The sequence below is a fragment of the Silurus meridionalis genome, chromosome 11 (genome assembly GCF_014805685.1).
Source record: "Silurus meridionalis isolate SWU-2019-XX chromosome 11, ASM1480568v1, whole genome shotgun sequence".
In the NCBI taxonomy this organism is placed as follows: domain Eukaryota; kingdom Metazoa; phylum Chordata; class Actinopteri; order Siluriformes; family Siluridae; genus Silurus; species Silurus meridionalis.
The window spans coordinates 11,611,039-11,683,127 of NC_060894.1; the positions used below are offsets into that span (position 1 = coordinate 11,611,039).

General features: G+C 37.4%; 5 protein-coding genes and 1 non-coding gene across 13 annotated transcripts in view; 2 read left to right on the forward strand and 4 right to left on the reverse strand.

The window, feature by feature from the left end:
- The window catches only part of rasgrf2a (Ras protein-specific guanine nucleotide-releasing factor 2a), a 41,166-nt gene extending 35,528 nt beyond the window's left edge, over window positions 1-5,638 (reverse strand). For all 4 annotated transcript variants that reach the window (XM_046861064.1, XM_046861061.1, XM_046861062.1 and 1 more), the window contains exons 1-2: window positions 5,047-5,638; window positions 1-32 (exon numbers count right to left, since the gene is read on the reverse strand). The exon at window positions 1-32 is cut by the window's left edge and continues 75 nt beyond it. In XM_046861064.1, the coding sequence (XP_046717020.1) occupies window positions 1-32; window positions 5,047-5,325 (311 nt within the window). In that variant the 5' untranslated portion in view covers window positions 5,326-5,638. The remainder of the gene's footprint in view (window positions 33-5,046) is intronic.
- A 4,876-nt stretch (window positions 5,639-10,514) lies between these two features.
- Window positions 10,515-23,192, forward strand: ankrd34ba (ankyrin repeat domain 34Ba). Of its 3 annotated transcripts, none has more exons than XM_046860551.1 (2): window positions 10,515-10,559; window positions 18,556-23,192. In XM_046860551.1, exon 2 carries the CDS (start codon window positions 18,596-18,598, stop codon window positions 20,225-20,227), a length of 1,632 nt encoding a protein of 543 aa, XP_046716507.1. In that variant the 5' UTR covers window positions 10,515-10,559; window positions 18,556-18,595; the 3' UTR covers window positions 20,228-23,192. The 3 variants fall into 3 exon arrangements, with proteins under 3 accessions (XP_046716507.1, XP_046716508.1, XP_046716506.1); XM_046860552.1 differs by lacking the exon at window positions 10,515-10,559 and adding an exon at window positions 10,689-10,795; XM_046860550.1 differs by lacking the exon at window positions 10,515-10,559 and adding an exon at window positions 15,895-16,005.
- Window positions 12,793-12,864, reverse strand: trnae-cuc. The gene has a single exon. It is a non-coding gene; the product is annotated as a tRNA-Glu (tRNA).
- A 1,646-nt stretch (window positions 23,193-24,838) lies between the features above and the next one.
- On the reverse strand, window positions 24,839-44,070 carry zfyve16 (zinc finger, FYVE domain containing 16). 2 transcript variants are annotated; one of them, XM_046861372.1, is made up of 18 exons: window positions 43,915-44,070; window positions 43,261-43,359; window positions 40,594-42,626; window positions 39,281-39,377; window positions 35,219-35,386; window positions 34,872-35,017; window positions 34,384-34,594; window positions 31,867-31,989; window positions 31,600-31,755; window positions 31,268-31,492; window positions 30,648-30,730; window positions 27,308-27,412; window positions 27,077-27,227; window positions 26,911-26,991; window positions 26,532-26,697; window positions 25,670-25,775; window positions 25,393-25,569; window positions 24,839-25,269 (listed from the first exon to the last, which is right to left on the reverse strand). In XM_046861372.1, exons 2-18 carry the CDS (start codon window positions 43,328-43,330, stop codon window positions 25,111-25,113), a joined length of 4,257 nt encoding a protein of 1,418 aa, XP_046717328.1. In that variant the 5' UTR covers window positions 43,331-43,359; window positions 43,915-44,070; the 3' UTR covers window positions 24,839-25,110. The 2 variants fall into 2 exon arrangements, with proteins under 2 accessions (XP_046717328.1, XP_046717327.1); XM_046861371.1 differs by having other exon boundaries at window positions 35,210-35,386.
- Window positions 44,071-46,591: 2,521 nt separating this feature from the next.
- On the forward strand, window positions 46,592-68,711 carry LOC124393540 (MARVEL domain-containing protein 2-like). Its single transcript, XM_046861441.1, has 17 exons — window positions 46,592-46,863; window positions 47,213-47,236; window positions 48,223-49,376; window positions 50,168-50,200; window positions 50,293-50,438; window positions 50,904-51,075; window positions 51,511-51,561; window positions 52,110-52,224; window positions 58,937-58,997; window positions 59,099-59,152; window positions 59,342-59,996; window positions 60,141-60,305; window positions 61,064-61,185; window positions 64,991-65,173; window positions 66,789-66,960; window positions 67,123-67,164; window positions 68,139-68,711. The coding sequence occupies exons 3-17, from the start codon at window positions 48,240-48,242 to the stop codon at window positions 68,235-68,237; spliced, it is 3,207 nt and encodes a 1,068-aa protein (XP_046717397.1). The 5' UTR covers window positions 46,592-46,863; window positions 47,213-47,236; window positions 48,223-48,239; the 3' UTR covers window positions 68,238-68,711.
- erap1a (endoplasmic reticulum aminopeptidase 1a) overlaps window positions 68,311-72,089 on the reverse strand; it is a 7,995-nt gene continuing 4,216 nt past the window's right edge. For both annotated transcript variants that reach the window (XM_046860780.1, XM_046860779.1), the window contains 7 exons: window positions 71,858-72,041; window positions 71,600-71,756; window positions 70,596-70,780; window positions 70,334-70,495; window positions 70,085-70,225; window positions 69,323-69,404; window positions 68,311-69,166 (listed from right to left, as the gene is read on the reverse strand). In XM_046860780.1, coding sequence (XP_046716736.1) covers window positions 69,017-69,166; window positions 69,323-69,404; window positions 70,085-70,225; window positions 70,334-70,495; window positions 70,596-70,780; window positions 71,600-71,756; window positions 71,858-72,041 — 1,061 coding nt within the window. In that variant the 3' untranslated portion in view covers window positions 68,311-69,016. The remainder of the gene's footprint in view (window positions 69,167-69,322; window positions 69,405-70,084; window positions 70,226-70,333; window positions 70,496-70,595; window positions 70,781-71,599; window positions 71,757-71,857; window positions 72,042-72,089) is intronic.

The window sequence follows — 72,089 nt, forward strand, 5'->3', positions numbered from 1 at the left end:
CCATCATGGCCAAAGATGACCAGGAAATAGTGCTTAATATAGGACAGGTAATGAAATCGTCAGTAAATGCATAAGACACCTTGATAATGCAATGAAGATTGTGCAGATGGTATTAACTATAATTGCAAAAAAAAAAAATTATTATTTAATATTTTCTATTGAGCAAAATGATTATAGTGTGATTCGGCATCCAAAAGACCACAAAGGTGTTAATACAATAGGTCAAGAGTAAATATGTGAATGTGTATATACACACGTATGTTGTAGGACTTAAGCTTTAAGGCTTTTGTCTTTTCTAACTGCATTGCAGGTCATCTGGTGAGAGTGTGTGTTGATGTGTGTGAGTGTGTTGATGTGTGTGTGTGTGTGTGTGTGTGTGTGCGTGCGTGCGTGCGTGCGTGCGTGCGTGCGTGCGTGCGTGCGACATCTCTGCACTTATGTAACAGCCTTTGCTTCTCATCTCTGCTTTTAATGCACTCTCCTCAGCTCCAGGCTTTGTTTAAGCTGGAAGATAACAATCGAATCACTGTTTCCTTACACACTTCTCAATCTGCCTCACATCAGCCACTCCAACTCATCCTCACAATCATGTCTCATGATTATATCTAATTTAAATGATAACTAAATTATATCTAATTATTATCCTTTATACATTATCACTGTATACTCACAAAAAGGTGGAAATAATGTTTGTACACAAATGCACTGGTTTCTTAGAGCATTGTAAGATTGTGTAAATGTGCCTAATTTCCAGAAAACTGTGTTCTTAGAATCAGCAATCTGATACAGAATAATCAAATGCAAACTATGCAATTTATCATCTAAGGTCAGAGTTCGCTAGCAGGATGGAGGACTGGGTTGGGGGGGTGTAGGATATCTTGTGTAACATTTTGTAATGAGTGCTTCTGGAATAATAATACAGTACCACTTCAGCCTAACACGAAACCCGATTTCCATGGAAACCCGAGACATTTAACTTGTTTGCCAATCTGTCAAGCATGTTTTATTTGAAAATCTAAATCTTTGGCAGGTACAATCAAATAAATTGATTGTTTAAATAAATAACAGCCACAGATGTGATTTGGTCAAATTTGACAACCCTAAAAGCTTAACAGGGTTTAAAGCTCTATTCAGTTCAACCCAGTAATTGAAAATGTGTCAGCTATGCTTCCAAAATACATAGACCCAATTCTTATTTGCCAGATGAATGATGGTAGCTCGATGGACTTCATAATGAATCTTATAATGACTCCACAAACAACTGTTCTATGAATATGCAGAGCGGTTGGCACATATCAAAGGCCGCCTCAGTCCAGCTGGCCAACAAAACAAATTACAATGAGCCGTTTCTTTTTAGAAAGCCTCATAGTACTTTGAAGCTCTTTTCTTTTGTAGTAGTTTGAAACTTCACTGAAAACAAGTTGCTAAGAACAATTTGAACGATGTTGGCCAAATAAAAAAAAAATGGCCTTTATAATTCTCCTTAAAGATGGTGTGTCACATGTTTACTACTGTCATATCCCAACTTATCAATATTCTCGCTGATTTTTGTACAAATATATAACGAGACATGTTGTGTTCATCTGTGCTTGCATTTACCCTTATTTTAAGAGTTGGACCATATAATTTTGTTATTTTTCAGAAAGACTGTACATGAAATATCTATGATAGCATTCCTCATTGTGAATGTTTTTATTTACCCAGGATGGCAATTTCCCACCCTAGCTTTGTCAAAACATATTCTATTGTTATGTCCTTTATTTATACTGATAATTATGACAAACAATCAAATGATAGTATTTCTCACATCTTGAGCAATGAGGTTTTCAACATTGGTCATCATACATTGGAAGGGCATGAGAGTTGAGTACTGCTACAATCAACAGCCTTAAAAAGAACTTCTGTTTGATCATATTCCAGATATCAAGAAAAGTAAAAGGTTATTGTGCCTGTCTGTTCTGGTGCTTGAAGCTAAACATTGCATGCTTCGATATGAAAAGTACAAGCATGCAAAAATGTACCTCTTTTGCAAGATTGACTCCTACCGATGTTTCAGCATTTAGAAATCGTCAATAGGTATTCCATCAAGCCCATGACAAATGTAATTTTTCATTACCTGATGTTTATTCCATTAAGGCCCACTATCCATTCCATAGAACTGTCTTCTACTGAATCATTTTCTGTATTTGATGTCATAAAACAATTCCAAGTAGCAGTAATGGTTCACTGCCATTGATATTTCCATGGCCAACCCGTCTCAAGACCAGCACTCATTATCCAGACAGTTGCAGCTCCATTGTCTGCATGTCATTACTTCTCTTTATAGTCATAATTTTACCTGCTCTGTCTAGTCTCTATTACTGTAAAACAGAGCCGCTTTAATAAGAACATGTGAAGCTTTGGTCATTATCCAATCAACCAATCATGCAGCAATATAATTCAATATTTGAATCAACACATACACACTTCAGACTGTTTTGAAAATTGCAGAAACAAAATACTGCTGATCTCAGATTCAATCTTGAGGTAAACAACAAAAGATGGCACTGGTTAAACTTTGCCTGGTCTAAAACTCGAACCAAAATTTAGCCTACTAATAAAGCTAAAGGAAATATAGCTAACTAATAAAACTTACTTTTAAAATGATCTGAAATATATATGTATAATTTTTAAGTAGATTTGGTTACGGTTATTAAACCGTGCCTAAGCTACGCAAAAACACGTTCCTCTGTGACTCGAACACTGAGTGGCTCCTCCTTTACCAATGTCTTTTTTTTTTATTTATTACAAAAAGGGTATTTTAAGAGTTTTCGAAATTTTTTGGATTTTACTTTTTTTTATTTTTATAGAATGTGTGCCAAGGCTAGCTCAGCATCACACACACATGCACTCACACTGCACTACCAGTCGGCGGGTTTTGGGGACATCCTGATTTTGCGCCAGCTCCAGTTGTGTCCCACATCATGAAGGTTATGGACATTGAAAGTGTAGATCCAGACCCCGCAATCATCCAGAATCATTTAAAGATCTACTATACCAGCACCCTTTGGATCCCACTTCATGTAAAGTTTTGACATTGGACTTCTTTGAACATTTCAGGGCTCTGGCATGGAGGAATAGGTGTTGGATCTATGATGGTCTCAGATGTTGAGCTTTTTTATGAGTTGCTCAGTAGCTCCTGGTTTCACAATGTCAACTGACTGTATAAGACTGCAGAAAGGACATTACTCATAATCACATACCCCAGTGCTCATGGTAGTTCTTTCATGTAGAGTTTTGTATTGTTTTTAAGATTTATAACCACAACCTTAATATCACCCAAAATTAGGATGGGTACCCCTTTTGAGTCTGGTTCCTCTCAAAGTTTCTTCCTTATACCATCTATGGGATTTTTTCCTTGCCACATTTGCCCCAGGTTCGCTCATCAGGGATTACATTTTTAGTTAATGTAGCCTACTTTACTGTGTAAACTTTTGTGCAGGAAATTCTATGAGATAAGCAATTTCTGAAAATAAAACCAGCCCATATGGCAACAAGAACCATGCCATGGTCAGAGTCACTCAAATCACATTTTGTCTCTATGTTTATTGTGATATTTAAAGTGAATATTACTAAAGCTCTGTACCTGTATCTGCTTGATTTTAAAAGCAAAATTATTTAACTAATATTTTAATCATAATTAATAATATGTGATTTATGTGTTTTAATTATCATTACATGACTAAGCAGGTGTAAATGCCGAGTGTATTTAAAATTTGCATAATCTAGGAAATAGAAGAAGTATATAATACCTAGTCTACCTAGATACATGAGAAAAAGCTAAACATGTTTTGTAGACTGGCCACAATGTAATAAGATAATCAAATAAAGCTTCTGTATAATATGCCAACCAGACTTTTATTACACTAGTATAGAAAAGTTTAGATAACCATGGTCTTATGATGCTTTGTTGGCATTTGACATAATAAAACATCTTCCTCACTCTCTCTCTCTCTCTCTCTCTCTCTGTCAAACTACAAATGCTACTTCTAAGATTTCAGTGATCCTGACTCCACCTGTTCTCCATAATTTCCTTGTGTGGGTTTTTTGTCACCTGAAAATTACTCATAGATGCTGAGGATGACACTACAAGAACAGCCTAAAGATGAAGGTGAAGGTACTACATAGAAGCGATATATATGGCAGAAAGATTTCTTTCTTGGATAGCCTTTTTACTGCAGTTGCTACAAAGAATTGGCACTCAAGTCTGCCAATCATTATTCAAAATCATTACTGAACAGTTATTAACTTCAGTTGTATATAGTATGCTTTATCATAAAAAACGTATGATGAAAAGTATGATGCTTATATTCAAAAGTTGTCCATAAATGTCTAAGTTCCTTTTAACAAACTGTGCACAGTTTATACCACGTAATTTTAATTATGTGTAAAATATTTTAAAATTACATTAGCAGTCACACAGATGAGGATGGGTTTCCCTTTTAAATCTGGTTCCTTGTAAGATTTCTTCCTCATTGAATTTTTTTTTCCTCACCACTGTCAGGTACAAGTTTATACATTTGAAATGTAAATCCAGATTTTATATAGTTATGAGTTATATAGTTTATAAAGTATATAAATTATTTAAAGCAGCTTTACAGAAATATATCTGTAAAGTTAAAAGAACTTTTATACAAATCCAAATTGAATTAAAACACTTCTGAACACCTCAAAACACAGACAGAAACATTTGGGATATTTTTGTTCTTTTCCTCACCCTTTCCATCCAGTATTTTACATGTATTTCTAATGTATGTATCCATTATCCATAATCCCATTAGTCTTCCTATTAGTTTATGATTGTTGTACAGACCTCATTTCGACCAACTGACACACACACACACACACACACACACACACACACACAAATCACAAACACACAAATACACAAAACTAATTCATACACACAAAACATGAACACACTTACACACAAACATTAAATAAACCTCACCATCACTACTACTCTATAATAATAATAATAATAATAATAATAATAATAATAATAACCTGTTGTTTATCTGGATTGTCTCGGCTGATTGAAGATACTTTGGGAGCAGAGACGCGCTCGCAGGTGCTTCCTTCCAGTAAGTAAATCCCCGTAGGCCTGGTGCTCTGCTCATTCTCAAAGTAAAACAAGATGTTTTGGTGCAAAGCAAAGTATTTCTCGTTCCAGCGACTGTTCTCAGTCGTTTTCTTGTTTAAGTAGCCTCTTTTAATTCCCTCTTTCCTGGCGATCACAGAGAGATAAAGTGCGTGCCCCTCATTGTAGCGCACACTTTTCTGCATTTTCCACCTGGACGTCTCACACCACTTTGCATGAGCGCTTGATCATCAGAGACACACCAAATGCAAAAAAAAGTGAGACAAGCAGAAACCTAAAGAAAAGGATAAAAATCCAGAAATGTTCAATCCGTGAGAAACGCAAACACAAGCAGAAGAGTAAATCTCCTGTGCCGTTTAGGGAAAACGCTTGGTGGTCTTGTATGCACAATGAGAAAGTAAATAAAGAAAGGAAGAGAAAACACGATTGAGTGAACAGACGCCAAAAAACAGAAGCGACCCTAATCGGCTTTAATATCAATTTAAAGAGACACAGCCCTGTTTCCTCTACAGTGTGCTGATGGTGCGCTACTGGATCCTCTAGAGACACTGAGGTGCTTTATTGTGGAACGCCAAAGGCTCAAAAACCCCCCTAATCCCTCACATCTACTATTATCATTAAAAACGACGCGTAATCTAAAGAAATCAATTCCTGAATTTTGAATTTACTGACTCATATTTAGTGAAACACATTCTTTTATTAATGATGGGAAGCAGCACACAGGAGAATATTCTCTATTTTTGTATTTGTGTTTAGCCGATTTGCCTAATAATAATATAATAATAGTAACTTAATAACTAAAAAGTTTCCAATTTTGCACCTTAAGAAGTTTATATATTAAAAATTATTATAATTGTTATAATAATAATATAATAATAATAATAATAATAATAATAATAATAATAATGATTATTATTATTATTATTATTTTAATGATGATGATGATGATGATGATGATAATAAAAATAATTATAATAATAATAATAATTATTATTATTATTATTGGTAGTAGTAGTAGTAGTAGTACTGTAGTAGTAGTAGTAGTAGTAGTAGTAGTAGTAGTAGTGGTAAAAGAAGAGTTCCCTCTAGTGGTCATTTCAATTATTTTGTTCCTAAGATTTAAGTTTATCCACTATAACCACTCTAACCAGCTTAGTAAACAAAGAAATAATAGTTATAAATATGTCACCGGGATGATGTCAATCAACAATTGAAATTTCAGGTGGATTACATTTTTTGTGATTATTTTATACTGGTCAGATTCACGGTATATCCTGCAAACAGGGAATTTAAGCCTTGGCCAGACCAACATTTATTTGCGCCTACCTGGAAAGTGGGATGAAAAACTAGAGATCCCAGAAGAAATCCACATAAACATGGAGAAGTATGTGAAACTCAATACAGACGGTAAACCTAGTTCAGGATCTACACTATGAATATTATATTGTATTATCCCCTAAATAAGGATAAAATATTGCAGGGTGGTTTACATAATAGAAAAATATATTTTAGATTTGGAACTGCATTTCTTACTAATGCAAAATGACGGGATTATGTAATAATAATAAATTCATTTCTAATCCTGTCCAAACTCGTCACTCCCAACGAAAACCTCAACATCTTCAGCTCTGCTACCTGCAGCTCCACCTCCTGTCTTTTACTCAATGCCATTGTTACCAAACCATAAAACATCGCAGGTCTCACCACAGTCCTATAAACTTTCCCTTTTACTCTTGCAGACACTCTTCTATCAAAAATCTCTCCTGCCACTCTTCTCCACCCACTCCACCCTGCCTGCACTCTTTTTTCTTTACTTCTCTAACACACTCTCCATTACTTTGCACTGTTGACCCCAGGTACCTGAACTCCTCCACCTTCTCCACCTCTTTTCCCTGCAACCGCACCACTCCACTGCCCTCCCTCTCATTCACACACATGTACTCTGTCTTACTCCTACTGACTTTCATTACCCTTCTCTCCAGCGTGTACCTCCACCTCTCCAGGCTCTTCTCAACCTGCTCCCTCCTCTCACCACAAATAACAATATTATCCGCAAACATCATAGTCCATGGAGACTCCTGTCTGACCTCGTCCGTCAACCTGTTCATCACCACTGCAAACAGGAAAGGGCTCGGAGCCGATCCTTGATGCAGTCCAACCTCCAACTTGAACCAGTCGTTCCTACTGCACAGTTTACTGCTGTTACACTGCCCTCCTAAATGTCCTGGACCACCCTCACATACTTCTCTGACACACCTGACTTTCTCATACAGTACCACAATTCCTCTATCAGCACCCTGTCATACGCTTTCCCACAAACACACAATGCAACTCCTTTTGACCTTCTCTATACTTCTCCATCAACATTCTCAAAGCAAATAATGCGTCTGTGGTGCTCTTCTGTTGCTCCCAGATGGTCACCTCTAGTTCCCTTGTAGTTACTGCAGGTCTGCACATCTCCCTTGTTTTTAAAGATCAGTACCAGCACACTCCTTCTCCATTCCTCAGGCATCCTCTCACCTTCCAAAATCCTGTTAAACAATCTTGTTAAAAACTCCACTGCCATCTCACCTCACTGTCCACTCTCCTCACTAGTCAACACATTTCCATCTCCATCCTTTATTGCTCTAACTTGTAGCACATTCTTCCCTGCTCTGTCTCTCTGCCTGGCCAATCAGTACAAATCTTTTTCTCCCTCCTTAGTGTCTAACTTCTCATACAGTGCCTCATATGCCTTTTCCTTGGCTTTCGCCACATCTCTCTTTACCTGCTGCCGCATCTCCTTATACTCCTGCCTTCTTTTCACATCACTCTATCGATCCCAATTCTGTTTTGCCAACCTCTTTCTCCTTATGCTCTCCTGCACTTCCTCATTCCACCACCATATCTCTTTGTCCTCCTTTCTATTTCCAGATGTCACACCAAATAACTTTCTAGCTGTCTCCCTTATCACTCCTGCAGTAGTTGCCTAATCATCCAGCACCTCTTCACAACCACCGAGCCCCTGTCTGACCTCTTCCCTGAACCTCACACTACAGTCTTCCTCCTTCAGTTTCCACTATCTTATTCTTCTTTCAGTCTTCACTCTCCTCCTCTTCTTCTTCACCTCCAAAACCATCCTACAGACCACCATCCGATGCTGTCTAGCTACACTGTCCCCTGCCAACACCTTGCAGTCTCCAATCTCCTTCAGGTTGCATCTCCTGCATAGAACATAGTCCACCTGTGTGCACCTTCATAAACTCTTATATGTCAGTCTATGCTCCTCCTTTTTTTTTAAATAAGTATTTACCACTGCCATTTACATCCTTTTAGCAAAATCTACCAACATCTGCCCTTCCACATTCCTCTCTTTAAGACCATACCTACCCATCACCTCCTCATCACCTCTGTTTCCTTCACCTTCATGCCAATTAAAGTCTGCCCCAATCACCAATCGTTCTTTCCTAGGTACACCTTCTACCACTTCATCTAACTCACTACAGAATTTTTTCTTCTCCTCCATCTCACAACCCACTTGTGTAGCATAGGCAATGATGACATTTATCATCACCCCTTCAACTTCCAGCTTCACATTCACATTCATCACCCTATTAGAAACTCTCTTCACCTCCACTACACTCTTACTGTACTCTTCCTTCAGAATCACCCCTACACCATTTCTCTTTCCATCCACAACATGATAGAACAGTTTAAAGCCACCTCCAATGTTCCTGACCTTACTTCCTTTCCACTTGGTCTTCTGAACACACATGTCTACCAACCCTAACCTCCACTCTCCTCCACTTCTCCTTTCCCTCCTTTCCTTCTCCTCCTTTGGCCAACAGTAGCGCAATTTCCACCAGTACTCTGTTGGCTAACAATACCTGTGGTGGTCGTTGGTAACCCAGGCCTCGACCGATCCAGTATGAAATTCTGATTTGTGATCCCCATGTTTGATTTGGCACGTTTTACGCTGGATGCCCTTTCTAACGCAACCCACCCCATTTATTCGGGCTTGGGCCCGGCACCAAGAGTGCACTGGCTTTTGCAACCAAGTTTATACTTTATGAAATGCTTACGATTTAAGGTATTTTTATAGGGTCTCATATGTGTGTGTAGATTAGAAGATCAGGGAGTGAGCACAGGGCAACCATGTTTGTCAACCTCTGTATTTGTTGGGAATTAGAATGTGTTGTTTTGTGTGAACTGACAGGGGGCAATTACAGCTGTGGCCAAAAGTTTTGAGAGTGATAAAGTCTGCTGTTTTTTTTTTTTTTTTTTTATCTTTTTGGCAAATGTTACTATGGTATACTGACGTATAATTAGTAATTATAAGTCAGTATACCATAGGAACATTAGACAAAAAATAATTATTATGATAAAAATATAATTATTAATTACAAGTATTTGTAATTACATTAAGTTTATGCTATATCCTTAAAGGATATAGCATAAACTTGTTTTGATGTGGCAGCCCACCACATCAAAACAATGAAACAACAACACAATGAACCAACAAGAACAAACGCGAAAAGGTAACTTAAATACAAACAACAAACGAGGAGCAGGTGGAACACATTAAACAGGCTTAGGGGATAGGGAGTAGGGAATAGGAAATACATACGAGAGGATCAGTAGCGGCATCTGGTGGCCAAAACACAAACAGTCCCAGAATGTCCAGATCCTGACAGTCTTCGTGCTTGCTGGACTTTTTAAGCAAGATTTTAAGCAAGATTAAGTTAATTTTCAAGCCAAAGAGGAAATTTGCAATTAATTGCAATTCATCTGATCACCTTTCATTACATTCTGGAGTATATGCAAATTAAAATCATAAAAACTGAGGCAGCAGACTTTGTGAAAATTTTTATTTGTGTCATTCTCAAAACATTTGGCCACAGCTGTGTAGAATGTTTTAGAACTCACATGAATGTTAAGTTGTTTAAAATATTTGGAATAGAGTTCACAGTTAAAGTTGCTAATAGATCACTGCTCAGCAGATTATCACTTCACTTGATGCCCCAGTGTTACTACATAAAGAACTCTTTACAAGTGAAAATAATAAATACAAAGTTTACATTCAGTACATTCAGCATGCCAAAATCTAATTTTAATTTGTAAGTGGAATAAACAGGGAAATAGTAACAATAGCATTTAATTTAATTAAAAATATATATAGTAAAGCCTTTTTTTTTTTCTTTTTTCTAAAGAGCATCAAATTCCTTGGCGTTCATCAATGAGAAAGCTAACAGCGTCTCTACTTCCTGAGTAGGCTAAGGAAAGCCTATCTCCCTCCCCCATCCTGACCATGTTCTGAGCAGCTGAATCACCTGGTTTGGTGAATTCAGGTGTTTATTATGAATACAAGTGTTTCTGAAACTGTTTGTGGGAAGTCCAAGTCTGTGGAAAATCCATGCAATTTTATCTATATTTACAAGAAGTGAGTCACAACTGCAGATTGAACAAAGGAACAGTAAAGCATTGGGATCAGTTAGGCAGTTAGTGTTAATAGACAATTAGAGTAACATTTTGCAGTATTTTGAAAATGCACTAATATGCATAATCCTAGTCCTGTGTCCGTTGTTGGTGACCCCCAGAAAAATCTTTCTGAAAGACTACATACCATTAAGATATTTGTGCTTTAGCTCTATCTTGAATCTACTCTCTTCTGGTAAGGTAGGATTCTAACTTTGTATATCTATTTAACTCTAGATTGTAGATTCTAGAGTGTTGGTCTGTGCTTATTAGTTTGGTCCGGTGATTAATCAAGGGTAGTTTCAGTCTCACTTGAGGTGTGAATTGTGGGCAGGGCTTGCTCACTTATATTGAAGGTGCTCTGCTACAGTCTGTAGCGGTTGTAGTTAGCCCCACAAGTATGTAGCCCCCCTAAAGCCATTAACACTTAGTGTTTATTTAGAATTTCTTATTGTACCTTTTCTCTTTTAAAAAACACATTGATCTAAAATTGGGAGATCAGTCATGTTCCTCAAACCCATCTCTGTAGTCATCTCATACAGACACAAATGTTTCCATCCACAAAACAGATGTCACATTGCCAGTAACCTCATCTACCCTCTCCTGTTGTCTCAATCTCAAACAGTGGTGGTAGGTGGGCTCCTAAATTGCCAGTCTGCTGACTTTATCACAGGCTTGGCTTCCCACTACACCTTCGACTTTCTGGCACTTACTAAGACCTGGATATCCCCACAGAACACTGCTACACCAGCTGCTCTGTCTTCTGCCTATGCTTTCTCTCACTCACCAAGAGAAACCGGTAGAGGTGGTGGTACAGGTTCTTCTTCTTTTAAATTCCATGCAGTTTCAGTTACCTCTCCAATCAATATTTTCATCATTGTCATCTACCGCCCTTCTGGTCCCCTTGGAGACTTCTAGAAGAGATGGACACACTCCTCAGTACTTTCCCCTCGGACAGCACCCCTCTGACATTTCTTGGTGACTTCAACCTCCCATCTGACAAACTTTAGTCATCCTGCCTCTTGCCTTCTCTGAATACCTTCTCCTTGGCATTTAACAGCTGCCCTCCAACACACAAGGGAGGAAATGTCCTGGACCTGGTTTTCACCCGCCCTACTCCAGCTACAGACATGCCTGCCACTCCACTTTCAATCTCTAATCATCACCTGGTTTCCTTTTCAATCACTCTTTCTATTCAACCTAAAAATAATTTACATGCCTCTCTTATCCGTCCTAACCTTCACTCCATATCTCTTCTGTAGTTTCCTGTACTCTTTCATCTCTTCCTGACCCTGACTCCTTTTCCTCTCTACACTTGGACGTTGCTACTGACCACTTCCTTTCATCTCTTTCCTTAACCATGGACCTCCTTTGCCCCTTGACTACAAAACCCAAGAAGACTTCTTGTCCAACACCGTGACTGAGATGTCTGAGATCCTCCAGCACTGCTCGACTGGTACCACCTTCTCTCAGAATGAGAGGTAAGTACACTTCAAGGCTCTTCTCTGTTCTGGCACCAAGGTGGTGGAATGAACTTCCCCTAGATGTCCGTACAGCGGAGTCCCTGATTATCTTCAAGCGACGACTAAAGACCTACCTCTTCCTGAAACACTTGAATTAGCACTTTCCAAGTTTGTAGAATTCTAGGGTTATATTTATATTAAGTTTGTAATCTGGCGTACCAGTGTAGATTTATTCATTACTAGAGATTTAAAGCACTTTTGTACACTTTTTTTGCACAAATGTAAATGTAAATATTTTCCAAAATAATTTGAGCGTTTTGTCAATTGTTTTTATAAAGGTTTTACCAAATGACTACTGAATCTGAATTTCTAACCATCATATAATATTTGCTTTAAAATTTTCTCTCAGTGAACTAATATTTTACAAAAATGTATCTCAGGAAACAGTTTTGTATGATTTTTCTTAATTCCATTTTAAATGAATTTGAAAATCATATTTGATCAGAAAGCTATTCATACAGTGCCATCTTCTGTCAGCTCATGCAAATATTGAAGCGATCAGTGAATTAAATTCTTTCTTTCGACTTCTCCTATTAGGGGTTTGCCACAGCTGACCATCCGCATGTTAGATTTGGCACGTTTTTACGCTGGATGCCCTTCCTAACACAACCCTCCCCATTTATCCGGGCTTGGGACTGGCACTAAGGCTTGTGCAACCCTAATGGCTGGTGTTGGTTCCCTGACCGGGGATCGAACCCAGGCCACAGCGGTGAGAGCGCGGCATCCTAACCACTAGACCACCAGGGAACCTTCAGTGAATAAAATTAAATTTCTGAAATTGTTCCTTGTAATTTAACAATCCTGTCGGTTAATAAACAACTAGGACAGTGATACTCCCAGACAGCATAAAATCAGCAAAATTACATTATACACTGATTTACTATAACCCAAAACTACTAGCTTGTGAAGTGGATAACACTAAAGTAACATTTGTCAATGGGTGAAATATATGAGGCAGTAAGTGAGCAGTCAGTTGTCCAAGTTGATTTGTTGAAAGTGGGAAATATGGCATAAGAACACAAGTTTAAGGTGTAGATTTGGCTTCCAAGTATCCATATCTCAATCTGATTGAGCATATGAGCATGTGTTGAAAAACAAGGTCGCTCTTTGGAGGCCCTGCCTCTCAGTTTACAAGACTTAAAGGTTATGCTGCTAATATATGGATACCTGATACCACAGTACACCTTCTAAAATTTTGTGGAGTCTTGCCTCAATGGGTCAGAACTGTTTTTGGAGGAACTTAACTGCTGACTGTGTAAAGTTTGTTTATATTACTCCTTGTTCTAGGTGGGTTTTAATTAAGGTTTTCTGGTTGCTCCTACCTGTAGGATGTTGAGTGGATATAACAAAGTGACCTGAATTATGGTGTGAATATATAGGTAAATGGTGCCCTGTGATGTACTGGCATCCCGTTCAGGTCACCATTCAGGTGACAAATTGTATACCGTCAAATGATATATTTCCAAAGGAATTACTGTGATATGATCTGCATTTGAGGATGCTTGCTGCTGTGACTAAGCTTGTCACTTGCTATGCTTGCCATTTGCTATAAGCAGCATTCTGCTATCAGTATTCAGTATTCACTATTCATCACTGACTTGCTATGCTGGTTCTCTGATGTATCCTTCTCTAAAGGGCTGACAGAGACCATGCAGTCAGTGTGATAATGAAAAAGGATTACAATGTTTGAACATTGTGTCTTTTATTTTTTCTGCTCTAAGACATTTTTATTCTGCTTGAGTCCATAATAGTTCTTCATGACAACATTATATGTAACATCCTCATTACTGGTCAAATAAAATGTTGTGATTGATTAGTGTTTTTTATTGGACAGAACTATAAACTTCTTTGAAACCATTGAGAGAAGCATTAATATACCTCAGCAGCAAACATCAATCTGAGCACTGGTCAACTCAATGCTGCTACCTAATCTATGTACCCTGCCCAGATTGAATCAAGCATAATCACTATTACTGTGCATGTACCCTTTTTACATTGTGCTTTATGGTGCTTGTTAATCTACCCTGTATCTACCTCTATTTTGTTCAGCAAAAAGAGAGGAAATCTGTCATTGCTAAATTGAGCAATTTTACATTGTGCAGCAATGATGCCACCCACTCTATACTATGCAGGTGTCAGTGCCACTTTATACAGTAAGCAAGTTAATACATTTGAAAAAAGTATATTGATATAGTATATTTTATATCCAATATAAAATATACTATATTTATAAATACACAAACAACAAACCTAATTTTAAAGTTTTTGTGAAAGAAATGGACATTTGTACATTGATTTAACCACCCACTAACAAAAAGCCTTAAAATTAAGAAGTCTGCTCAGGGTTTTCTGTTGAAACTGTTAGTGACAGCTGTGAATCTGTAAATCTGTATGTTTTCCTTAATATATTTATTAAGAATATATTAAGAATATATTAACCAACAAAACCCCTTCAAAAATATTGCAACAACAAGGCCAATTCTACAGTTTCTGCTATACACTAAAGCGATCCAGCTTGAGCTCAAAATATACATATAATATAATACACATATAAGAATTCCAGATTTTTTACATTTTTACATTTAGTAAAAAAAAATTACATTTAGTTGTTTTTAACATCAGCATGTGTTACATGGTACACTTTTTTTAACCCACCCATTTTTTGAGCAATCAGAAATACAGTCACTGACAGGTCTTTCTAGTTGCACAGCTGTGTCCTTTTAGATTGAATGTTTAATATGGCTGGAGCATAATAAACTTATGTTATCAATATTGTTTAAATGTTATTCATTGGAATGAATGCATTTTAGCTTATTATAACACAATGTTTCCATGTTATAATGTTTGTGTCAGTGGAGTTGCTTAAATTAAAAGTATTCTTAAAATCAAACATTGCTAGAATGCAGCGAACTGTGTCTTGAATAATCCATTGGTTCTTTGTGCACAACCTACAATAAAAAACAGAATTGATATGGGTGGTTGTCATAGTGATGGCATTGCAAAGTTCATCAATGCTACAGCTTACCTTACCATCAGGCTGAAGAAATGTTAAGCATTCCTTCATTTTTGGCAGTTAATAAGAGCAAATACATTTTAAAGAGATGAACAAATAAATAGAGAACAAAGTTGTGTGTTGTTATTTAATGCATGCACAAGCATACACTTGATTCTATTATCATCACTATCATCTGTTTGACTGAACATTTAAATATTTAAAAGGATCTCTAATTTGACAGATGGTTAAATGTACAAAACTACTGTATTCAGCTAAGGGGTTAAGTGTCTTGTTGAAGGACTTGGCAGGGGCTTTTCTTCTCTCTGGTACTCCTGGGATTTGATCTCGCAGCAATTCAGTCACTAGAACTCACAGCAATTCAGTCACTAATACACAATCGTAACAACTGAGCTACCATTGAATCTTTAGACCCAGAAAATGATTCAGAACACACATTTATGACCACTACTCTTTTAGTCTCATTACTCATTTTTAGTCTAATCCAGTCTAATCATCTAATCTCGCATTACATTACAGATCAGTATTTTCCTTTTTTTTGCTAATAAATATATTATTTTAACAAAAGTATCTAAAGATAAAACATAATATTTCACAATTATCCTTTGAAAGAAAGATATATTAATGGTCCGTTGAAACCAGAACATTGTGCATCGTTGTCATTTCTCTGTTCCTTTTCATCTCTCCCTCCCAAGCAGCTCTCTTGTGAGTGTGAGTAATCTCCACATTGTCACTCAGTTCTGACCAACGTCACACATGTGATCTACGCACCCACTCTTGCATTAACTCGACAGTCAGACAACTAGCCTGGCCAACTGGCATTAACACAGCTAATAGAGCATCAACACTGTGACATTTCTTCACAAGATTTTAGGGTGAGTGCTGCTGTAACTGCATGGATTTTTTAATTTGGCTAAAATTTTCTATCAGAATATATTTCTCACACTTTCCTTTATTAGAATATTATAAACAGTATTCAAAAGCTGTGTTATTCGTCCGATAACCCTTTCTGTTAGCTGAGCATGTTGAGAGAGAGGGCGAGACTAAGGCAGAGACAGAGAGAGCATTTTGAAAAGCTGTACCTTGATCAGAATAGAAACACTCCGACGACCTCTTTAGAACATCAAGTGCAAAATGAATATGCCTTTTAATACATTACGCATACCAAATACAGTCTTGCTTGTGGAGTGCTGCTGCCAAGACCCTGTGTATGTGTATGTTCTCAGTATGCTCTACCATGAAAATTTGTTTCTATTAGGGAGGGTTGCACAAGGCCACTTGAGTCTTTTATTATGAGACAGTTGCTTATGTGATTCTCAGACTTCTCACAAAAATGAAGCCAGCAAACAAAGCCTTCCCCCTTGGAGCACAGCAGAACATTGCTGACAGAGGCACAATTTGTAGCCACACTCATGCAATGCACATGTGCTCCATGGTAACTGTAAGCTCACTCCTAACAGCAACACTTTTCTATAGCTGTCATGCTGCCTCCTTTCCCACTGCATTTCACCAATAAGCTAGTGTGATGCTATCAGTGGCTATACACTTCCCACATCTCATATACTGATTGTTTTATCTAACAAACATAAAAAAAATAAAAAATAAAAATAAAAATGTATTTTAGAATTTATTTTTTAATTGCACCAGTATTGCCATGCATACACTTTTGTTTGTCCGTGAACATGGCTCTCATTTTTATATGTTGACCTAGGGAAATAATACATAAACAAAAAAGATTCAGTGACAAGGTATATGATATTATTCTAGATCTGCATGTATCTCAGGTGAGTGAATTGTTAAAAAAAATTAATATAATAATTATTATATATTACAAATGAAAGGGCCTTATTATATTAATTTTTAACCTGAAGCCAGGCGGAGATCATTAAAAGTAAATTGTAATGAAATTATTTAAAATATTAATAAATAAAGCATAGAAAATAGTAAAGCCAGGCTAGCTTTATAAAAAAAAATATTATAATGATTTAATTCCAATATCAACTTAGAAAGAATTAATTTGAAGTACAATATTCTACATTTTAGTCATTGTATTGAAATACACCAAAATAGACCAGTGAACCAAGTTGCACAAGTATACAAATGAAAAGCCTTTCATACATTTGCAAATCATGCTCGTTATATTCTTCTCCTCTATTTGCATGTATTCAAATTCCTAATTGTGTAATAATGCCTAAACACATTTTCTGAAAAAGCCTATTTTGTAGAACACTCACTGAATTTTACTAAATTATTAATTCTGCAACATAGCTATAGTTTAGACTTGACAAAGTTGATCAAAGGTTTCTTTATGACAAGTGTTTAGACACGTTTTACAAAATAATGTTCTGATCTTAGACATGATGTTATGCAAGCATTGTACTCAGTACTGAGAAAGTATTTGGCCAGCAAGCACAATAGGCTTTCAAATGAATAGATGCATTCTGGCCTCAAGGTTTCTGCCTAAGCCTATTGAATTAACAGACTGCTGGGGGATAACTGACTGCAGAAAAACATTGATGAGTGAATCTAGGTTTGCAATGTTTCTGTTTAATAACACTGACCTAAAAAATCATTAGAATTTAGTGCATTTTCATACTATTTCCTCAAACACAGAATAAAATTTATGTATATTAGGTTCAGTCAGAAACTACATTTGCTCAGGTCATTTTTTTATTTCTATAATTAATATGAAAAACAACTACAATATAGGGTATATTATATTGTAAAATATATTTTGACTAATAATTTCCATTTGTGCTAACCTCCACTCTTCTGCAAAGGCTTTCCACCAGATTTTGGAATTTGTGAGTCAGATGTATAGACTTTAATTCAAAAGTCCAGGTTTTCCAATAGTTTTTCAATGAGGTTGTGGTCAGGGCTTTAAGTAAGACACTCAAATTCTCAATTTTGCTTTGTGAGATTTGTGAGATTGTCATGCTGGGACATGTTATAGACAATTAGTTCCTGTAAAGTAAATTTTGTTTTTATGCCACAAAATACAAAGACATTGTGGAAGGCCCATGTATCAGTGGATGGTCAAGTGTTCACTTATCTTTGACCATGTAGTGTACTTAATCTCCTTCTTAAATCACAAAGAAAATAGACAAACTTGTAGCCTATGTAGTGTGGTAAACTGGACAATGTCATGTCAAAAGACAAATATTTCTCTTTCCATACATATCCCATTCTATACAAACAACAAGCTCAGGTGGTGTAAATGAGTGGAGCAAATATATCCAGTATATTAGTGAACATGTAATATTAAATTCATTCATCTTACGTAGCTGCTGTATTATGGTCAGGGTAACCTGAATCTGAGAATGCCCTGACCCTGTGGCCTGGACACCAGGCCACTGGACTCTTTTCAGTTTGATTTGTTAAAAACAATTATATTTATTTTGTAAAAACTGTCTATCTTTTAACAGGTTTTGCTAACAGGTGTGAAATACAATAAAAGAAGCAAGGATGAATGGGATGCAGAGTGTTCACACAGACAGCAACTCTCTGCTTAAAGCAGTCTATCTGGGCCGTCTCCGCCTAACACGCCTCCTCCTAGAGGGTGGGGCTTACATCAATGAGAGCAATGAGCAGGGGGAGACACCGCTCATGATTGCATGTAAAAGCAGATACTCTGACGCCCAGGGGGTTCCAAAGGCAAAGATGGTGGGATATCTATTGGAGAGTGGTGCTGATCCAAATATACAGGACAAAAGTGGTAAGACTGCTTTAATACATGCCTGTCTAGAGCGAGCAGGACCTGAAGTGGTGTCCATACTCCTTGCTAATGGAGCTGACCCTTGCCTGGAGGAACATATAGGCTCCTCTGCTCTGATACATGCCATAAATTTAGGTGATGAAGAAACATTGAAGCTGCTAATAGAGGCTTTCAAGGCCAAAGGTAAAGAGGTCATCATCATCACCACAGATAGACTAGTATGTGGAAGGCAGATAGTCAAACAGTGTCTTAAAGTCCCTTCATTGTCAGAATTAGACCAGTGGGCTAAGCTGCCTTCCTCCTTAACACCTTGTGCGTCTCCTTCTGAAATTCACCTCAGCACATCGCCTCAGGAGACACTTTCCACCAGCCTCTCAGAGCAAATGTTCTCTTTCCAGGATCTGGAAACCATGACCAACTCTCAGACAACCCTACCCTCTCAACAGAAACCTTTGGTAAACAGAAGACTAAACAAGGTCCACCATCTGCAGAGACTTCACTCAGAACCATGGTTGACGATTCCCCAATCCTTTTTATTAAAACAAGAAGGCAAAGGTAACTTTCAAGTGGAAGAACTGCCTGACATAACAACTGAGGAAGAGCTTGCTTTAAGACGACTGGCTTTTGACCCTCAGGTCAGCATTGATCAAAAAGAAGCAACTAACTTGAGCCAGACTCAGTGTCAAGAAAACAACACAAGCGATTGTGGAAACTTAAGACCAGCGGGAGCATTGTCTCACAACATGTTGTTTAATGGTTTATCTTCACAGTACTCTCTCTCCCACCCAGATCTTCATTCCAAAAGCAGTGAATTGTTAACATCAGAGAATGACTCAGAAAGGTTTCTCCCTACTCTGGCAGTGTCCAGTCTCATCAACATTATCCAGCGGCGAAAGCTTGGAATTGATCATTACAGCTCTGATTCACAACTTTCTGTGTCAGACAAATCCCCAGCAGAAAGTAAAAAACAGTTTGGTGAAAGGCGGCTACTGACTTCACGGTCATCCACTTTGATTAGCTCACAAGAACCCACAGAGAACACTTTACTAGGAAATATACACAAGAGGCACCCAACCAACCTTGCAAGGAGAGGATCAGGGGCTCTTCTCACAGATTTACCATTTAACCCTCGACCAGGTTTTCTACCACCACTAAATCATCAAGCCTCAATTCCCCATATTACTTGCGAAAGCCAATCTAGTCCAATCTGCTCCAGCAAGAAGCAAACATGTGGTGTAGTGACAGGGATAAAGCAGTATCTTCCCTCAGCTCCTGCTGGCTTTCCAAAGGATCTCAAGACCAGAAGAATGCTGATGAGGAGGCACTCCATGCAGCCTGAACAAATCAAACAGTTAGGTGACTTTAAGGGGATGTGTAGTTAATTGTTGAAAATGCATTGTGTTGGGGGAATAGACTACATTTATGAAAACACCCTAAAGTTAAACAAGGGTTAAGTAAGGGTAAATAAGAGAGGGTAATTTTCTGAAGGTTCGAATCCACCACACATTTAATATACTGTAATATAAGTAAGATATGGCATTTAATGTTTTTCGTTTTGAAAATTCATGAACATCCTCGTCTATATACTTTTAACTGTCAAATGTATGTAATAAATACATTTCTTAAAAATTGCCTAATAAAGTAATGTTTATCTGTATTGATCAGTTAAGTAAGAAGGAAAGTACTGATCAATATACCACTACCAAATTCAAGTATACACCCAGGATATAGCTTTGTATAACAAAATAAACAAAATTGCTCCAACAAATTCTACAAGCAAACGATGATTACACAATTATGCACAAATCTTTTGTGTATGTAAATAATCTTGCTGAAGTGTTGTTACTCAAAGGCTTATAATAGTAGTTATTCAATCCTACATGGAGCACAAGGGGTGCAAATTTTTATCTGTAATATTTAGCAAAATTAGACAGTAAGCCAGACATGGGAAGTGGGGTATGTCAACTTTTAGGATGCTTTAAAGTGCAGCTTCATCTGCTAAAATCATAATTGTAATCATAATCATAATGCTATTGATTAAGCAAAAAAATAAAAAAAATAAACAGTGAAGTATTTGTAGCAGTTTATGTGTGCGCATGTGTTTGCTACTGTCAAGTAGCAAATACAAAAATAAAAATAATTTTGAAAATAATTTTGCATTCAAATTCTGCCATCCTCAGATATGTTCTTGTTTGTATAGGCTGCTTATGTCTCTGCAGATAGGACTTTTTTATAGCTCTAATGTTGAGTTATTCTGCATGTTTCACATAGTTTTTATTTGTAGTTCATAACATTGTTATATGCATTATCATTGTATTTAACATATATTCTTCAGTTCAAATAAAAATTATTTAACTGTCATTTGGTTGACATAATAGAATGTCACATTATGCTCATTAAAAATCCAACCTTGCCGCCAAAACCCTTCTGCATACCGCAAAGAAAATAAGCCAAAGTGATTTCAACGTTGTTGCATGCATTTAATAGAAGAACGTGCTCCTTGCTCATGCAATCACTTCCTTTTTTTCAATGGCCCGTATGTCAATAGATAACAAAATATCCATATACGGTTTACTAAGCCCCAAACAACTGTTTAGTCACCTGGAAGCTGTCATAAAACAGATTTTGTGTCAGAATACAAATGTGCAGGCCTTTTTTGCCCCAAACACCTCCACCACAAACCCATACCACTGCTATACAGTGTCCAACATGGGACCTGAAACCACAAACCAGTGTTTAAGAATCTCATGACCTAGATTCAAGCGCACAGGCTGGCTTGGGCAAGTGCAAGAGTAGATAACTTAACGGGTCATTTCATTTGCTATCTTGCCAAATGTTTTGGCAAAAATGAACACATGTCCCCAAAGCAAATACTGCTTGTTGTTTGACAAAGATAAATTGCTTAGCATGTCCTGATCTCCATGTAGAACCATCATTTACCATTTGGACCCCCTGGAAACGTTCTGACCAGTTTTATGCATTTCCAATGGCCATCTGTCCACAAGAAAATGTTGCCAGGTGCATCTTAAAGTAGACCAAGAAAAAGACAATTTTAGCCACTCTACCATCTGCTGCAAAAAAATAGTGAGCAAGATATAGTTATTACTACCATTAAAAACAGACAGAATCATAGTCTGTTCTGCCAGTGTTCAACTCCATAGTCTGTCATTGTGATACATTGCAATTCACAGTAGAAACAGCAACAGAAATAGTTCAATCTAAGTTTTAGCTGGAGTTTCCCAGTATGTTGCCATTTACCAAAGTGGCAAAAGTGGATATAATTTAACCAATACCAAAAGGTAATTCTATTCATGTTTGACAATATAATAAAATGTGAAAAGGATGAGCCTTCATGAAATTTCAAGATTAAAAGTATTTTTTTTTACATTAAAGCCCAGAAATGACCTCTATATTGAGGTTAGTACTCTTGTTCTATTATTAGCTACCAAATTTAATGTAGTTTAATGCACAAAATAAGATCTGCTGCAATTTGGACAAAGCCCTGTATCTAAATGCTAAACAGTCCTAAACAATTCAGCTATTGAGCATAGAAACCAGAACAGAAAACAGCTTGCATCCCTGCCCGAATGTTCAACACTGTTCTCAAATCTGGGGGGAAAAAAAAAACAGCTTTAGGCCAATATCCCTCCTCCAGCAAGTCATACTTTTTAGTAGGTAACATTCTTGTAGAATCACAATACCCAGATTCATCCATCAGACTGCCAGATAGTACGAGTTTAAATGATTTGTGCCTGAGGCTCAATAGACCTTTTATTTGTCCTGGGCAGGTGTAACAGTGCAAAAATATCAAAAACTGGACAAATGGCATCCCATATAGGTGTCATATTAAAAGTCACAGAGCATTCAGTCCAAACCATTCTCTCTAGGGTATTCGTCCCTGGACTTTGCATGGCTACTGTGGATTTGTTTGATTTTATAAACCTATTAGCAATGGGTGTGTCTGAAACACCTGCACTTAGTAATTAGGACATATTACAATATTGTGTATCCAGTACATAATATACAATATGTAAATACATGTACATGTAATAAATCACTAAACAGATAAACTTACAGCATTTTAAATGTCCAATCCAATTTCTAAAATATAAATCTCTTTATTTCTGATTTATCAATTCAACAAACATGATATAGGGTGAGAAAATAATTTAAACCACCCCAGACTTAACCTCTGAAAATTAATTGAGCAGAACTTTATATAAGATGCTTTGCATTTCATCTTGATCTGTATTTACACATAAACAGTATTTTTCTTGCATGTATATTGTGTGCTGGATGCTGACAAACCCATATCATGAAGAGAGAAAAAACTAGACCTTTCCCAATGAATCGACCAAAAATCAAAACACAAATATATATATATATATATATATATATATATATATATATATATATATATATATATATATATATAAATAAAATGCACACACAATTGAATTCATTGATTTGGCAGGCTTTTTATATGGTTTCATGAATGAACAAGACAGCTGCTAAAAATAATTATGTAGAATTTATACACCATCTAATCACAATCATCTTCAGGCAAAAACAAAAGCAAACAAACACAAAAGAAACCACAAACTGAAATTGTAGTATACACATTACATGGAATCTAATAAGAACATTCAATCACTTCTTGGTTATGAAATTAATATGCTCTTTAATGCTATGAAAGTGCATATTCTGTATTTTGGAACCTGCTGATGGCTAGCATTACATTTTTTATGCTGGTTTTTAAGAACATGTTTCTTTACTTAATAATTTGCCTGATGCATTCTTTAAAAGCAAATTATCCTCTTTTCACTGTAAGCCACCACAGAAATTGGCAGAAAATAAAAAACACATTGGCACTTGTCACTAGTGTGAATTTCTTTTAAGGTGTAAAATATTGGTTTGTTTATAAATATACTATAGTGTTTTGTTCTCCTTTTATACTTATCTGTGAAGGTCAGCTTGTCAGCAGAATGATTAGCTTTTTCCCAGCCTGCTTGCTGCTGTTTGCTCACACAAACAAAATCAATCTGCAGTGTCCAGCATTATTTCACTTCATGTCAGAGTTTGTCTCCTGTGCAACCAGGACGTTTTGCTTATAGAATAAAATTTTCATATAAATGTTCATACGAGCCAACTTCAAGTTGCTTCATCTACTGGCAAGAAGGTGTAACAAGAAAAATCTTTTTGCTTAAGGAATTATTTACAGTGGAATATATACTGTAATACTGTGACACTAGGACGAAAAAAAATAAAAATAAAATAAATGTGTCAAAGTCAGCAAGGCCTTAAAAGATCAGACCAGAGGATCTGTAAGGGCTACATAAATTTTGTCACTTGAATTAATATGACTCAAGTCGAATACATATTCACTAAAAAAAACAATTGGTAGTAAAACAACCTTTTTGAAAAATAATAGCACATTTAATTTAAAACATTGATTAGTAGTGTTAAGGTACATATATGGAGTTGATGCTGAAAACATTTTAATCAGAATTTCTAATAAGCAAATTATGCAATTTTTACATTTCAGCATTTCATTATTATTTTTATTATTATTGATAATGCTTTAATTCAACAAAGTGTAATAGATGATTATGACAAAGTAATAGTCTTTGTAGGACTTAAGTCCAAAATCTGCTCTTTTTGCAATGGGACTGCAAAACTAACATAATGACCTATCAAAAATATAGTCTTTATTTTACATGTTTAACTATTGCAAAAATAGTCTTTAAGCTTAATAAACGTTTAACAGAAATGAGAGACGAATCCATGTACAAATTCTGGAAAAAAATGTAAGAGCTCAATAACCCCTGTGTAATATGAGAAAGGACTACATGTTGTACTGAAAGAAATTATGAAGGTTTTTCATAACAAAACAGTAGATGAAATGAAACTTCTTTTAAGAGTAACACCAAGAATGTATCAAATAAAAAGAAAATCATACTGCTACGGTCTCAAAAATCCTTCTGATTAAAGAATGCAGTGCCTCTCATTTTCTTTAATCTCATAGAAAATACTATTTATGCACCCAGAAAACAAGATACATCCCGTATAGACAAATTTCAATGTCATTCTTAAGAACTTTTAGGAGCCAGGATATCAATTACAGCCAGTTCACAGAAGTTTCACTCATTCCCATACCTCATTAGGGTTAAAAGTCTGCTCAGTTATTTGTCCGCGTTTGTCCAGCTTCGTGATTAATTTAAAGAAAGGACAATATTCCTGTCAGTAGAGGGTGCTGCTCTTAAACTCAAAGGGTCTGCGTAATGTAAAAAAACAACTCCATGTCCATGGCTTGATGAGGGACGCAGGAGCTTCCACCATGAATAACAGGTATCAGAGCCCCATCCAACTCATTCATATATTTCTGCGGCAGGAGGCTTCCACCTGAACCGGCTTGGTATTCAACCTAGAAGAAAAAAATCGAAAATAGGCAGTGCAATGACAGAGCAAGCCACACTACTACAATAGTACAAATTTCTTGCTTTGGGTTATGAATCATATTTTTACAGTCTATTAACTGAACAGTTACCATGTCAGTGTCAGTAGAGACTCGAAGTGCAAGATGGTTAATTCCATTTGCAATAAGGACAGAAAGATGAGGACACAGTGCTGCACAGCTGGCAGTGGAAATCTCCCTTTGGAACTGAGAGCAGGAAGAAAGAATGGCAGAGTAGGAGCAGTCTGGGGTCTTCAGGAGGTAAAAAACCTGAAGTGGAGAAGTGGAGAAAAAGACCAATTAAAAGAATCTGCAGAGCACATTGGGCTTTTTTCCCCCTCATTAGGAATCAAATTTAATGGGGACACACCTCAGTACACTTGATAGCCCGCCCATCCATTTCAAACCCGGAGTCCTGCTGGACATGGATACTAGTCACACCCTCTAGAGACTTCCTGTCTATGGGACTGATGAGGCTGAAAATATAACACACATGCAGTTGACAAAGACAAGGGAAACCCAGTGGCATCTTGAGAGGATGGTGTTTTTTTTCTTTTCTAGAATATTTTGGGTTCACTTGTCCTGCATAAATAAACTAGACTGTGATTTCTATACAAGTTGGAAGAATTCAGGAGTCACCGAAGGGTTTGATAAGCATAAAAGTTGTGTAACTCCTGTGCTAATGCCTTTTTAGTTTGCAACATAATGAATGCCATGTGGCAAACAGCTTTGTTAAATAAGACCAAAAAGCACGCTAGACAAAGTTTATCTGTAAAGAATATCTGCAGGAAAAGTTCTTTAGACGCTGTAGTAGTGTTTCAGAGGTTTCTCTAAATCTACACCAAAGAGAAATAAAGCTGTTTTGGTAATTCTTGGCAGGTCAAAGCTTTTCTTTTAAGTTGCCACCTGTATTTTAAGAGTGGCATTCATTCTGGAGCAAAGAGTACATACTCTTTGCTCCAGAATGAATGCCACTCTTAAAAAAAAGCTGGGTTATAAATGTTTTGGTTAATTAAGCTCAAAATTAAAACTTCAAAAGTCTTAACTTGAATTAAGTCTACTAAACTTTTAAATAATTGTATACCCTGTGTACATCGTTTAAATGCACTCAGCATTCATGAAAGTCATCTTAGTAGAACTGGACAAACTATTAAATCAGACAAGCAGTGGATTTACCACAAGCTCTCAATTAGTATTGATCTGCTTCAAATTTAGCAGAACATTTGCTTTACCCTGTATTGCTGGGAGCCATCCAGTCCACCCAGCGTATGTTGACGTTTTCTCTGTCCTCTGGCGCTGTTTCAGTTTTCCCACAGGTTATCTGAAAGTCTGTCTGATCCCGTAGGGCCTGGCGCAAAGCCTCCATTGTCTCTGGGGGGATTTGCACCATTAACCCATCTAAAGGATTCCCAGATAGAGAAACAGTTATTCAATAAATATTGATAGCTAGAGACATTTATATAAATTCCAAAAGCAACAGGGCTGTCTAATGTCACACAACACAAATCGTGCCATAACTATACTTAATTTAGATTTATTTACCTAATTCTTGGCCATGTGTTATTTAAAGCTTGTGAAACTTAGCTTCTTAAGCAGTCATTGACACAGTACCTTCAACAATACTAGATTTGGCAATATATCCTGAAGAGGCCTTCAGAGCACCATTAAAAACAACAAAGCTTGCGCCAGTCACTAAAAAATATAAAAGAATTAAAAAGTTAAGTAGAGAATGGTACTTTAGAAAAGGATAAGCCTACATATAGGAAAACCATCTAACCTCTTCTGGTCTTTCCCTGAATGCTATTGGCTTGTGTTTGGTAGCTTCCATCCTCATTCTGGACACAGATTAAGTGCGAGTCTGCATCAATACTGAAGCACGCCCCAACACTTATTACATGCTCATTGGAAGAATTCACCACTTTCAGCATCTGCAAGTGACAAACTTGTTTAGCTAAACAATCAACAACCAAGGAATGGTGTGAAAGCATAAACACATTTAGGGTAATACCTCATTAAACTTGGACTTGGGTATGTCAATATAGATGTTCCCCACTTCCATGTGGATCCTCAGGCTGTTGATTACAGGCACACTGTACTGGTAGTTCCTCAGGTCCTGTGGTTAAATTGATATATAACTGTTACTACTTTAGCCAAGTCAAGATACGTTAAGTTAATTAGGTTTTCTTAGCAAACTTAAGTTGTGCTGCCATGTTCTTTTTAAAGATTAGAGGCTTTCTCCTGACAACTGTTCAAAACAAACCATACTTCCGACTTTTTTGTGTCTTTGGCCTATAGCCGATACAAGAGCAATGGGCAGCAACAATTTTTTCTCTAAAATCAATTGCTGATGTCTTTCGTTCTTGTGTTAAATCATACCCGAATGCTCAAAACCAGCAAACTGCTGAAACTTGTCATTTACAGCTGTGGTCAAACTTGCTAATGATCAATTAAAGAAAGGCATTTAATTAACAGCACCTGGCTGCTATTTAGCCTCTTAAATACTATGAAGGCAGTAATCTATTAGTAATAATTATTATAATATGCCTGAGTGTATTTTCATTTTCACATGACTGAATATGTAAGCCATTAGGATGGATTATGTCTGGGAAATATAAAGACTGGAGAAAAAAACAGGGCAGACAGAAATCAACTGAGAGGCCATTTAATTATCAGATAGTACAAGCAATTCTTCTTCTTTGGACTACTCCCATTAGGGGTCACCACAGCGGATCATCCTTCTTCATACCCACCCTATCCTCTACATCTGCCTCTTTAAACCCAACTACCAGCATGTCTTCCCTCACCATATCCATAAACCTCCTCCTTGGCCTTCCTCTTTTCCTACTTTCTGGCGGCTCCATCTTCAGCATTCTCCTACCGATATACCCCATGTCCCTCATCTGTCCAAACCATCTCAATCTCACCTCCCTCACCTTCCTACATGCGCTGTCCCTCTAATAAACTCATCTAATCCTGTCCATCCTCGTCACTCCCAACGAAAACCTCAACATCTTCAGCTCTGCTACCTCCAGCTCCACCTCCTGTCTTTTACTCAATGCCACTGTCTCTAAACCATACAACATTGCAGGTCTCACCACAGTCCTATAAACTTTCCCTTTCAACACTCTTGCAGACACTCCTTAATCACAAATCACTCCTGACACTCTTCTCCACCCACTCCACCCTGCCTGCACTCTTTTCTTCACTTCTCTAACACACTCTCCATTACTTTGCACTGTTGATCCCAAGTACCTGAATTCCTCCACCTTCTCCACCTCTTCTCCCTACAACTGCACCACTCCACTGCTCTCCCTCTCATTCACACACATGTACTCTGTCTTACTCTTACTGACTTTCATTCCCCTTCTCTCCAGCGTGTACCTCCAACTCTCCAGGTCCTTCTCAATCGAGGACCAAATATTCTCTAAGACGTACAGTACAGACCAAAAGTTTGGACACACCTTCTCATTCAAAGAGTTTTCTTTATTTTCATGACTATGAAAATTGTAGAGTCACACTGAAGGCATCAAAACTATGAATTAACACACGTGGAATTATATACATAACAAAAAAGTGTGAAACAACTGAAAATATGTCATATTGTAGGTTCTTAGAAGTAGCCACCTTTTGCTTTGATTACTGCTTTGCACACTCTTGGCATTCTCTTGATGAGCTTCAAGTGGTAGTCACCTGAAATGGTTTTCACTTCACAGGTGTGCCCTGTCAGGTTTAATAAGTGTGATTTCTTGCCTTATAAATGGGGTTGGGACCATCAGTTGTGTTGTGCAGAAGTCAGGTGGATACACAGCTGATAGTCCTACTGAATAGACTGTTAGAATTTGTATTATGGCAAGAAAAAAGCAGCTAAGTACAGAAAAACGAGTGGCCATCATTACTTTAAGAAATTAAGGTCAGTCAGTCCGAAAAATTGGGAAAACTTTGAAAGTGTCCCCAAGTGCAGTCACAAAACCATCAAGCGCTACAAAGAAACTGGCTCACATGCAGACCGCCCCAGGAAAGGAAGACCAAGAGTCACCTCTGCTGCGGAGGATAAGTTCATCCGAGTCACCAGCCTCAGAAATCGCAGGTTAACAGCAGCTCAGATTAGAGACCAGGTCAATGGCACACAGAGTTCTAGCAGCAGACACATCTCTACAACAACTGTTAAGAGGAGACTGTGTGAATCAGGCCTTCATGGTAGAATATCTGCTAGGAAACCACTGCTAAAGAAAGGCAACAAGCAGAAGAGACTTGTTTGGGCTAAAGAACACAAGGAATGGACATTAGACCAGTGGAAATCTGTGCTTTGGTCTGATGAGTCCAAATTTGAGATCTTTGGTTCCAACCACTGTGTCTTTGTGCGACGCAGAAAAGGTGAACGGATGGACTCTACATGCCTGGTTCCCCCCTGTGAAGCATGGATGAGGAGGTGTGATGGTGTGGGGGTGCTTTGCTGGTGACACTGTTGGGGATTTATTCAAAATTGAAGGCATACTGAACCAGCATGGCTACCACAGCATCTTGCAGCGGCATGCTATTCCATCCGGTTTGCGTTTAGTTGGACCATCATTTATTTTTCAACAGGACAATGACCCCAAACACACCTCCAGGCTGTGTAAGGGCTATTTGACCAAGAAGGAGAGTGATGGTGCTGCGCCAGATGACCTGGCCTCCACAGTCACCGGACCTGAACACAATCGAGATGGTTTAGGGGTGAGCTGGACCGCAGAGTGAAGGCAAAAGGGCCAACAGGTGCTAAGCATCTCTGGAAACTCCTTCAAGACTGTTGGAAGACCATTTCAGGTGACTACCTCTTGAAGCTCATCAAGAGAATGCCAAGAGTGTGCAAAGCAGTAATCAAAGCAAAAGGTGGCTACTTTGAAGAACCTACAATATGACATATTTTCAGTTGTTTCACACTTTTTTGTTATGTATATAATTCCATATATAATTCCACATGTGTTAATTCATAGTTTTGATGCCTTCAGTGTGAATCTACAATTTTCATAGTCATGAAAATAAAGAAAACTCTTTGAATGAGAAGGTGTGTCCAAACTTTTGGTCTGTACTGTATATATCAGGACTAATCAGAATCTTAGCTCAGAGATGAACTGCTCTGGGCTGAATGCAAGACTGTCCAGTCACAAATTTACAAAAGCGGGTCATAGCAGCTTCTTTCTAGTACTTACACTCCAATCATAATGTTGTATGCATGCTATGACAATACAGAGATAAACAACACATTCTGTATTTTAACTTTTTCCCCCCATAATTCAGCAAAAGACTATCTGGGTTGTGTCTCAGCAAAGGAGGATTAACCTAATGTAAGGTAGAACGATGGCACTTACTGCAAGCAGGTTCATGATGGTATGTCCAGTCTCTTTAAAGATAGACTCACGAAACCGGACACTAACCAAAGGACAGGGATACACTGGGGGAAAAAAAAAAACAAAAAAACAAAACCAAGCAACATGGGTTAAAGAAGGCTGAAGAAGAAAAATAAAAACCTGCCCAAGTGTGTACATTTACCTGAATACAGAAATTAATATATAAGTATAGAGTGGAATTCATGTATATCAACCAAACTCTTTTTGGTTTGCTTGAAATCAAACCGCCTGTGTAAAAAGCCTCTGTCAGTGGATACTGACAAAATTATTATTTTTTTGAAGCAATCGTGTTTCTTGCCACCAACAACAAGCATTCCATCATTTTCTGAATTAATGCAAAGTGGCCCAGCTAAAATTTCAAATGTTTAGTATGAGCAGAGTGAAAATATATAGCAATGTGCTGGAAAATTAGTGTGGCTTCAAATTCTGTATTGTTCATAAGATTGACTATTCCTCTATATAGTCTTATAAACAATACAGCCTCCTCTTTATAACAATGTGACCGTTCCCCTTATGCATTGAGAACTTTGAAGAAATTATCCATAATATGCGCTAATGTCAAAAGGGAATGTGTGACTTACCATTATTTTCTGCTCCCATGCTGAGTACTAAGCGAAGAGGGAACACTTTTGCCCAGGGTACCTCCAATTTATGAATGAGGACCCCAAATAGGAAGGAGGTGTGAGGCAGGCCAAGGCCCTCCAGAGGTTGAAAGCTCGAAGAGAGAAAAAGGAACCCACCATGTTCTTTACTGCCCAGAAAACTGTCTGCAAATGTCACATTGCCAAGTTCCTCAATATATTTCCCTGTAGTCAAAAAAAAAAAGGCTATCAGAGACTCAAATGAAGCACAGAGGCTGTAGAAACATGACCTTGATATATTCCTTGTGGTTTGACTACTGCTAATAATATACCCTTCTGTGCATCTTGGTATATGTTGATGTAAAGACTGAAGACGTCTCTAGGCAGACTGTTCTCCTCAGGGAAACGTTCAATAATGAACGCCAGTTCTCTCTGACCGACTCCCTGAAGACCGTTAGAGCTTAAACACCAGCACTTCCGCTCACAATCTAGAACATTGATTCAGTTTCACAATATGTAAATAACAAAAATCACAAAATAAATTAAGCAATGGTGTCTATGAAACTATATTTCATATATTAACTTATTAAAATACATACATGCAGTCAGCTTCACATTGACCACGAGGTTGGCGTTGAGCACAAAGGTCAAGGGTCTCGGACCTCCTTCCTCTAGCAGCAGCATAATCTGACAGGCAGCTGGACGCTCCTCCACTAACAAATCTGCAACAGGGAGTTAACACACATTACCATGGAATGTATTGCACAAATTATTTATAGAAGCGGGATTTTTTTTCTAACTAAAGAGGAGCTACTACAGAACATTGATGCAAAAAAAAAACTGACAAAACATCAATAAACAGAATCATTTTGGTGTACGTGTACTGAGACACATGGCATGCAAGATTCTACAAATTGCTCACTCAAGGCGTAATTCATGTCAACACCACAATATACTATACAACTCAATATGAGGTGTTCATTACCAACAACAAACCCATACACTGCAGCAACTTGTTGTTAGGCAAGAAAAATGTTTATGGAACAAGTAGAGAATCCTACATGCTTGATTGGGGAAACCAAAGCTATATCTTTTTTGCCTGAATAAAATTGTATCCTTGTATGTACATACAGTGAGGAAAATAAGTATTTGAACACCCTGCTATTTTGCAAGTTCTCCCACTTAGAAATCATGGAGGGGTCTGAAATTGTCATCGCATGTCCACTGTGAGAGACATAATCTAAAAAAAAAAAATCACAATGTATGATTTTTTAACTATTTATTTGTATGATACAGCTGCAAATAAGTATTTGAACACCTGAGAAAGTCGATGTTAATATTTGGTACAGTAGCCTTTGTTTGCAATTACAGAGGTCAAATGTTTCCTGTAGTTTTTCACCAGGTTTGCACACACTGCAGGAGGGATTTTGGCCCACTCCTCCACACAGATCTTCTCTAGATCAGTCAGGTTTCTGGCCTGTCGCTGAGAAACACGGAGTTTGAGCTCCCTCCAAAGATTCTCTATTGGGTTTAGGTCTGGAGACTGGCTAGGCCATGCCAGAACCTTGATATGCTTCTTACAGAGCCACTCCTTGGTTATCCTGGCTGTGTGCTTTGGGTCATTGTCATGTTGGAAGACCCAGCCTCGACCCATCTTCAATGCTCTAACTGAGGGAAGGAGGTTGTTCCCCAAAATCTCGCAATACATGGGCCCGGTCATCCTCTCCTTAATACAGTGCAGTCGCCCTGTCCCATGTGCAGAAAAACACCCCCAAAGCATGATGCTACCACCCCCATGCTTCACAGTAGGGATGGTGTTCTTGGGATGGTACTCATCATTCATTTACATTACATTTACATTTGCCGCATTTGGCAGACGCCCTTATCCAGAGCGACTTACAACTGAGCAGGGGAGGGTTTTAGGGCTTTTGCTCAAGGGCCCAGCAGTGGCAGCTTGGTGGTGGTGGGATTTGAACCTGTGATCTTCTGATCCAAAGCCCAATGCCTTAACCACTGAGCTAACACCGCCCATCATTCTTCCTCCTCCAAACACGTTTAGTGGAATTATGACCCAAAAGTTCTATTTTGGTCTCATCTGACCACATGACTTTCTCCCATGACTCTTCTGGATCATCCAAATAGTCATTGGCAAACTTAAGACGTGCCTGGACATGTGCTGGTTTAAGAAAGGGGAACCTTCCGTGCCATGCATGATTTCAAACCATGACGTCTTAGTGTATTACCAACAGTAACCTTGGAAACGGTGGTCCCAGCTCTTTTCAGGTCATTGACCAGCTCCTCCCGTGTAGTTCTGGGCTGATTTCTCACCTTCCTTAGGATCATTGAGACCCCACGAGGTGAGATCTTGCATGGAGCCCCAGTCCGAGGGAGATTGACAGTCATGTTTAGCTTTTTCCATTTTCTAATGATTGCTCCAACAGTGGACCTTTTTTCACCAAGCTGCTTGGCAATTTTCCCGTAGCCCTTTCCAGCCTTGTGGAGGTGTACAATTTTGTCTCTAGTGTCTTTGGACAGCTCTTTGGTCTTAGCCATGTTAGTAGTTGGATTCTTACTGATTGTATGGGGTGGACAGGTGTCTTTATGCAGCTAACGACCTCAAACAGGTGCATCTAATTTAGGATAATAAATGTAGTGGAGGTGGACATTTTAAAGGCAGACTAACAGGTCTTTGAGGGTCAGAATTCTAGCTGATAGACAGGTGTTCAAATACTTATTTGCAGCTGTATATTATGTCTCTCACAGTGGACATGCACCTACGATGACAATTTCAGACCCCTCCATGATTTCTAAGTGGGAGAACTTGCAAAATAGCAGGGTGTTCAAATACTTATTTTCCTCACTGTATATAATTGGACTTGGACCTGGTGTATTCCACATAAACATTTCTGGCACAAGTTACATAAACAAGCTGTAACAATTCTGTTTAAACAACTGATGTGTACAATATGTCCAGTGTTGTTTTAACAAAACAGTTCTGTGTTCTTTCCTATTCATAAACTAATGAAATGTCTAAGGGTGCTTTAACTTGTTCTTAGGTGATCCTTTAATTCCAGTTTATAACATACACAAAATAAATCAAATGTAGCTGCTCTCACCCCCTTCATCCTCCTCTCCTGTGGTGATGAGCAGAGGTGGGAGCCCATCATCATCATCAGGCAGGAGACTTGGAGCACACTCCACACAGCTGCCCAGGCCACAGAGTAATGCATAGTCCCAGGGCCCGTTGACTGCCTTCCTTGGTGTCTCGGAACTGGACTCTGAGCTGTGTGCTGTACCCTCACTTCCTTCAGGGAATTTGCTAGTAGACTGAGGAAAATGACACAAGCAGCTCAGACAGATCAACACACAGTTGAAAAGTATTCCCATTTTGCTGCCTTGGCGACCTCGAAAGTAAAACATAGTCTGTATCTATGTCGCTTATGTAGACACCAAGGTTACTCTGTGCCTAAAAAACTGCACCATAATGAAAAAACTACAGTCTAATATTCATACTGGGACTCAATGATATTAAAAACGATGATAACATTTTTCAATAAAAGTAACCTTAACTTGGACAAAGGTATTATTGCATAGCTAATTTTACCCATATAGTTGGAGGGTCTGGCGTAACAGGGCTGGACTCCTGAGAGGACCTCCGTGGTCTTACAGAAAGCCTAGTCGTATCTGCCACCTCGCCATTAGGCAGTATTCCATCAGCAAACCAGACATGCTTCTGTTCCCTCGGGAATCCTAGAAAATGAATAACAATGTACATAGAGATTTAGAACCATGAATTTGCCAAAACTGAACTCATAAACCGTATCTTAGCCACATTTATAACTAAATGATATTTTCCCACATATTGAGCTGGTGAGTTTTAAAGCAACATTTGCCTTGAACACACTTAAAACGTATTGAAACAAGGCAGAAGTGTGTGCATACCATCATTACCAGGATGCTTGAGAACGGACACCGGCACCATGACGGTAGGGGGTGGGGAGTTGAGGGTTCCTGCTGCTTGAGCCTGCTGCATGGGAGGAATTGTGGAGCAGTACTCGGATGGGATGTTAGGATTTGGACTAGGCCCGGTAGGGCTCATCATTCTCTCAATGGCCTGAGCTGAAAAAAAAACAAAACAAGTCCATCAAGTCAAAAACACACTCTAACCCTTTTTTTTCCCCATTTGTGATTACACTGAACAGTGCTTATGCTGTAACAGAAGGATGTTTTAAAGAAATAAAAATTACATGATTGTAGGAATTTTCATGTCCTTAAATGTGTGCTACTTGTGTTATATCAGTATATATATACTGAACTATATCAGAACTTTTGTCAGATCTGATCTATTAATGTTTTTATAGTTAGTTCAGTATCTAAAATAATATTGCAACAGAAGACCAACATAATTTTAGTTTCATTATTCTGGTTAGACAAAGCAGAGCTAACAGGGCTGTAAATCTGGTTTAATATAGATAGTTTACACTGACAAAAAAAACTAAACAACACAATTAGCTAAATATGCATACAGTTACAGACAGTACATTAAACTGGATAGCCACAGTGGACCTCAGAGACTGTGCATTAAGCTAAATAAAAGTTGCTTTTGGGATCTAGTGCCAGATGTGGCATTCATAGCTGCTGACTCCAACCAAAGTGCTGAGTAAGCCTCGCCTTGCGGTATATTGATTAAGCATCATAGAACCTCATAGACTGAATTACATTGGCACCAGTTCTGATGAGAGTGAACACGTAAACCAGCAGTATAAACAGAAAACAACACACAGGCACACTTAAATGACTTATGATGATGTCAACCCATGTCCTTCAACCATACTATAAATCTTACTGTCCTGAGCACAAGCAGAAGAGAAAGACACTTTACAAAAGCCAAGGAGACTTCAAGGAACTTGTATTACAAAGCCTACACAGTATTTATCAAGCTGCTAGGATTAGCAATTTACCTTACCTTAACTATGAACCTGAATTCCTGTTTCATCGTAGTCATTTGTTCAGTTCAATCTCTCTGAAGCGTTTCAGCCTGAACATCGCACGTGTTGTGAATGAGAGAAAGAGCGACAGAGCGGGCAGGCATTCTTTCCTCTCAGGGTGTCTTTTTAGATGGTAAGCGGCCCACTTTCACGCAATCATGCCATGCTCCTGTTGGGTCTAACCTCCATAACAACACAGTTTCACCTTCCTCACGCCATCAGATGCTTGCTAAGATGGACGAGTCTGTATTAAATGGCTGTCCTAGACTGAGAAACGACCGAAAGAAACAGAGGGAGGTGACGTATGCTTTCCTGTCCTGACGCTGAAGAGGAGGGTGAGAGAGAGAGAGAGAGAGAGAGAGAGAGAGAGAGAGAGAGAGAGTGTGTGTGTGTGTTTGTGTGTTTTTGTGTGTGTGCGAGAGTGTGCAATTGGCTGCGTGTGTGTCTGACTCTCTGCCCAAAGCTGAAGCAGAGAGTCTGAGAGAACTGTGCATCCCAGGTGGATCTATGCCACACACAGTCAAGGACAACTAGTGCCCAGAGGCACCACCCAGCAAATAAGTCTCTCTGCTTCTCTGTCTTGTGCTCCCTCATGCACTGACATGGGTCATTAATCTTATTTTTAATGTGCAAATATACCTGCACTGACAGAAACCTGTTTTTTGTAAAGACTCATCAACACAAACACATTTTATTTACTATTACATCTTTCCTCTACACAAAAGAATGTGAACAAACAAAGCAGTAGTATTTACCAAAATCTATTAAGTGCATCAATTAGCAAATTAGCACAGGCTACGATAGCACATGTCTTACTAAGGCCGTCAATGGCCTGTCTAATGCTATTACATGGAAATTAATGACTCATTCCAGCATCAACTAAGATCTTCTGAATAGGGCGTGTGAATCAACATCATGTGCTGCATTATAGGATCATACTACTATTTCTGTAAGTTCTTTCTTTAAATACATGTAAACTCACACACACACACACACACACACACACACACACACACACACACACACACACACACACACGAACACAGATGCTTTTGGAAGACACCTGATTGACAGTATGGATCTATGAGAACTCCCAAGAGCAATGATCTGGATATGCGATATCCTATTAGTTTATTTTGTGTATCTTAAATGCCTATTCTTTTATGCAACTTTTTAAGTCCACGTACAGGATCAATTACAATCCGCAGGACCTACAAGAATCTAAAACACATTCGCTCAAACTAAAAGTAAGACAACAGTAAAGAATTCTGTCAATAAAGATTGTTCCTGTTAATAACAATAAAATACTGAGTTCACTTGACAGGTAATGCATTATGTTTACAGTTTATAAGACTACAAATTGACATTAACTTGAAAATCTCACTAGATAGTAACCAAACCCTTGTAGCATAAGCGTTAGAGATATCAGGCAGGGGAAATGTTTTGGCTTGGCCAATTAAGCAAACAATTTTAATTTTCTCAGAACTTCAAACAAAGATTTTTTTATTTAAGATAGAAACAAACAAATTGCTACATTACAATTCAATGAGCTATGTCTCAGTCATGCATAAAAGGGGGATTTATTTTCATTTTCTATAAAACTACTGGTGCAAATTCCATCAGGCACAATATATTTGTATTTAGTTTATAGATTTTACAGCTCTCCTACTGTATCTTACCTTTCCTTTCTCTGGATTTTAGGTACATATTTAGGTTTTGTGTTTACAAGATCAGTAAATTCAATTTCAGTAAATTCACGTATCAAAAATGAAGATGGTGCAAGTGCAAAACAAAATGTAAAATAAATAAAACTCCAAAATTCAGCTCTCTTATTCTTCGGGGAAAATAAAGACTTGTTTATGTTTCGGACTATTGATATACTGTATTTCAATTTCAGAAGTCTGTTAATGAAAACATGGATCTACACAGTAATTTGAGCATTGGTCAATGAACCAAACAATCACTAGCAGTAAATAATATTACAGTAGTAGTATGCAATTTGGGATTTAGCACAGTTACATAGCTGCAAATAAACTAATTTTTAGAACAATCACTGCTTGTTTTGTTGCCGTACAACAATTTCCTCGCTCACATAGTTGCATGAAATTAATTCTGTGGCTTACATTTGTGCCTTTTTCTACAGAAAATCAATTTGATTAGTGAGAAATCCTAACCAACATTCTTTACATATTACTGGCTAGTAATCAGTCCTTACAGATTCTTCCGTATCACGTGCTGTCCCATCTATTAACAGGAAAACTGATGGAAAAATACTCAGTGCTCAGCCTACATTAATACACATGAATTTTTGCCAAAACATGACAAGAGGTGTAAACAATTTTAATGACAGAAATGGTAGTGGTAATCACCACATTTATTGTGTATATTAGCTAAGCATTTGCTTTTTTTTTTGTACTTCCGTACACTTCTTCATCTTTTAGAGTTAGGGGGTGCAGTGGCACAATGGTGGGCCAATTAACCACATACAAGCTCACTGGAGGACTATTTAAGAATACTACTGATTAGTGGACAGCCTCTCTAAAACTGGCCCCTAAGGGGAGGCTCTTTATTACTCTTCAAGGCAACTCCAATATTAGCACTGCTGCACAATGACCCTGACTACAAACCTCTTACTATCATTCTTTTGTCTAATAAATATTAACGCAGAGACTCACAACAATTATTTACAACCAACGCCAATCATGTAGTGTTGATCAATCACTATCAAACAATTATTTATTACTGAACAAATTCTCACATGTAGTATATGCAGCTTTAAGCGACCGAATCAGACAAATTAGAGAGAATCCATTTAGCTGTTTTATGTCCCACTTGCCACCAAACAGAGTCGGATCTTAATTGATACAGTATAACCCGATTTTCACGTATCCCTGAGGCAGACGGTCATTTTCCTTAAAAAAGTGCTTTCAGAAATCGGAAAACAAAGTTGCCAAGGTTTTGCACCTTTGTGGCAAACGCTTACAGCATTCAATGCTAATTGAAACAACGGAAAAAAAGCACTTACCTCTTTGTATAGTTTCATAGCAGACCACACAAACTCTGGCCTCTTTCTCCATGTACTTTAGTTTGCATTTACGGTTGCAGCAAATGGCACAATATACCTACAACCACAATGATCAGTCAGCTTGGAACATTGGAAATAGATTTCAGATATTCTGAACTTCACATTGAGACAGTCTCAGAAGCTCTAAAAAGGGGCATAAATAATACCCACTGACTCATCTACTATAATAATAAAGGGAAAACAGCATAAACTCACAAGCCATTAAAACAGCCTCATCGTGCAAACTATAGCAAGGAGTACTTCAGTTCTTGTAACAGTATATATCATTTTAGAAGTGTGAGTGGAAGATGTGATCAGTATCAAATGATCAGTCACATGTGTCTTTCTGTACATACATAACTACTCTAATTAATAAGCCACCACTATAACTTTTGCTCATAATTTCTACAACTTTAGTTACTGTTCCCATTAAAGCATAATCTGATGAGCTATCAACTGTGTCCAAATGGAGAAAATCTTTTAGTCACTCTTGCCGTCTAAAAATTTAGGTCAACCTGGCCTGCTTACGATTTACACAGGCCACAGCACAAGGGAGGCAATAAATGCTTAATTACTTAATAAATTAATCATTCAGTACTTCTCTGGAAGTTGCCCTTATTATGTTTCGCCACTGAGGTACTTCCTTCAACTCATCACCAGTGTACATTTATCATTGGCAAAATGAAGCACAGAATGTGAACAATAACATGAACAATGATAACGTGGCAACAGCTTTCACAGGCATGAGATAACATAAGATTTCTATATGCTTATTTATTTACATGAATTCAAATTCAAAATACACTTTGTCACTGTATCTGTCACTAAAATGAACTTGCATGGTATTTTATATGAAATGAGACTCTTTTCATATATCAGTGGGCAGCAATGAGTTTATTGCTCTATTTTACCCCCTGGTGGAATAAGATAGACTAGCTCCATCTCCAGCCCAAGACCAGCTCAAGAGCCTCCAGCACATTGTAAATGAATTAAATAGAAGAACAGCTGTCTTTAAGTTGCATTACTCACAATCACATAGAATTCATTTCGTGGGTTAGATTGGAGCCTTCACAGGTCAAATTTGGACCATATTTCTGTGATAATTCATTTTCCTCTGAGATAAATCAAGTGATCCATTATTCTATTTGACACCCCTTATTTATCAAAGAAAGCTAGAGCTTCAGGAGAATTCCTAGAAGAAGGATTTCACTTTATACCTAACCATTACACGTTCAAATGATTCATTTAGTAATGAAGCCAGGAACGTGACTTACTTTGCCACATGCTCTGCAGTGATGTCTCCTCTTGGTAAAAGTGAACTTCTGTCCACATTTCATGCAGTTAGGTGCCTCAGAATCTGGAACCCAGGGTGGCTGCCTCCATCCAAGACCTCTATCCTCTGTTCCTGACTGATCGACTGCTTCTCCAGGAATCTCTCCTGGGTAGGGAGGTGGCTCTGAAAGCTCTTCATGACCATACATGTGATCACAGCTGTCACCATGACTGGTAGTTTTAAAGTTACTGTCACTGTGGTTAGAAATCTGTCTCAGCATAGGAGTTACAGGAGAGATGTTCTCTTCGTCAGAAATCAACACATTCTCCTCAGACTGGCTATTCTGTCCCTCTTGTGGAAGAAATGGTCGTATATTTTGGCTGGATAGCTGCTTTGGTCGGGCTCCACCATAACACGGTGACTGGTTTGGGTTGCAGACTAAATGATTCTCAGTCGAACACGGCATGTCTTCCATATTATCCGTTTGTGTGAGGTCTGGTTTGAAGGAAATACTCTCTTGAGATGAGGAGGAAACATTGGAATCTTCACTCTCATCTAAAAACCGAAGAGATTGGTCACTTTCAGGTGAGGCAAATGAATCAACTGGGCAGCTGCGCAACTCTCCCTCTAAATCTCCATTAAATTCTGAAAAGCCTTCATCCACATATTTCTCAGCTGATACCTCAGAACTGTTTCTCTGTGCCTCACCCATAAGATAAGCATCTAGCTCTTCATCAGTGACCAGCATCCTATTCTGCTCACTTTCAGGGAGGTAATCACTGGTAAAATCAAACTCTATTTGGTAATCAGGGCTCTGCACTTTGCTGGAAGCTTGGCTACTCTCTGGTAAATCTCTGGATATAAGATTTTCTGAATGAGATAAGCTGCATTCAAAAGTTCTGTTACAGAGAGAAGTTGTAAGAGATGTTGACATTGCTTGGTTTGACATTATTTTTACCAGTTCAGGCTCATCCTCAGGTGAAGAATCTGGCTGCCTAAGACATTGGGATGCCACAACTTCTGCAGATGGAGCAATTAAATTCTCAGTCTCTTCAATGACCAGGGTCTCTTTAGATTCAGCAATAGATATTTCTGTGCTGTCTTTGGTATCAGCCTCCATCTCCTCCTGATCTAAAGAGGCCACAAGAGATCCACACATGGATACATTAATGGGAAGGCAGGATAGAGAAGATTCTCTTTCACTTGTTGCAATTGCAGGGGTAAGTTTGTGGTCCACGTTTCCGCTCTCGACTGAATGTTCCTTATCTGGTACATTTGGCAGACTTGTACTGGCATCAGCAATAGCTTCAGTGTCCTCGTGTGTTACATGTGAACAGATCAGGCTATTAGGATTTATTTCAGGTTCTAAAATGCACTGGGAGTTGCTTTGGAGTTCAGATGAATTAGACAGCACTGGACAGCTACTTTGAGGCTGCTCAATCTGATCATCATTATCTAAAGGGTCTAGGTCATTTGAAATAATTTGAGGTTCAGCAGTCCTCTCCACAGCTGCAGGCAATATAACGTCCAACAAACTAAAACAGTTTGAGGGACCATCAAAATGTCCGCCAGCTTCCAGTCCCTGTAAGTCATCATGCCCAGGCTTCAAGTTCTCTGGATATATAACAGCTGGACTATCAAAATCTACCAGTAGCTCCTCCTCAACCTGTTTCTCTGCAACATCTGGCTCTTTGAAGGCATCGTGACTATTTGTGCATGGGAGACTAGCTGATCCTGTATCATTAACAAGATCACATATGGGTTTCAAGGATCTATCTGGACAAGGAGGAGTCAAGCTTTTGGAAGCTCTGCTGTCAACAGAGGATAGGAGGTCAACACCTGTCAAGACCCTCCCTTTTGCATCTTGATCTCTTTGTGTAGGAGCACTAATAGGTGCAGTTAGACCATAATTCAGGGAATTTACATCAGGGAGAGTTTGTGAAACCGTGGATCGCTCAGGTATAAAGTATTGCGAGTAAAGAGTTGGGTCCTGGGATGCAGAATTTGTGAACGCTGTAGAGTTCTCAGCCTCCTCTGGAAAAAGGAAAAAAAAAAAATCGCTATTTATGATATGAACTGCTGTGGAATCATGACATAATTATAGCAGTACAGAAATTGAAATACTAAAATTATTTAAAAATGGTTTACCATCTAGCATCTAAACTGAGCAGAAACAAAACAGGAAACTAACTATGTAACTAGGGATGCCCAGCTACAGCTGCACTCTCCATCAAGATCAGAATAATTTATTCATTCTGCAGTCAGTATACTCAGTATAAATGAGCCCAGTTTAATACTTGATTATTTACTCAAACTGAACTCCAAACATTTAAAGCATTTCACTGCATGTTGTACCCTGTGTGTATGTGACAAATAAAATTTGATTTGAATTGACATTCAACTGTCTTTCTAATACTGTCATCAATGATATTCCCACAGGAATAACAAAGAATAAAGCACAAGCACAAGCGAGTTTATCATCAGAGATATTTTCTTTTAAATATTATCTGTGTTAAGGAAGTTTTCTTTTAATTTTGAAAAACAAATTTTGTTTCATTACAGTGTATGCAACTCTGTCTTGAAGGGAAATGAATACAAAACAAGGAATCGCAAACTTATCCAATTTTTTTTAAGTGACATTATCAGCTGTAAGGCAAAATCCTCTAACCTGGGTTTAATTCAAAGTCATCCAGGAGTTTGTCCAAGTCACATACAGCAGCTTTGAAGTAATTGTCCATCCTAGGGAAGGATTATGATTTGTTTAACCCTGTGAAAAACAATCCAAAGTTAATTTGGGTTTTTGATTTTTATTAAAAGTCACTGTACATTGGAACATTGCCTAATGCACATATATTATTTATTTATTTACCATTTAACTACACACTGTATACACAAACTGTTAATGTGTCATTAAGAATAGTTTTACTATAAATCGACCTCCATATAAATAAAACGGATTATTTTCCTTAATAACAAAAGTTACACAGTAAGATACAGGGTAGAAAAGTGTTAGAAATATGAACGTTACTGTACAACCGCATAACAAAACCATTTAACTAGCGAGTTCATTGATTTTGTGACTACCTGTGCAATAAAACGAACCACAGTGAATAAGATAACTACCGTGTCACCTTTAATAACATGTACTATAACTATTTTGTTGCTATTTGATATACATATATAACGTCAGCTAACCAGATCCGGGTGTTGAAAGCTCGCTAGCTCCTCAGCCTGTTTACGCGCTAGCTGGCTAGCTAAACATTTCCTGTCATAAATCCCAAAATTACGACTAGTCACGTCTCCAGTTTGGCGACTTATTTACCGTGAAATGCTTCATCGTCCTACTCGTCGTTTGTCGGTCACTTCCTCGGTTTAGTTGTACAGAGCAATCGCTACTGAGATCCAGCAACCTATTATTAATTCCACATAAATTCCACAGTGCGACCATTTCCAGCGCCGGTGTGTAGAGCAGGAAAAACTCTCTTAAAGGCGCAGAGCTCCTTTTTCCACCGAGATACAGCAGAGTCCTTTTCAATGTATTAACAACTTAACTCGACTTTTGAGTCAAATTCCTAAATGACTAAAAAAAATTTTCAATCTTTTGTTGCTTTCTGGCTTTCTGTTTTGTTTTGACAGAGTTTGATACTGTACCTCCAGTCATACACGTGTTCACGTGTTAACATTTGCTGGTGTACTTTTTGTGAAGTGATTTGCAGATGCATATATATATATATATATATATATATATATATATATATATATATATATACACACACACAATGTATAGTGCATTAACATATGTTAGAATGCATATACCTTTCATACCACAGCAGTTTGTCAGCAATTTAAGTGTGTGTGTGTGTGTGTGTGTGTGTGTGTGTGTGTGTGTGTATCTATATCTATCTATCTATCTATCTATCTATCTATCTATCTATCTATCTATCTATCTATCTATCTATCTATCTATACTGTATATATATATTATTGAGTTTTATGAATAATATGAATAATTACGTAATATGAATAATTACATAGTTATACTTAATGTTATCCACAATATTCGCCAATTAGTTAATGCATTTTCCAGTTTTCAGTTAATGAACAGCTAAAATAGTTTAATAATAGAGCACATTACAGTTCCATGATAACTGAATTTTTTTTGTCTTGTTTCTTTAGTCACACATGCTCTCTCTCTCTCTCTCTCTCTCTCTCTCTCTCTCTCTCTCTCTCTCTCTCTCCCCTCTTTTATTCTCTCTCTTGTTTAGTTAAAAGGACAAAAAGCACAGGATGTTATGTCACCAAGAAACCAAGAAAGCCCTGACAATGGATACTCCTTTTATAAACTGTAAATAAATGTTTCCTTACTGATTCCTGACTAGACATGCATCAAATGGTACATTACATACTCATTCATTATACATTCATTAATACTCAAGAAATGTGTAAACTAGTTGGAAAATGTTTATACCTCATGTTTTTCTCTACTTCTTAAATGGTGTAATCTCGTTTGTTGAATAGCCTTCGTAAAAACTTGTGACCTTATTGTTCTAACTTCCATGTTCATCTAGACCTAGACAGAAAAGTAACTCAGTAAAAAGTGTTAATTACATTAAAGCTTACACTACATTGTTATACTTCTAAACCTAGATAAAGCTTGTAGTTTTTCTTTAGAACGTCATTAAAGCATTAGCAGGGAAATTCCTCAATTTCCACTCTACCTAATGACTGGAAAGCTAAAATAAGCTGAAAAAGCACTGCCAAATACATTCATATGGGGGCAGGGAAATACTGACTAAATTCATTCAAAACTTACTGTCAATAAAGAGTGAAATAACAAATGAGTTTATTGGGTTGAGAGAAGGCACTGATGACTTTAAGATAATGTGCAGAACATCTGAAAAATAAAAGAAAGAAGACTAGAGTAAAGAATACTTTCCAACCTAATGCTCTACAAAAATCTGAGAAAATAAGTAAGACTTAAAACAAACTCAATTTTAATAAAACAAACCAATTTAATAGAGCTTATACTCAGTGATTATCAATAGAGAAATTAACCTCATTGATTATTTTTTATAATAATCTCCATGTCTAAATTTCCATACCTCTGTGTGTCCCCATAAAGAACTGCTGGTTCTGGATAATATCCTGTAATATCCAGTGGGCATGAAGCACAAATACACCCTAAATGGAATGCCAGGACATCACAGTACCATCTACATACATTCATACAGCCACATTCACAATCCACCTACAAGCAGTGTTTCGGTTTGTTTTAAACCAAATTGTGGCAGATCTAATATATTGTATAATATATAAATAATCTGGTTTTCTATGATTTGGGTACAAAGCAATAGAAACTGTACAATAAGAAAAATCATCTGGGCTTTTACTAGATTTAATCTGCAATGTGAGTATGGGTCAGTTTGTGCTAATAATAGGGGTAAAATTATATGGTTTTTCGTTTACTGTAGCCCATCCATCTCAAAGGTTTAAGTCTGAGGTTGAGTCTGGTTACTCTCAAGGTTTCTTACTTATGCCATAGAGAACAGGGGGTATGGAGACGGATGATCCGCTGTGGCGACCCCTAAAGGGAGAAGCCGAAAGAGAAAGAAGAAGAAACGTATTAATTCCTTCTTACCACATTATATGTGTACATCTGCTTCGAGACAATGTCGATTGTAAAAAGCGCTATACAAATCAAAATTAATTGAAATGAAAGTTAAAAGTTCTGTAGTGTAGGTTGTTATGTAGAAGTAGTTGAGTTCTGCACAATACAGATACCTGCAACAGTCTTATAGTTATCACCTGCAGCTTAAATAGTGCTTTTTTATTTACTTTGAAAGAAGTTTCAATTTATCTTGTATTGTTGTATCACTCTTGCTGTTATATGTTTTGACTGTATACTATACGTAATACAATTTTCTTTCGTCGCCGCGTTCAGTGAAGCGTCGTGTTTCATGGTATGACGTCACGCGCTGGGATAGGCTGGTCACGTGGTTTGAGTTTCCAAACCGCTGGGTTAAGGGGAAAAATGCGAAGGAGTAAAAATAAACATAAATGTGGCTTGAGAGTAAAAATGTAGCAGAGTTGTACGCTTCGTTCTGCATCCCGGTCATTCTTACGTATTTAAACTATATATACTCTGAGTCTGCTGTTTAGTTTTAAGTATTCTCTACGAGAAAGTCAAGGTTCACTTTTGACAAACTCGATTCAGCTACCTGGTAACTTGTGTCTGATTATGGCGCACTGCATGATGACGGACTGTTAACGGGTATGAAGCTCTTTTTATAAGGACTTTGTGTGTTTTTGTTGTTGTATTGTTATTTTTATTTCTATATTCCCACTTTTGAATGTTGTTTATATGATTAACAGTGCAGCCTGCCAGTGTAGCTCAATGTCAGGAGCAAACAGAAATGTACACTTTACCAAATAATGTAGGCATGCTGTCTCATCTACCCTCATATATCAAATCATGAATGTAATCTGATCTATGATTTAGCATTTTATTTGTAATTGAATGGTCTCTTTATTTTTTCTAGGATATACATTTGTTGTTTATTTGCTGCCTGGAAGTTTAGGGGACAGACTGACAGATTTATAGCTATTTTTTGTCCCTACAGGTTTCTGTGCTAATTTATGGCCAGGTAAGTTTTGCATAAAAATGTAGTCAATATAATAACTCTGTGTGTGTGTATGTGTGTGTGTTTGTGAGAGAGAGAGAGAGAGAGAGAGAGAGAGAGATTAAAAGCATTCCAACCTGCAATGTTTTTTTGTTTTTCATTTTTGTTTTTACAGGCAAATTGGACCTAGTTAAGGAAACATACATACATGTGAATAAACCCCGAAAACTAAATAAATATATAAATAGTTTAGATATATTAGATTGCACATAACTTGAATACAGTTCTCAGGTTTAATGAACAGAACAAATTTATTTTTCCTCTACATTTCGCCTGTACTGTGCTCAGGCTTGCCTGCCTGTTTCTCTGCGAGTGAACCTCAGGGCACGGTTACAGTAGTATCAGTACGGTGTTCATGTTACACAGCTTGACAATCAGTCCTGATGAACGGCTCAGTGTCCAGTATTGTCTTACTGCTGGTCCTCTGGTCTCATTTGTTAACATACATTCATTAGATACAGTGGACATTACATATACAATATATAGGGTGTATTTAATTCAGTGTTTTATTTCCCAGACTAGGTTATCTTATACTGCCTTGATCTGACCTTTAGAAACTACACGTGGTTTAATGGGAATATATCACATGATCAGAAAAACAATAGATATGAAGTTCCTATTTCTAAACAGAGGAACTGCTTTCTAAATAATTTTTACAACTTCCCAGTACCATGCTGAACACCTAGTTGACAAGCCTAAACCTTTGAGAAGTTTGTAATGGCTGCAAATTTGACTGAGTGGGCAAAAATGTAATCATTGTTATATCTGTGTCTGGAGTAAAATTGGTAGTTAAGGTATATGTAATTTGCATTTGTACATGGCTGTCCAGAGGAAAATGACAGCGAACTTAATTATCAAGATGCTGTAAAGATTTCTGTTGCAGTTTGCTTATCTTGTGTAAAAGTATTTAAGTCTGTTGTAATTTTTTCTTTGTTCACTTGTCTGTCTAGGTCAGACTGCATTTCCGATGTCCTCTAGTGGGGGTTCTCCAGGCCGCTTTAGGCGTGCCCGAAACGCAGCACCATATAACGATGTGCCTCCAAGCTCATTACAGAGAGGTAACGGCCTCTATAGTTTGCAACATGAAAGATCGTCGAATTTGTCTCTGAGCTTGGACCCTCTGCCTCCTCCTCCGCTCCCTGAAGAGCCTCCAATTGGACCAGACACTAGTGAAAACGAAAACTGTGAAAATCCATCAGTTGACCTCAAACCTGTTCATCGCTTTATTCCTGACTCGTGGAAGAGCTTCTTTCGTGGGAGCAACAGAAGCAGCAATAGCTCAGTGCCTATATCCAGTAATTTGAACACCACTACAGAGGGCATTAGGTGCTCTCCTCCTCAATCTCCCTCAGACTCATATCATTATAAGTTTGAGGGCTCTGCAAGCAGCTACCATTCCCGCACAGAGCGTGAGGCTATGCTAGGAGAGCATCCAGATTTGATGGATGGTCGCACTGCACACACCACTCTGACCTACAGTGAAAGAGTTGAGGAATACCACCAGAAATATGCCTATATGAAGTCCTGGCCAGGGCTGCTAAGAATTCTTGGTTGCATCGAGTTGCTTTTAGGAGCAGCCATTTTTGCTTGCGTCTGTGCATACATTCACAAAGACAATGAGTGGTATAATATGTATGGTTACTCACAGCCACAAATGTATGGTGGATATGGTGGTGTGAATGGTATGTACGGGGACACTTATTACACTGGACCCAAGACACCTTTTGTCCTTGTTGTGGCAGGATTGGCATGGATAGTGACCGTGATTATACTCGTGTTGGGCATGACTATGTACTACCATGCTATCCTTTTAGACTCAAACTGGTGGCCTCTTACCGAATTTGTGATCAACTTGGTTCTTGCAATACTTTTCATGTCTGCCAGTATTGTGTATGTAAGGGACACAACTCGAGGTGGACTGTGTTATTACCCTGTTTTCAACACTGGCATAAACGGAGCATTCTGTCGTATTGAAGCTGGACAAACAGCAGCTATCATTTTCCTCTTTGTGGGCATGACAGTGTACCTGATAGGAGCAATTGTGTGCCTGAAATTATGGAGACACGAAGCTGCCCGCCGCTTTAGAGAGAAGTACGCCTATGAGGTGAGACTGTCAATCGATTTGGATTCTTTTTTGTATGATAGAGTTGACCTGCAATTGTGGATGACTGTGTTCACAACTGTTTACAGACAATGATTTCTGCTAAAGTCTTTCTTAGCCCATGCAGATATTTTTATTACAGAATCATAAGTTTTTAATGCAGTGCCGCCTAAAGGCCTGACGATCACGGGCATCCAATAGTGGTTTTTGCTCTTGTCCCTTGCACCACAGAGATTTATCCAGCTTCTACGAATCTTTTGAAGATATTATGTACTGCAGATGATCAGTTATTCAAAGTCTTTGCTGTTTTATGTTGAAGAACCATAATCTAGAAACAGGTTTTTTTTATACAGATTGGTTATTGACCTGTTGCCAGTTAATCAAATTAGTTGCATAATGTTCCTCTTTCCTTTTTAGTTACCCTTACTTTTCCAGGCTTAATTTGCCAATGTATTTCTTCAGACATGTTACAGACATCAAATTAAAAATTACCCTTTTTTCCTTAAAGTGTTACAATAGATAAAATGTTAAGACTAACATCTTGTCTGTGTTGGTCTACCTTCTTGTATAATTTTTCTCTTTTCAATATTATTATCATCAAAAGACTTTTCTAAAATCCATTTATTGTTAGTGGTGTTTCCAATTTATGCCAAACAGCAGCTACATTTAAAACCAAATTTTATGCGTTTATTTTTTTTACAATATTTACAAATTATACTATTAGGATAAATTCTGCACCTCATACAGTTTTTATGAAAGACACACTGAAACACAATTTTTTTTCCTTTTTTCAGATGCATCCAGAATTACCAGTGGCTCAGTCTATGGTAACTACTAATTTTATTTATTTTTTAGAGTATCTTCTTAACCTGGTGATCATCCATATTCCTTTATACGTATTTCTTATTCTTTTACCTAGCCTGGGCTGAGGATGCCTGAGCCTGTGCACATCTCTGCTGCACCTGTCCAAACAGACAATTCTGCGCCATCCAAGACAAAAGTGGTTAAAGGACCTATTCCACTTGGACACATTCCCAAACCTGTTATTGTGCCTGACTACCTATCGTGAGTACTTACTGTGCCTGACTACTTTTCGTGTGTTTTTTCTCTAAGCTGTTACCACAGAGTTGGAGGTACAGTTATATACATTTGTATATTACACCTTTGGATGCAGTAGAGTTAAGTGAATGGTAGCTCAGTAGTTATGGTGTTGGGCTTCTGATCTGAAGGTTGTGGTTCATATCCTACCACCACTAGCAGCCCCTTAACCTTACTTTTTTATGAATGACATAAATGTAAGTGTTACTGAATAAGGTGTTTTTAGAAATTCTGGGACTGTAAATGTATCACTACATTTTCCCTTCCCTTCACTTGAGACACTTAAACCTGTTCCAGCATGACAATGCCCCTGTGGACAAATCCAGGTCCATGCTGGTATGGTTTACATGGGTTGGAGTGGAGCCATTTTGATTAATTGGAATGTTGACTGCACCTCAACAGTATCAGCACTATGTGTGGTTTTTTTTGCAGTAAATACCCAGCAATTCGAAGTGATGAGGAACGGGACCAGTACAAAGCTGTCTTCAATGACCAATACTCTGAATATAAAGAGCTGCATGCAGAGGTCCATGCAGCACTGAAAAAGTTTAATGACATGGATAGCATTTTGCACAACTTGCCTCGAAACTTGTCCAGTCAGGAGGTCAGTTACCGCTTATTAAATATCTTATTGTAATTTGAATAATAATACTAGCAATTATAGAGTCTAAAATATTTGGTTATCTTAGTAACTTGTGCATTTAAGCTTTCCCAGATAATATTAATAATGTTAATGTGAGATGCTAAATGCTGTAGCTGAATTCTGGCTGAAAAGTTCACACTTTGACAACCCACTTTGAAAAGAAAAAAATAACATTACACCTAAATATTTCTGTTTATAATCAGTTGTGAAAATATCTGTGAAACTCCTGTGCTGCAGTAGGAATGTTATGCAATAGATTTTAGGATTCATGAGATGCAAACTGCTATTCAAGTTTTCATTTATAAAATGCAAAATATTCACAATAATAATTTATAACATTTTATGGAATAAAGCATATAAAACGCATATAGTAAAGCATGTATTTTTTCCCCTCAGGAATCCGACCGCATAAACCGAATCCTTCAGGTATATCAGCAAAAGAAAAATGTAAGTTTGATACATTTTTAGACATAAATCCTGGTTTACTAAATGATGTCTCATTCCCTGAACTGCTTTTATTCAAATCAGTGTAAATCACCAGGGGAGGAAGAGGGGGTGGGAGAAGGAGGGGGTGGGAGGAAAAGGGCCAGGTTCATTTGTTTTTCCGGAAAGGAAATGGCAGTTGACTCTTGGCAAATGAGGCTTTTTTCTAGATCCTTTTTTTCACTGCTTTTTGCTTAAAATATAGTTTTCAATGATTCCCAGCAATGTCCGACTCACTAGGAAATAAAACCTATTTTTTTTCCCCTTTGTAGATTTTTCCAGTGTTTGCATTATTTTAGCTCTTATAATTTTTTTTTTTTTTTTTTATCAAATAAAAGTTTACATTAAAAATATATAGATCTATGTTTAATTTGATTTGTCTGGTTTGTAGAATTCTATGTAAAATGTGGAATCAAAACATCAAATTTATGAGGGGTATTATTTATAATAAAGATATAATATAATAGAAATAATAGTAATTACTTATTTTCTTGCTTTTTTTTTTTATAAAGGATCCTTCATTTCTTGAGAAAAAGGAAAGATGTGAATACCTCAAAAACAAACTATCTTACATCAAACACCGCATTCAAGAATATGATAAGGTCATGGCATGGAATTATGGCTATGGCTAAATTTCTCCTGAGTTCATGAAAGTACATGCTGTAACAGTCCCTCATTTCTGCTCATTTCATCTCCTGCACAAACAACCTCAAAAATGTGAAATGGAACATTCCCACATGCAAGACTTTAGACAGAAAGCCAAAGGAGGTATGCACAATATTTGCATATTTATCTCAATATGCTCAACAAAATGCAGTATTGACTTTATTTATGGGTCATTTAATTTCTTGTTTGGGTTGTACTGACTCAGCTTGTGTACAACCAGTGCTTGATGTTCTTATCAATAGTTTGAAAAAACTGATTTGCTTGATTGTAATTCTTAATGTGTTATATATTTTCTGTGACAAATTGCACTTATGTTTTTTATATAAAAAGTTTTGAATATTGTTCAAATATGTTCGGCAGGTAATTTTGTTTAATTTGGTGTGTGTGTACATGTAGACAGAGTGGCTATTCATTTATTTATGCACTGAATGACAGTCCTCACATTTCATAACATTTTAGTGTGAAATGTTTTTAACAGTATTTCCTAATTTGTTCATTAAAAATGTAACCAACCATAAGCATAGTGTATTGTGTGTATTTACCCATTATTATACAGTTGTAAGGCATGTACTATATATGTTTGACATTACTTGTAAATGCACAAGTAGATTAGGTTCACCTACCATTGTGGTAGTTTCTGTTTATAAACAGTGGGTATAAGTAGCCACATTGAAATTAGAACTGTAAGAATACTTACTCTGTGTGTGTGTGTGTGTGTGTGTGTGTGTGTGTGTGTGTGTGTGTGTGTGTGTGTGTGTGTGTGTGCACGTGACCTTCCGTCTCTACATGCCCTTCAACCGAGCATTTGATTTTTATTTTACAGAAATCGGGGCATAATGAATTACGTTATTAGCTATGAAGGAGTCAATATTTTATTTAGGCTGGTATATATATATATATATATATATATATATATATATATATATATATATATATATATATAGACCAAAAGTTTGGACACACCTTCTCATTCAAAGAGTTTTCTTTATTTTCATGACTATGAAAATTGTAGATTCACACTGAAGGCATCAAAACTATGAATTAACTCATGTGGAATTATATATGGAATTATATACATAACAAAAAAGTGTGAAACAACTGAAAATATGTCATATTGTAGGTTCTTAGAAGTAGCCACCTTTTGCTTAGATTACTGCTTTGCACACTCTTGGCATTCTCTTGATGAGCTTCAAGAGGTAGTCACCTGAAATGGTTTTCACTTCACAGGTGTGCCCTGTCAGGTTTAATAAGTGTGATTTCTTGCCTTATAAATGGGGTTGGGACCATCAGTTGTGTTGTGCAGAAGTCAGGTGGATACACAGCTGATAGTCCTACTGAATAGACTGTTAGAATTTGTATTATGGCAAGAAAAAAGCAGCTAAGTACAGAAAAACGAGTGGCCATCATTACTATAAGAAATTAAGGTCAGTCAGTCCGAAAAATTGGGAAAACTTTGAAAGTGTCCCCAAGTGCAGTCACAAAAACCATCAAGCGCTACAAAGAAACTGGCTCACATGCGGACCGCCCCAGGAAAGGAAGACCAAGAGTCACCTCTGCTGCGGAGGATAAGTTCATCCGAGTCACCAGCCTCAGAAATCGCAGGTTAACAGCAGCTCAGATTAGAGACCAGGTCAATGGCACACAGAGTTCTAGCAGCAGACACATCTCTACAACAACTGTTAAGAGGAGACTGTGTGAATCAGGCCTTCATGGTAGAATATCTGCTAGGAAACCACTGCTAAAGAAAGGCAACAAGCAGAAGAGACTTGTTTGGGCTAAAGAACACAAGGAATGGACATTAGACCAGTGGAAATCTGTGCTTTGGTCTGATGAGTCCAAATTTGAGATCTTTGGTTCCAAGCACCGTGCGACGCAGAAAAGGTGAACGGATGGACTCTACATGCCTGGTTCCCCCCTGTGAAGCATGGATGAGGAGGTGTGATGGTGTGGGGGTGCTTTGCTGGTGACACTGTTGGGGATTTATTCAAAATTGAAGGCATTCTGAACCAGCATGGCTACCACAGCATCTTGCAGCGGCATGCTATTCCATCCGGTTTGCGTTTAGTTGGACCATCATTTATTTTTCATCAGGACAATAACCCCAAACACACCTCCAGGCTGTGTAAGGGCTATTTGACCAAGAAGGAGAGTGATGGGGTGATGCGCCAGATGACCTGGCCTCCACAGTCACCGGACCTGAACCCAATCGAGATGGTTTGGGGTGAGCTGGACCGCAGAGTGAAAGCAAAAGGGCCAACAAGTGCTAAGCATCTCTGGAAACTCCTTCAAGACTGTTGGAAGACCATTTCAGGTGACTACCTCTTGAAGCTCATCAAGAGAATGCCAAGAGTGTGCAAAGCAGTAATCAAAGCAAAAGGTGGCTACTTTAAAGAACCTAGAATATGACATTTCAGTTGTTACACACTTTTTTGTTATGTATATAATTCCATATATAATTCCACATGTGTTAATTCATAGTTTTGATGCCTTCAGTGTGAATCTACAATTTTCATAGTCATGAAAATAAAGAAAACTCTTTGAATGAGAAGGTGTGTCCAAACTTTTGGTCTGTACTGTATATATATATATACAGTATGTATATACACACAGTTGTGTGAAAAGATGTTTGCCCCCTTCCTGATTTCTTTTTTTTGCATGTTTGTCACACTTTAATGTTTTAGATTATCAAACTATTTTAATTATTAGTAAAAAATAACACAAGTGAACACAACATGCAGTTTTAAAATGAAGCTTTATATTATTGAGGGAAAACTAAATCCAATACTACATGGTCCTGTGTGAAAAAGTGTTTGCCCCCTGTCAGAACTGTGGTTTATCACACCTAAGTTAAATTTCTCTAGCCACACCCAGGCCTGATTACTGCCACACCTGTTCACAATCAAAAAATCTCTCAAATAGGACCTGCCTGACAAAGTGAAGTAGACCAAAAGCTAGACATCATGTCAAGATCTGAAGAAATTCAGAAACAAATGAGAAAGAAAGTAATTTAGATCTATCATTCTGGAAAAGGTTATAAAGCAAAAACATGGAACAGTGGAGAACCTTCCCAGGAGTGGCCGGCTGACCAAAATTACCCCAAGAACACAGCAACCACTCATCCAAGAACTCACAAAAAAACCCACAACAACATCCAAAGAACTGCAGGCTTCACTTGCCTCAGTTAATGTAACACTGCATTTCAGAAAAAGAACATCATACCAACAGTAAAATATAGTGGTGGTAGTGTGATGGTCTGCAGCTGTTTTGCTGCTTCAGGACCTGGAAGACTTGCTGTGTTAAATGGAACCATGAATTCTGTTGTTTACTAAAAAATCCTGAAGGATAATGTCCGGCCATCTGCTTGTGACCTCAATTTAAAGCGAACTTAGGTTCTGCAGCAAGACAATGATCCAAAATACACCAGCAAGTCCACAACTAAATGGCTGGAGAAAAACAAAATGAAGACTTTGGAGTGGCCTAGTCAAAGTCCTGACCTGAATCCTATTGAGATGCTGTGGCATGACCTTAAAAAGGCGGTTCATGCTTGAAAACCCTCCAATGTGGCTGAATTACAACAATTCTGCATAGATGAGTGGAAAATTCCTCCACAGCGCTGTAACAGACTTATTGCAAGTTATTGCAAACGCTTGATTGCAGTTGCTGCTGCTAAGGGTTACCCAACCAGTTATTAGGTTTAGGGGGCAAACACTTTTTTTTTTACACAGTTTTAGTTTTAGATTTTACAATAATAAAAACCTTCATTTAGACAATCGGTGACAATAGACAATTTGATCTGGAGCAGTATATAAAAGTTTACTGTTAAATAAACAAATGACAAATAATTAGTTGTTTCTCAATATAACTGTCCCTTACATTCTCACAGAATTCACACTTTGAGAACTTTATTCTTTTAATAGGTACATGTTTCCTAGGTGTGTCCCATGACAAGGAATAGCAGACCTTTATTCATACTGTTTTTTTAATACTGTTTGATGGGCCTACAAAGAAATTTGCTTGTTTAGGAGGTGTATTGGTTTGAAAAGTTCCTCTAGTAGTCAAGTCAAGTCAAGAAGCTTTTATTGACATTTTAACCATATTTAGCTGACACAGAACACAGTGAAATGAGACCATGTTTCTCCAGGATCCTGGTGCTATATAAAATAACATAAACATTGGATTCTAAGGTTTTATGTATCATTATTACATTAATTAATAACATTAATAAACATCATCTAGTCTTTCTGTCTTAAAATTAAGTTAATACCTCAGATGAACAACAACATGACATATTGCTTATTTATTTATACACAACTTATTATTATATAAAAAGCCTAAATAAAGAAGGCGTGTGTAAAATATGTCTAGCCCTACTTCATCCATAAGAATTAAGAGGCTAAGTAGCAGCAAGGTGCTGGTAATAATATTCCTTTCAGTAAATAAATATCAGTGTGACCACCTCTATAAAAGTCAGACTTTTAGCAGTTAGCTGGTCTGGAGGATTCAGATGTGTATTAACCCAACACCAAGAAGGAAAAAACAAAATCAATAATGTTAGAGAAGCAACTGATGCCAATCAACTAGAGAAGGGTTAAAGCCATTTCCAAACAATTTAAAAGTTCATTTTATTACAGTGAGGAAGATTATTCATAAGTGTAAAACATTTAAGACAGATGCCAATATCCCGGGACTGGATATTACAGCAAATTTTCCCCAAGCTGAATAACTTTATATATAAAATTATATATTTATATATATATATATATATATATATATATATATATATATATATATATATATATATATAAATAAAACAAAACAATGTGATTTTTTTTTCAACATGAAACAACAAGAAATCCAACATAAAATAAGCTTTTTTTTACTCTTTTTAAGATACTCACTTCACACATCAATGTCTTCAGTACCAGAGATATTATATTACTTCATTACTATAAACTGTTTACATGCTGTTTTTGCACATTCTTTTGACTGCTGCTATTGCTGTTTTGCACAAACCGTTTTGTAATTTTTTTGTTTACTCCTACAGTATGTTTACTGGCGGTGCTATTTTGTGTTTTGTGTATTTGTCCTACACTGTCTTGTGTTGTCTTTGCACTATCTGTCTTGCACTGTTTGCACCAGGTTGCACACGATGCACTTTATGTGGAGAGGACACTTACTTTAGACCTTAGCTCTGTGTTTTCTGTTATGTAGCTTTATGTTGTTTTCTGTAGCACCAGAGAATTTCCCAGGCTTAGGAGGCTGTTAGGATAGCAAAATTGTGTTTTGAATCTTAGGATCCATGCTAGATGGTCATGTAGTGATTATTTACCCATGAATATTTTCAGAGAAGTAGATGAGGGTTAAAGAGGAAGCATGAGAGACAACTGTGAAGGAAAACGTATGTATAGTTTTATAATAGATATAACAGGAACTTTTTAGATCCCTAAATGATCCTTTTTAGATACTTTTTAAATAGTTATTTATTAAATAAATTCAAACCACAAATTGATGCATGTGACCCTCTAAAGATAATTATAAGTAAAATTAAAATCTAAAATTGCATAATTATTCGTGTATATTACAGACAGATCATGTAACTAATTATTATACAATTGCCCAAGTCTCTGCTATTGTTAAAAATATGGTTTTATATTTTATCTGCCCTATACAAAAATCTTTTTAATCTGAATAATTAATATTTTAGTTTGAATCCTACATTGCAAATCATTTTTGCAAATCATTTTTCGTGTAAACTTTGGGTTGTCAGCCACTTTACCCATTTTACAGGAATACACCTGTAATCAACAGTCACTGTGTATTACTGTTATCAAATACACATTAAAGACCAAATAGTATTATTGCTTAATAATTGGTTGCTGTATTTCATACTGTATATATCTAGATTCAATTATTTAAATTTCGAATATTTATATATATATATATATATATATATATATATATATATATATATATATATATATATATATATATTTTTCGTAACAGTCGAAGAACAGGAAAGAAAATTGTGAATTGATGCATATATAGTAACAGAGAAGATATAATAACTTTTAAAGATATAATAACTTTTTTGTTCTCTGTAAACTGGCCATTTGCAGCAAACAAACAAATAAAAAAATAAAAAACAAAGAACACACACACACACACAAACACACACGTACTCAGAATGCAAAAAATAAAGAAAAGAGGAAGCTGGAAAAAAAACTAATTAATTATGATTATTAAGTAATTATTATAATTTTTAATTGCATATTTATATATGCATACATACTGTTGTATGAGTCAATACGATCAAATAGTTTAGATCTAGGGGTATATGATTATCAAAGTAAAAAAACTGCGTGTCTGACGTTTACTGCCTCGAGCGCCACTCAAACAGATAAGTATCACCTGCCCTGCTCGTGGCTGAAAGTGCCAATCATACACGCACTTTTTTTTCAAAGGGGCCGGGTCTCTGACGTCATCACATGTTGATTGAGGGAGGTGCTTAGACTACCTGTAGAGAGAGGTAAATGTTCGCAGTGAGTGCTGGAGCTGAATCACGGTGAGGGGGAGCGTTCCGTCAAAACAGGTACGTTTGCTTACACAACAACATTGTGATGGTATCCCGTCTTTTAATGCGTAAAGGCCTCGTTTTTTTTTGCTGTGAGCGTAGATCGTGTGTTTAAATTTGTTCCGTCTTCAGAGATCAATTGTTTTCAAGTGTGTTGTAAAAAGTACTACTACAACTGGATTAAATCCTGGATTCTTTATTCCAAAGAATGCATTTTGGTATTCCAAAACGATTAACGATTTCTGTTATCTTTTCAGAATAAAGAATGTCTTCCCATCCGAATGGGAGTCCACCTCCTTATGAGTCTGAACATGCATAGTAAGTTCATGTATTTTTGTAATAGAAATTCTTATAATTACTTTTCAACCAGAGTAATTGATTTTTGGATTTTAAAAATTTAACACCTAGGCTTTACTATTTAAGTTGTTTTATTGTTTTTTTTTATGCTCATATTTTGTTTTTGTTTGTTTGTTTCTTTCTTTCTTTCTAAAACCTCACTACCCATAGCGACATGGTTCCACAACCTGCATACTCGTATTATGCAGATGATGAGATTAAGCACTTCTATCGCTGGAATTCACCACCAGGCATCATAAAAATCATGGCAGCCATTAGCATCTTTCTGTGTGTTGGAGTTTTCGCGTGTGTGGCTTCCACTTTAGCCTGGGACACCTCTGGAAGTGTGACCGGCTTTTCTGGCGGCTATGGCGGAGGCTATGGTGGAGGCTATGGCGGAGGCTATGGTGGAAGCTATGGTAGTGGCGGCACTTCCTTTGGTGGAGGTCTCGGTGGTGGATCCTTTGGCTATGGTATTCTGGGCTCACAAAACGATCCAAGACAAGCAAAGGGATTTATGATTACAATGGCCATTGTTACCTTCATAACACTGATGACCATTTTTATTCTTATGCTCTCCGATAAGCATTGGGCACAAAGCAGGAAGTTCTACCTGATCATTATTATCGTTACAGCCATCCTGGCTCTATTAATGTTTGTTGCCACAATAGTTTACTTGGTTGCGGTTAACCCCATGGCTCAAGCCTCTGGATCAGTGCAGTATTACCAGGTACAGGCCCTCTGTGCCCAGTACCAGGGTCCTCAGTCAACAGAACTCATGATCAACCAGTACCTGTATCACTACTGTGTGGTGGATCCACAGGAGGTGAGCACTTTGCTTTGCTGCAATTTCTCTTTGTACTGAATGACAACCGATAGTATCCGAATAAATCATTCAGCATGTTGTTAAAAAAAAAAGGGTATTATTTTAGATATCTTCACATTTCCTCTATTCCTCCAACTTTTGCAGGCAGTTGCCATTGTTTTTGGCTTTCTCATCCTTGCTTGTCTTATCATCATCATGGCTTTTGCCATCATCACCCGAAAGAAAATCAATGCATATGGAAAACCAAACATCTTGTGGCATAGGGAGAAATCTGAAGATCCTAACTCTCCTCAGGATGTAGAGGATTGGGTAATTTGTTTGTTTTTAAACCACCCACACATGTATTTATTCAGAAAAAGTCCTAACATAAAACTGTTGTACTTCAAGGTTGTTTATAAATGTCATAGTTATAAATCAGTACATTATCGAGACATTCAATTTGTTTACATTCTGTGCAGAAATAAACAAGAATCTCTGAGTAACTTTAATTTATTTTTATATTTTGAGTAATGTTGTATCTCAGTCATGTGAGTTGCTTCAGTTTCTGTATTGTTAACTCATGAGCTATGTTCAGTTCGGTCCCTTCAGTTGAAGAACATTCGTTTGCTAACATGGTGCAAGTGGAAAGACAGGTTTCTTTGTGCAGAATAACATTGGGGGGAAGGGAATTTTGTACCTGGTTTCTGGGTGTGGTTTGTGGTGACAGTTTCACTGTGATGCTTTTTGGAACAGGCCAGAACAAGTTGGAAGTAACTAAATAAATAAAGCTTTTTTTTTTTCTTGTCACAAAATCTACTTGAAGTTTTGAAGTGACCATGACAGCTGATATTTAAGACCAGGTTTAGGGTTATTACTTTTTAGTAAAAGTTTTAGTAAAGTTTGTAGTTTAAAGAGCCATAATATGATTAAACTGAACCACTCTGGGATATTACAAATCTTGATCGTTTAATGTGTAATTTGCTAATGGAATATCTAGATTGACATTTATTTTGATGCCAAGTTCCTTTAAATATATGCAAGTCATGACTTGTCTTCTATTCTGTATGGACTTCTTATTCTTTCTCTAGGTAAATAATGTATCTGGTGATCCAGACCTTGTTAATAGTGAGTTCCCTGAAAAGTTTGGAGGTTTGAGAGAACACCTGGATGAAAACAGTACAAACTATGGCAAACCCCCTGGCAGCCTTTTGTGAGTACACTTCCTCTTTCTATATGCTTGGCTTTGTGCTTGTATCTGTATCTGTATCTGTATCTCTCTCTCTGCACATGGACATGTATGTAGGTGTGTGGGTTTGCGTGAGAACATGCATATGGCTTTAAGTTTGTTTCATACTAAAGGTTTTTGATCCAAAGAGTAAAATGTTTGTAAACAATTTTTGTTTAAAAGCTGCTTTAAAGTATCTTAAAGATCATTTTAACTCCTTATAGTTCTGAGCAATTGATCCTTGATATAACTTTTCAGCCTACTTGTTTATAATAAAACAGTTAATTCTTGCACATTTATGCAGTTATCTGCCAATACACAAGGGCTTCAGTTAATAGTCACATTAAAAATTAGAATGAGGTAAAAGTGAGATCTTTTTATTTTGGAATGAATGTTTGTTCCACACATCTTGAGTATTACAAAAACTGCAGATGTATTTATTTTTCCCTAATCACCAGGGGTCATATTTATAAATGTGGGCTATGCACAAATGGGGCTCAAAACATGGGTATGGCACTTTTAATGTGAAGATTGTTTTTTATTTTTTTTATTTTTTATAAATCACAAACTTGAACAGAAAATGTGCACACCTGTAAATAAACTCTGAGCCCTGTGTGCACACATTCTGGAGACACGGAAGGTGAGAAGGTAATTGGCGACATGCATGGCGCGGTGGTGAACTGAAGTCAGATTGTTGGAAGTAAATGTAAAAACCGTTATTAGTACTGATGCCTCAAACATATTTAATTTTACTCCACATCATACATTAGATCCACGTTATCATGAGTAGATCTAGTAGTGTCATTTGCGCTTGTAATTGATAATGTAAGTGATTTGAATGTTTCATAAACACCTTGTAAAATCCAACTCTTATTTAATCAGCACTGTCTCACATTCACATTGTCTGCTATAGAAGCCCTGGAGGAGATCACCTGACTGCAGGATAGAATCAAATACCCTACCATTAGATAATTGTAAAACACAGTGTAAATAACTAAACATTTTCCTTAAATACTGTGCATATTTGATCAAATGTCAAAGTCTGGAAATACTGCCATTAAGCTCTTGCATAATTGTTACTCTCCTTCTTTCGGCTGCTCTTTATCGGGGTTGTCGCAGCGGATCATCCGTCTCCATACCCCCCTGTTCTCTACATCTGCCTTTTTCATACCAACTACCTGAATGTCCCTCACCACATCCATAAACCTCCTCCTTGGCCTTTCTTTTTTCCTCCTTCCTAGCGGCTCCATCCTCAGCATTCTCCTACCGATATACCCCATGTCCCTCCTCTGCACATGTCCAAACCATCTCAATCTAGCCTTGTTTCTAATCCTGTCCATCTTCAACACTCCCAATGAAAATCTCAATCTTTTGCTCTTCCAGCTCCACCTCGCTTTTCTTCAATTATCTAACACACTCTCCATTACTTTGCACTGTTGAGGTACCTGAGTCCAGGTACCTTCACTTTCTCCACCTCTTCTACCTGCAACTGCACCACTACACTGCCCTCCCTCTCAATTACACACATGTACTCTGTCTTACTCCTAATGAATTTTATTCCCCTTTCTCCAGCGTTTACCTCCACCTCTTCATGCTCTACTCAAACTGATCCCTACTCTCACCACAAATCACAATATCATCTGCAAACATCCTAGTCTACGGAAACTCCTGTCTTACCTCGTCTGTCAATCTGTCCATCACAACTGCAAAGAGGAAAGGACTCCGAGCCAATCCTTGATGCAGTCCCACATCTCCCTTGAACCAGTCTGTTGTTCCTACTGCACACTTCACGGCTGTCACACTGTCCTTATACATGTCCTGCACCACCCTCACATAATTCTCTGACACACCAGACTTCCTCATACAATAGCACAACTCCTCTCTTTGCAACCTGTTGTACGCTTTCTCTAAATCCACAAATACACAATGCAACTCCTTCTGACTTTCTTCATTAACATTCTCAAAGAAAATATTGCATCTGTAGTGCTCTTCCTCGTCATGAAACCATACTGTTGCTCACAGATAGTAATCTTTTCTCTAAGATCCCAATTCTGTTTTGTCAACCATTTTCTCTTATGCTTTCCTGCACTTCCTCATTCCACCACCAGATATGTCTTCCTTTCTCTCACTTTACCAGTCATAGTACCAACATTTAATGTACCAACCCGAACCTCCACTCTCCTGCACTTCTCCTTTCCCTGCTGTCTCTGTAGACATATTCCCCCTCCCCTTATCCTCCTTTAGTAAACAGTATCCCAATATTCACCAGTACCCTGTTGACTAACGATACCTGTGGCAGTTGTGGTAACCTGGGCCTTGACATTTCCTTGTTTTCAGTCCTAACTACAGTATAATGTTCATAACAAAACCCGCATGAAGAAACCTGTTCACCTATTACCTTTTTATCTTCAAATATTATAGAGGATACCAGTAATTCATGCTGTACATTTTGCAAGGTATTAATGATCACTCTAATTTCTGTAAACATTTAAATGCTGCAGCGACCCCCGTGCGTTATGCTGCGTGATTGCACTGTTGGAGGATATTATATATCATATATAATCTTCAACTTTCTCACAAGGACCATCTTTGGATATAATACCAGACCTATAGAATAAGATTTAGTAGCATTATCACAGCCTTCTTTGGGTGCCATAATGCCTGTTGTTTTGGATGGTTTTATTCATAGGGGTAGTCAATACATCATGTTTCCCTACACTGTGCAAGAACAGGCCACAATTAAAATGCAATGTCCAGTTTCCCAAACTTAATCAGTGCATTTGACTGCACTGAAATTGCTTTAATGGCTAGAAAGGACTAGAAATGTAGAATACCTTCAGATTGGATCACTTTTTCTTTAGTTTTGCAACTCTCTGTTCTGTCCCACTGACGCAGTTGACAGAAGCAGCAACAGGTCGCCACTCGCGCTGCTTTTTTTTTTTATTAGTGATTTCCCCTTGCAGTGGTCACCAAATAAGGTTGTTTTTTGGGCCTCCACCTTGCCTACACGTGTGTCTGTGTATCTCAGTGTCTGAGAAGTTACGCTTCTTTGCTCTTTTCTTACCTGTTACATTATTCACTGTAACAAAAGAACAATTGCATGCTAGGCTCTTTATTATGGATCAGCATTCATGGGGTGCTTTTGCATTGATTATTTATGGTTAAAAGTGGGCATGTACAGGGCTGGATATGAGGCTGATTCACAAATGCATACTTGCAGGTGATCTGTGATTTTTGTTAACGGAGCATTGGTGACAGATTTATAAACCTGAAAATTTGGGGGAATTCGCCGCTTTTGGCCGCATGTACACTTTTCGTAAGAATCCTACACAGTTTTAGAAATGAGACCCCTTGTCTTTTTCAACTCCTCAACTGTCCAGTTTGTGCAAATCTGTTTTTTTAAATGTTCTATCTAATTGTATAACAAAACCAAGCTTTCACCATGAACATAACCATAGAAGTTGACATGGCGCTGTATCTGCATGGATAAATACACATAAACATATTTATACTGCTGTGTATTTTCCTTCTTAGAAAATTGCTCTTTTGTATTTTTTCTGCATTACAAGTACTTAACCAACAAATCAGTTATGCATTTATGAATTGAAGGGGGAAGATCGCAAGATTATTAGCAATGCTATATTTACCGTTTCTTTGCTTTCTTTATGATCTCACACAAGCTCTAAACAAAAAACCCTATTCTAGTCTTATGTTCACCCTTTAAGTTAAACATTTAGCTGTAGTATGTGGCTGGAAAGCTAAAATATGTCCGTTTTTGTGTGTGGTGCAGGGGTGTGGAGCATGACATTCCAGTGCAGAATTCTGTTCCCTACTATAGCAGTTCAGACATGGACAGCTCAATCAGCAAACCTAAAAAAAAACGTGCTGTACGCCCCCGGCACAACAATGGTAAAGACTACGAGACTGATTATGCGTCCTCTGGAGATGAACTTGATGACGAGGACTTTTCCAGGTAAGATCATACAGTTTAATTGTAATAAATGCAATGCAAATGTGGCATTTTAAATCAAATTAAATGTTATGTCACATGCATACAGAGTACGACATGCAGTGAAATGCTTGAACATGCAGTGAAATGCTTAGAAAGCAAACCAAGGTCGATATGGGCTGTCTTTGGGTTTTTGTTTTTTTTCCCTTCCTTTAAATGCTTTTTTCCCATTTGCACTTCAGAAGATTTATTCAGAGGTCAAATTTGTTTTAATAAAGCAATTATACTGGATTGCACTACAAACTACATTCGACCCTCTATATTTGACCTATTATAATAGTTTTTCTTGTGATTCTTTTGTGGGCCACTCATAATACTATAAGTTATACAAACGGGAAGTTCACAAGGAAAAACTCTAAAATACTATTCACTGATTTCTCCAGAAAAGTGTTAAATGAATCACAATCAACCATTTAAATAAGAGCATGAGAACAGAAATCTAGAAGTCATACCAAAAGATGCAAACGAGTCAGCAATTATAAATTGAAGGGCTAGATGGAATTTACAAAGAAATAAAAAGCTAAGCCACAGCAGCTTTAAAACAAAATGAAAAAACAAGATGTAATCTCTATCAAAGTGACTGAAAGGCTGATTTGTAAAGAAAGAAAACATCTGCTCATTATCCAAAATGTACAACCACTTAAAACTGCCTCTTCTAGCTTGCCTTTTTCCCATAATGCATTCAAAAACACATCTAGTTGTTTGCCTTTCCTAAAAGTTATTTGGAGTTTCTAGAACCAATTTTACATAAATTAGTTATTATTACCAAAATTGAAAACAATGTTTACAATTTGTTTAAAAATCTTCATGCTTTTAAGATCATGCAAAGTTTATTTAATAAGATGCTATCAGGAGATCATAAAACAAGCCTTGTGCTAGTAAGCTGTTAAAATGGGTGTGTAAGGATTTTTGAGGCCTTCCGCCCCCTCCTAGTCTAAAGACACAACTTTGTTGTAGGACAGAAAGGAAAAAAATCAACTGTATCTCACCCCCACCCGATGAGATGTCGCCTTGCTGTCTGCCACAGGATATGATAGAATCTTGCATTGATAACTTTTCATGATGACTAGTTGAAATAACTTGAAAGAATATCTCTCTCTCACTTGCTGAAAGGATGTAGACATGGTTATGTTTAGAACAATGTTCTAGTTCAGTTCTGTTCTCTAACTGAACAGGAGTTTGTATATTGAAGCCCTGGTGGTCTAGTGGTTAGGATGCGGCGCTCTCACCGCTGCGGCCAAACCAAACTCAGCCATTAGGGTTGCACAAGCCAGTGCACTCTTAGTGCCGGTCCCAAGCCCCGGTAAATGGGGAGGGTTGTGTTAGGAAGGGCATCCAGCGTAAAACGTGCCAAATCGAACATGCGGAATCACGAATACGGATGATCCGTTGTGGCGACCCCTAATGGGAGAAGCCGAAAAAAGTATTTTGGGATGGCATTGTGTGTTTATTAAAGTAGAAAAAAAAGACTTTTCCCTGATTCATTTTGTACAATTAAACATTGAAAAAGCATAATTCACAGTTCAAATGTCGCAAGCAAATTTTTTTAATGTAACTTTGTATTTCCTTTTGTTCACAGTGAATTCCCCCCCATTACTGATGATCATGAAAGGGAGAATTATAAGAGTGTGTTTGACAGAGATCACCTAGAGTACAAAAGTCTGCAGGCTGAGCTGGATGAAATTAACAAGCGGTTAGCTGAGGCTGATCGTGAGCTGGACGAGCTTCAGGAGGGGACTCCACAGTATCTGGTAAGAAAAACAAAAAACAAGACTATCTTGTCTCGGACCATTCAATCTGTTGAGTACATCAAGAGTGCTGAAATTCCTTACTTCATGTACACATACAGTATCGGATATTGAAGAATAACGTACTTCACATACTTGTTTGCTTACTTTTTCGTCCTGAAACAGGATGCCATGGATGAGTACAATGCGCTGAAGGACAAAAAGCGGGTAAGAGTGTATTTAAACAGATTTTGTGTTAAACAAAGTGCTTATGCCGTTAGCTGCTGTAAAATAGATGTGAAGGGGCTTGTCAATCGGCTTTGCGGTTTTTATCTTCCTGTTTTCTTTCATTTATCCATTGTTAAAGGAACTTATTATTAATTTTAACATTGGTTTATGGATGGGATGATTTAAAAAATAGATTTCTGAAATGGTACACAATATTGAAAAAGAATGCAGATAGATGGACATACATTATTGTAGCTTTAAAAAAAATGTTGGAACATACAGGTAAACAAATACACCTATTAAAAATATTGATCAACCTCCCAAGAATGTGAAGGTGGGCTAGTAAAATGGTAGACCACTTCCTGTTGATTACAAGGTAAAGGTACCTTGTACTTTACATATTAGATTATATGATTTAGATTAAAATTATTTTTGATCCTAACATTTATTACATTATGTAGTATTTGAGGGAATTCAGAAAAAGGAAATTCAGTTTGTTTTTTAACTATATTCCCTTTAAAGAGTATTTTGACTGATATTGTAAGTCTGTGACTTAATGAACCAGTATCAGGGTGTATTTATTGATTTCATTTTGAATATTTTTTTTAGTAACTGTGGCAGGCAGCTAAATAGAATTTCAGTGCCAATGATAACTGAGGTTAAAATAAAACCAGTTAAGCCCACCCACTACTGGCAAAATTAAACTATGTTTTCAAATAGAAGCAATAGTTGAGAAAAGAAGCAGCCCATGTGTTGGAAATGCATTAAAGTGAGCATGCAAGTTTTCTTTACATTTATTTTACTCTCTGGTTTTAATTTACCACGTTAACATTCTCCGATAAATTTACAGTTGCATGCCTAGGCTATTCTTTGTGATTTTTCATATAGTGATGTTTGCTTGTAATATTTCAGAGTATTTTGCCGCCCTAGGTAGAGCTGTAGATTCACTTGTCTTCTTTGTTTGGTCTTAATAGACCTCTGACTATCGAAAGAAGAAGAAGAGATGCAAGGACCTGAAGGCGAAGTTGAGCCACATCAAAAGAATGGTCAGTGATTATGATGGCGCAAGATAAAGGATTTAGAGACTCTAAGAAGCCAGACTTGACTTCCTACAGCATACATCTGATGTCTGTCTAAGCATGAAGTATGGTATAAGAAATTTTACCTGGTGGTAAACAATTTACAGGATATGTCCATTTTTTTACATAAGCTTCTTTGGTCTCTGTTATACTCAGTTCAACAGTGAAGAATTTTAATGAGCCGTGTATCAGCTTTCGACAAACTGTACCAACCTACTTATTTTAACTTATTTTTTTGGGTAGAATGTTTTCTTATTGTCTTTTAGGCTTGCATATTCTGCTGTATGTGTTTCAGGGGACTATGTGTTGTTTTTATAGTGTTGCATGTATTGCTTTTTTTTAATTGTTTGTATCTGTAAATAACCAAATACACTTCTGATTTTACTTATTTGTTTTAGATAACACATGAATCTACTTTGTATTTCACAAAGAAATAAATGCTTTTTGTCATAGTATAATTTTATGAAATATACTGTCAGTTTCTCATTATTCCATATTATTTGCATTTGATTTTGTGTATATTTATGTAAAAGGCTCAATACTGCCAACCTTAACTGCTTTAAACTGTACAATAATTATTTCAGTTGCACCTACAAAATTAACAAAAATTGTGTGAATTAGAAATAGCTCCATTCTAAAAAGAGTGTTACATACTAGGGTTCAGCACTGCATCCCTTATTTTGTCATCGTCTTTTTATTTGTCACTGATTTAAAGGTGACACACACACACAGATCCCAGATCAAGAGAGTTATCTCCAGCTCTCTAGCATAAATCATGTATTGTGTCTGTTCAGCCAGTCTTTAAGAAGAGGAATATTTCTATCCATCCAGCGGATATTCTCCTCAATATTCTCCAGGGCTTGCTGGATACTGCGAAGTTCTGAACCCATATCTACCTCCAGTGAGCTGAAGAAAGAGTGTACCTGTGAAAAATGATAAAATATTAAAATAAGGGACTGGCAATAGAGCATATAAGTACACCTGTAACTAAACGTGGTTTGTGGAGAATGATTTCACAATATAAGGGAAAAAATGGGTAGATATGTAGCTGGAGTTATGGAATCATGTAGAACATGTACCTCATCTAGCATCTCCTTGGTTGAATACTGATTGGTTACTCCAACAACCATACGTGAAATTGAAGAGGAACCAAGATCGAACCTGGAAAAAAAGATATTCAACATCTGTTCATGCATGCATTTCTATACCACTTATCTGACACAGGGTCACAGGGGACCTGGTGCCCATCCCCAGGACCTCAGGGGGTTCTAACCCATGGCACTAATAGACACTAGAACAAGTTAGAAATCAGTGCATGTCATTGAATTGGGGAAGAAAATCAGATTACCTGGAGGAAACGCCCAAGGCATGGGAAGAACACACAGAGTGGGGGTTGGATTTTAATCCCCAACCCAAGAGGAATGAGGCAAATATTCTAACCACTAAACCACTAAGAGTCAGCGCCACTACCCATGGTTTAGATACTGTGCCACCATTCTGGCCAGAAGCTGATTAAATCTAAATATTAATTAGATAAATGCTTAATGCAGTGGTATTTTAACATTTAGAGATGCATTTAAAGATGCGCAAATACACAGATTTCTGTCTACCATAGCAGTAATATTCCACTCTATGCCAAATCTAAACCAATGTTTACTCTGTCCGACAAGGTTTAATGTTCGGTTCTTGGATTTCTTCCAAACTTTCAAAAAACATGTCTCTGGCTATTGCTTCTACTGTATTTGTGGATGGGTTAGGATAGGCACTAAGAGAATGACCAGGATGAATCAGACTTCAAATAAAACAATTTCTTTTTTAAGTTGTCCATATTTTCTACTCACTTTTTAACTAGGTCTTGCCAGTTGGCTTTCAGGAAGTTCCAGGCAAGTTTATATGCATTAGGGTTTTTACTGACACTAATGACAAATGATGGAAGCTCATGGGTCTTCAGGACATTTCCTTCTAGACCCTTCTCCATTAGCCTGTGTTTAAAAAGCAAAAGAAAAGAAAAATGTATATAATTTTTTAAATATGATCTTTGATACACCGTGTTTTGTTTGTGTTTTGCATTTGGACAAATTTGGACTAACCACTCTAGCTTGTGAGCCAGTGGGCTGTAGGACAGCGCTGCTTTAATCTGACTCTTTTCGGAGGGATACATCGTTTGACGGTACATTTCCATTAGGAAGTCCCAGCCTTCTTCTGTTTGAGCACCCTCAGTGTACACAACCAAGCGGATATCAGCAGGCAACCTGCAGTTTCATAGCATAGCAATGTATATACATAAATATCCAGTGCATATTTTAACTAGAGAAATTGGTAATTAAGACCTTGTTAATGATGAACACTGACCTCATGATGCCACCTGACTCCTTCCACTTGAGAAAAAGATTTTGGGCTGTACTAACACATGGGGCATAGCGGCGCACACAGGCAAAGAGGAGCAAGTAATTACGCAAAATCCTCTCTGACACTGAGCCCCCATCACTCCATGTCTGTATGTCAATCAGTCCCTTGAACAAGTTCACTAAATGGGCCTTTAAAGAGAAGTACAGCATATGTAGTTTTATTGTTTTTAATAGTCTATATTATTTTAAAAGCATTTTAAAAGTACACTTAGTCGAATCAAGAGTCTTTTATTGTCATTTCAACCACATATAGCTGACGCAGTACACAGTGAAATGAAACAACGATCCTCCAGAACCCTGATGCTACATACAACAACAATCACAGAACAGAAAAAACAGAGTTAAGGAGCTAATAGCTACTATTTCAACTATTATTAATACTACTACTAATAAAAATAATAATAGCAGTAGTGGAAGAAATAGTAATATTATGGCAGAAGTAGCAGATATATTAGAAGTAAAACCACTAGTGGAAGTAGTAGCAGCAATAGTAGCATGTAATATCTGTAGTAGTAGTAGTAGTAGTGGTAGTAGTAGCAGCAGCAGCAGTGATAGTTGTAATTGCAGTTGTGGTAGTAGCAATACTGGTGTTAGGACTGGTGTTATTGGTATTAGTATCTGTTTCATTAGTAGTAATTGTAGTAGTGGTAGAAGTAGTAGCAACACTGGCAATAATACATGTGGTAGTAGTAATTCTAATAATGATGGTAGTAACAGCAATACTAAGAGCAGTAGTAGAAGTAGTTCTAATAGTAGTAGGAGTAGGAACAGTAACAGTTTTTGTACTTGTAGTAGTAGTGATGATTAGTAGTAATCGTAAATATGGTAGTAGAGTATTAGTGCTGGTGCTGGTAGTAGTAGTAGTAGTAGTAGTAGTAGTAGTAGTAATAGTAGTAGTAGTAGGAGCAGCATTACTCATCTTTACTTTATCATTACTCAATACCTCACCTTTAGCTGGTGCTCCAGATCTGCCATGTTTCTCTTTTCCATGAGTTTGTAAAAAGGAACAAGTTCACTGAAGCCCTGAGTCACTGGCATGATTTCAGTCTCCTGCTTCAGGTACAGACTCAGGCTCAGGGCCTTATCCAGGGGAACCTTCCCAATTCTGATAAATCATAAAAAACATGACAAGACTACAGTTGAAATACCTTTCAGTGAGTAGCTTCCCTTAAAGAAAAATAATGATTGATTTTTGACAGCTCTCACTTGACCAGCTGGAATATGTCGTGAATGAGGCTTGCTCTGTCATTCCCACTAAAAACAGTGTGATTGTTTCGAAGCTGCCTGATCAAAGCTTCCCAGCCCTGAGCTTCGTAATGGACAATATAATAACCTCTCATGTCCACGTTAAATTTGATCCACTCCACTTGTGATGGCAAGTACAGTACATCTGGGGAAAAAGGTGGCTTCTTTCAATTTAACATAAACTGGCACTATT

Bases quoted from the DNA above. Each gene is read 5' to 3' on its own strand.
- ankrd34ba (XM_046860551.1), top strand. From the start codon at position 18,596: ATGAATGGGATGCAGAGTGTTCACACAGACAGCAACTCTCTGCTTAAA.
- zfyve16 (XM_046861371.1), bottom strand. From the start codon at position 43,330: ATGGACAATTACTTCAAAGCTGCTGTATGTGACTTGGACAAACTCCTG. The intron at 31,990-34,383 runs GTGAGAGCAGCT...TCCCTGTTGCAG, and splicing joins AGGAGAGGAGGATGAAGGGG to ATTTGTTAGTGGAGGAGCGT. The intron at 30,731-31,267 runs GTAAGTCACACA...TTTTTCCCCCAG, and splicing joins CATGGGAGCAGAAAATAATG to TGTATCCCTGTCCTTTGGTT.
- LOC124393540 (XM_046861441.1), top strand. From the start codon at position 48,240: ATGTCCTCTAGTGGGGGTTCTCCAGGCCGCTTTAGGCGTGCCCGAAAC. The intron at 58,998-59,098 runs GTACTACTACAA...TTCAGAATAAAG, and splicing joins TTTCAAGTGTGTTGTAAAAA to AATGTCTTCCCATCCGAATG. The intron at 65,174-66,788 runs GTAAGATCATAC...TTTTGTTCACAG, and splicing joins GATGACGAGGACTTTTCCAG to TGAATTCCCCCCCATTACTG.